The sequence below is a fragment of the Aethalodelphis obliquidens genome, unplaced genomic scaffold (assembly GCF_003676395.1).
Source record: "Aethalodelphis obliquidens isolate GAN/ISIS:26980383/991018 unplaced genomic scaffold, ASM367639v1 scaffold89, whole genome shotgun sequence".
NCBI classification, from domain to species: Eukaryota; Metazoa; Chordata; class Mammalia; order Artiodactyla; family Delphinidae; genus Aethalodelphis; species Aethalodelphis obliquidens.
Window position 1 is genome coordinate 442846 of NW_020838033.1, and position 71166 is coordinate 514011.

Consider the following 71166-nt stretch of genomic DNA (forward strand, 5'->3'; position numbering starts at 1 on the left):
AGTCCTACTCACATCGTCACCTGAGACTTGACGCTTCAGGGATTTGTCTGAAGGAGGCCTATCTATTCTTACTATTCTTACTGTACTGAATTACACATAACATAAAACTTACCATTTCAGCCATTTAAAAATATACAGGGCTTCCCTGGTGGCGCAGTGGTTAAGAATCTGCCTGCCAATGCAGGAGACTTGGGTTCGATCCCTGGTCTGGGAAGATCCCACATGCCGCAGAGCAGCTAAGCCCGTGCGCCACAACTACTGAGCCTGTGCTGTAGAGCCCATGAGCCACAGCTACTGAGCCCACGTGCCACAACTACTGAAGTCAGTGCGCCTAGAGCCCATGCTCCGCCACAAGAGAAGCCACCGTAATGAGAAGCCCGTGCGCTGCAACGAAGAGTAGCCCCCTCTCGCCACAACTGGAGAAAGCCCGTGCACAGCAGTGAAGACCCAACTCAGCCAAAAATAAATAAGAAATGGTAATTTAAAAAATAAAAATAAATTTAAAAAAATAAAAAGAATTGTGCCTGGAACTTAGCAGCAATAAAACACATTTGTCATTAACATCACCATCATCATTATAAATATCAAAGTTGTAAAATCCATTTTAGATAATTGAGTGAAATCATAAAGCATAAATAGTACAGGATGCAGTGACGGTTCATGACTTATGCCTACTGTTGATCACTTCAGACATAAACTGTGAACCCACTAGATTCTTTTCCTACTATAGTTTTCTACTAGACTAGGTTCCTTTGTTTCACATACAGTTGACTCTTGAACCACACAGGTTTGAACTGTGCTGGTCCACTTATACTCTGATTTTTTAACAGTAAATACTACAGTACTACATGATCTGCAGTTGGTTGAATCCACAGATGCGGAACCGTGGATGCGAAGGGCCGACTAAAAGAGTTTTAACTCCTCAGAGGTCTGGCGCCCCTACCCACCACCACCCCCATTGTGCAAGGGTCAACTATACTAAGAAAGTTGAGCAGGAAAGTAATTGTCTGCTATTCTTCTCTGCAGATGTTGGTTTCTGAATTTTAATGAAGCTAAGCTTTATTTCTTCCACTGAGATCCTGCCCCAAGCTGCCCATCGTGACTCAGGCCAAACCCCACCCTCCTGGCTACGTGCTTGCCAAGACAGACCCGTTAGAACACTGCCTGGGGCTTCTCTGCTGAGGCTTTCCCCTCTCATGTGATGGGGCTGGAAGATGTGGATGCAGCTGCTGGAGGATGGACACCCTGACTCAGCTTCTGAGGTCTCAGAGACACCCTGGTTGATGTCACTCTCTAGGGCTTTCCTCAGTGTCCTTCCAACAGAGGCTCCTGGTTTCGTTTTAACTAGTTTGAGTAGACTTTCTGTCAAAGATACCCAACATTCCTAGTGTTCACCAGAGACCAGAGAAACTCCATCACTGTTTTCTCACCACTACAGCCAGCCCCTCAACAAGGAGAAATGTCCAGCCTCAAGGGGCAGAACCGGGCCTCCAGAAGCCGAGAAACCCATTCAGCCTGTCTCCTCGGTCTTCTCTGAGCCAGCGTCACCTAGCGTGCTGCCCTCTTTGCACTGGTGGGGCCACAGGATTACCATAGGATCCAAACACAGGTGGACCGCCTCTGGCGAAATCTGGTCCTAGCTGAGGTCAACATCCCAGATAGAAGCAATTAAGACCACCTTCAAGGGTGGACAAACCACTTTCCAGGAGCCTGGCTCCCCGGGGTGGTACTTCAGCCCACCAACAGCCCAATCATGCAAGGCAAGTGACTTGGCTTGTGACTAGTGAGACGGGCACTGTTCTCCAAGAAGTTCAGGTTCCGCGTCTGATACAGGCTGGGAGCCCAGACTTCTGAACAGGTGTCAGAATAGCTGGAGATGGAAGCAAAGGGAGCCTGTGGCCTGAAAGTTTATGGTTATCTTATTATCAGGGTAAGTTAATGCTGCAGTAGACAAGCCCGGATGATAATGGCATAAACACAGTTGAGTTTATTTCTCATTCACATGAACAGTTCCAGGCAGGTCCAGTTCTGGTGGCTGGGGATAGAGCTCTCCATGGGTAAATTCTTCAAATCTCTGGGCTCTGTCAACTTCAACATCTGGCTTCCAAGGTCACCGTAACGAAAGGGGAGAGGTCATAAAGGACCATGCAATGAGAACGTTTTTTATAGTTATGGCAGGCCTAGAGAAGTGATCACATTTCATGGGCTAGAACTCAGTCACAGGGCCTCATCTAACTGCAAGGGAAGCTGGGAATGTAGTCTGGCTCTGCGCCCAGACGAAGAGGACAGCCACGTAGAGAGCAGTTAGCATCCTCATGGTGGTCGTGGACGTGAGGCCACCTGTGCGTGGTGTCTGTGCTCTGCAGTTCCAGAGCCACCTTGCAGCCTCCATGGGGGTGGCTCCCCAACTCCACCAGCTGGGGAAGGCTGCCTGCTCAGTGCTCACTCATCTGGGGTGAGCACCAAATTACCCTCCCAGATTCTGTGCCCCACCCTTCACGTAGGACCCGGTCTAGCACTGGGGACCCTTGACCCTGACCCAAGACTGAGAGCCCTCCGGCTACCATGGCAAAGATTTCCAGATGAGCCCCCACCTGGACTCGCTGCCTCATGGCCCTACTGCCGCTCTGAGAGCAGTGGACCCCTCCTGAGATGGCATCCTTCATTCTCTTCCTGGACCCTTGACCCTACCGACCCCAGCCACTGACACTCTCTCCACAAATGACCCAGCCACCTAAAGTCGCAGTTCCAAGCCCAGATTGAACAAGCACTGTTGCCCGTCAACCACTCACCACCCAACAACCAGTGACCAGAGAAAGCTTCTCACCCACGTCCTTCAGGAGCGCTGAAAATGTCCGATTCCCTACGGTGATCTTTGGAACTGTGTCACGTTCCTTCCCGTCCCCAGTCGTTCTTCTTGTGAGGCCGGGAGAAGCAAAGGCTGAGTGACGGATTTGCTGGGCTGAAGAGAGGCCAGCAGAACCCAGGCCCCCAACCCCTCCTCACTCAGGGAGAGGAGAGAGCTGGCACTGGGCACGCCAGGTGCAGCATCTTCTCGCACCTGGTCCTGCCACCCCCAGATGCCAGGGCTGGCTCCACTCCAGCCACCCACACCAGTGACCTGCTGTCTCCTCGGGGTCGCCCACCCGCCTCCATGTGGGCTTTGGATGCAGCCGGGCCTGAGCTCCAGCGTCTGTGCCCCTCCTGAGCAAGGCCTGGCCTGTTTCCAGGCCTCAGGTTTCTCTCCTGGGGTCGCTCCAGGCATCTTCTGCTGTGGCAATGCCTCCGGACAGCTGAAGAGGCCCTGGGTGTCGTGCAAAGAACAGGAGGAGATCAGACCAGCCTGCCCTGGATTCAGGTGCCACCTCTTCCGGCTGTGTGACTCTGAGCCAGTTCCACCCAGCATCTCTGTTGCCTCCTTTCAAAGTACAGATCCCTGCAGGGCCATGGGAGGCAGTTAATCGAGGTTGGCAGGGGTTCTTCCCCCAGGTGGTCCTGGGCCACCTCCGGAGGTCTAAGGAAGTGCTGAGGCTGGGGTCACATGGTAGATGCCTGCTGTCCGCATCGCTCTAGGAGAAGGGCCTTAGCTTTTGTCTGGTCCTCAGAGGGGCCCATGAGCCCAAGAAGTCCCTCACCCAGAGCCCCCCACTCTCCCCACTTCGGGCTGAGCGTCCTTCCTGGGCTCCCACTGCCTCGCATCTCGCTCTGAGCTGCATTCACCGTGTGGCCTTGTGGTGACCCATCTCCCATACCAGGACTCACGCTGGGCCACGCTTGTACCCTGCGCCTGACCCTGGGGTTGTTTGCAAAACAGGGTCTTAACAGGTTCCTTTTCCACCTACCATAGTCTTTTTCATCTGGAAGCCCTACTACCCTCATCCTCCCCCTTCACCTGCCTTTCGAGCAGCAAGCAGTGGTGCTCCCCAGAACACGCCCCCTGCCACCCCTCCCCTTGCACTGGCTCCTCCGACCCCACAGCTCCCACTAGGCGTTAGTGAAGGTGACACCAGCCACCCTGACACGCATACCCAAGGTTTCAGTGGCTTAATGCAATAGAGAGGTGTTTCTGCATAGAAGATCCAGCTGGCACTGGGTTCCACAAAGTCACCAAGGGTCAGCCCCTGTCTTCTTTACCACGTGGTTTCCATGGTGACCTTGGGCATCTACATCCAGCCAGGGGCCTAAGAGGACATGGAGAACAGTGTGGAAGGAAGGTTTCTTGGGTTTTTATTTTCTTGGGAAGTGACAGCTGCAGATGTCACTTCCACCCACCTTCCTTTGGCCAAAACACCATCTGTCTTAGTCTACTCGGGCTTCTCACAGGTCTGGAGGCTGGGAAGTCCGAGATCAAGTCTCCGGCAGATTGGGTGTCTGGTGAGAGCCCACTTCCTGGTTCACAGCCAGCTCGTCCTGCTGTGTCCTCACATGGGGGGAAGGGGCAGGAGAGCTCTGTGGCCTCTTTTATAAGGGTCCTAATTCTATCCATGAGGACTCTACTCTCATGACCCAATCACCTCCCAAAGACCCCACCTCCTGAAACCATCACACTGGGGGTAGGATCTCCACATATGAATTTGGGGGGACCCAAACATCCAGTCCATAGCACCGCCCATGGCCACAGCTAACCACAAAGAAGGAGGGAGATGGGGTCTAGGGGTGCACCTGGAAGCAGGGGGGTTAGGTGGAGCGAGCCACAGACTAGTCCCTGCCCAGGCTGCCCCTCTGGTCATTGAAGCGCCGTTTCTCTCTTTCTCTCCCACATAGAACACGCTCTCACTCCTGTGCCCTCACTTCTTCCTGGGACCTTGGCCACACCCTGGTACCACCAGGAGATGCACAGTTCTCTCTCCAGGTCCAGTGTGGTTCCTTGTGATCTGGAAACCAACAAACTAAAAGAACAAGTTATCTGTGTCCTTCCCTCTCCCTGCCCCAACACACACACACACACACACACACACACACACACACAAACACGCACACACACACTCACTATCCAGTGGCAGGATGTCCACAACACACACCGCAGTCAGGAGAAGCATGGAAGGTGAAGAGCAGGCTGTGATCACAGCAACTGTGAAATCCAGCCAGACAGGCGCTGGGAAGGTGGCTGCCAGGAGATTCTGCCCCGTCCAGTGTCCTCCGCGGTCCCCGTTCCCCCTCCAAGGGCTCTTCCTGCCACTCTGCTCCAGCAGCCTGTTTGGAGTGGGTGTTAGGGCAGTGCCTTCCTTGGTCACTGCTTCTCTCCTTCAGCCTGCAGCTCCCACTGGTAAAAGTTCTGAGGCCTGAAGGTGGTTTTAAGGTCCAAAGGAGCAGAGATTTTTTTTTTTTTTTTAGTTCAGGCTTCTGGCTTATTTGACAGGACGGATCCCTCAAAATCTGAAAGTCGGGCTTCCCTGGTGGCGCAGTGGTTGGGGGTCCGCCTGCCGATGCAGGGGACGCGGGTTTGTGCCCCAGTCCGGGAAGATCCCACGTGCCACAGAGCGGCTGGGCCCGTGAGCCATGGCCGCTGGGCCTGCACGTCCAGAGCCTGTGCTCCGCAATGGGAGAGGCCACAACAGTGAGAGGCCCGCGTACCGCAAAAAAAAAAAAAACAAAAAAAAAACCTAAAAGTCTCCTCATCTCCCTGCTTCCAGTCAGTCTCAGGTGCCAGTGACCACATGCAAAATTCATTTTGAACGTGGTTCTCCAGACTGGTTTTTGGCTTCCTGCCCTCAGGCCATCCCCCTGAATGTACTAAAGGACACCGGAGGCTCTCAGGCCAGGAGGAAGGACCCCCTCCTTACTCTGACCTGGCTCAGGGCCGAGGCTTAATGGGCCTTCGCTGCTCAAAGGGCTGTTGAATACGACTTCCTTCTGTCTGCATCTACAAGCAGTCAACTTTCCCAACCAAGGCCCCAGATTTCTGGAACCTTTCTGTTTCACTTTAGTCTTGCTGGCAAACCAGCCAGTTTTCGCCTGGGTTCATCTTATTCCTCTAATACCTTGCTAAATACTGTCTGTGACAACCAAGGCTCTCTGTGACAATCTGCTTTACAACCGCCTGCTTCCCTGAGAATGAGGACAGGGCCTTGCTCATCTCTAGCAACTGTCCTACCATAGGTTTTGCCGCCGCAAAGCACGGGTCTCCACCTTCCCAGACCCGCAGCGGTCTCCTCGCCACCTCCCCCACCGACACAAACCAGGGCCATACATTTCAGATTTTCACTACGGTTTTTAACTCCGGGTTTTAACCTCACTCCTGGGACCAATTTCTGTCCTAAAGGAACACTAATTCATACAAGAGATAACCACCCCCACCAAGTTTCATTTGCTAAACACACTATAGGTTTATTTTTCACTCGTGTTAAAAGGTAAGCTAGGCAGCAAATGACCAGGGACCTCTGTTTCTTGCGGTCATTCAGTGACATAGACAGATTAAAGGTGTGCTCTTCTCAATACACGGCTTCTGAGGGAGACCCGGACACCAGAGCCCAGCAGCAGATTAGAAGAGAGCAGAGGTTGGCCTGTGTTTGTACACGCAGTTTTACTGGAACACAGTCAGACCATCATCTACATATTGCCACAGCTGTTTTCATGCTACAGGGACAGAGGAGGCCCTTCTGAACCGTCACAGAGGAGGCTGTGTGGCTCACAAGGCCTAAAATAGTTACTGTCTGGCCCTTTACAGAAAAAGGCTGCTGACCCCTATGGTAGGGGACTGGTGACCAGAATGGATGGGATGGGCCAGGTCTGCAAGTGGCATCAGCCTTCACTCCATTGGCCAGAACCCAGCCACATGGACAGGGCCACACAACTGTAAGGGAGGCTGAAAGTGTGTTCTCAGTGCGGCCCCAGAAAGCAAGGGAAAGAGGCAGAGTCATCATCCAGGCTTCCTCTGCCACAAGCACCCTCCAGGCCCTGGTAACCTCAGACTCAGCATTTCTTCTTCTCAGTCCACCTTCTTTCCTAAACTTCAGATTCATATTTCTAGCAATGTGCCAGACTTCTCAAACAGAACTTGATCCTTTTTTTCCCCCCAAATCTGTTTCTCCTTCTGTGGTTCATAATTCAGTAAATAGTTCATCATTCACTCAAGTGCTTAAACTAGAAACCTCAGGATAAGCCATGACCTTCCCAGTCCCTCAGTCCCATACCCACACTCTCCACGTGCATTTGAACTTATGTCTCCCAAATCGTACCCCCCTCTTCTCTGCACCCTGCCACGGCTCTTGTATTCGCCTCCTAACTTGTTGCAAGGACCCCAACCACCCCTGAACCTTGCATACAATGGTCTGAGTCCACTTCTTCAAAATCTAATCGGCCTACATTGCTCCCCTGTGTGAAATTCTTGCTGTCCCCAAAGGACACAGGCAGGTCACCTGAGGTCCGCCTTCTCCGCAATGGCAGGGCTGAGAGGGGAACTGTGGCCTGTGAGCCTTCAGAGACTCCATCCTCCACTCCCCATACTTTGCAGGATAAAACTCCAGGAAGCACAAAGAAAATTCTTTGCATAGCAGAAACTCTCAAACCAGTACAGAGGGTGCAGCCCCCTTTCCAAACTCTCAGAGAAGAATCTTGCTGTGGGCTGAGTAGTTTTGTTCTGCAGGGACACAGTCATGCACCTCTCGCGGGTTCTCTGTCCCTGTGCCTCTCCATTTCTACCTGTCTGTCCATCAGAGATTCCTAATACCCGGAGCTTGGGAATGAGGACATTTCCACAGGGCCTCCTCCTCCAGGACAAAGCCCCTCCCAAAGACCCCCGAAGATCACTCCTCTTCTCTCCCCTCTCCATGACACGGCAGCCTCTTTGGGGGACAAAGAGAAGCCAAGTGGGGCTGCGGTCCTCCTCAGGAGTGTGAGTGGTGCTGGGCGGCTGCCTGGGTGACCACCCTGCCCAGGTGTGACTGCCCCAGCAGTCCCCCTCCACCACTGTGCTCTGTTTCCTTGTAACACACATCCTTCTCTGAAACAATCTTATCTTTTACACGTGTTTGCTTATTCATGGCCTGTCTCCCCCACTAGAAAGCAAGGTACCAGATCAGAGTGGTGACATTGTCTCTCTTCTCTGCTGTTTTCCCAGCGTCCAGAAAAGTGTCTGGCTTATCCTTGGTGCTCAGTAAGTTTTTGCCGAATGAATGAAGTGGCTAGTGACCCTCTAAGGCCTCTTGCTTCCCCCACACAGTAGAAGGTGGGGGACCCCTAGACCCCACACCTTCCTCGGTCGCTCTGTCCAAGTTCCAGAGACCGTCTCCTCCCAGAGGACATTTGACGTCTAAAGCTGAGTTCCCACCTGGAACTTCCCATCTGAGCAAACAGCAGCTCCATTTCCCACTTGTTCAGACCAAAGCATCAGCCTTCCTCAACTCCCGCCTCCCTTTCCTCCAGTGCATCGGCAGATCCTGCTGGGACCACCTTCAAGGCGTATCTGACCCTGACCCCCGCCATGGCCCCATCGCTATCACCAGCTCTCTCCTTGATGACTGCTACAGCTCCCCCCACCCCACCCTCCCGGGGATCCCCACCTCCCTTGCAGGGCAGCCTTTTGGAAACATAATTCAGCCCTCTGCTCGCCACCCTCTTACAGCTCCCTTCACACCTGGAGCAGAATCCAGGTGCTCATTAGACCACAGAGCCCCACAGCGCCCCATGGCACCCCGGTCATCGCCACAGGCTCAGCGCCTTCCTCCCGGTTGCAGGGCCCGGGGCCTCTCGCTGCTCCACAGGCTTACCCGGCACCTCCTGCCCTAGAGCCTCTGTGCCTGCAGCTGCCCTGCCCCGAACCTGTTTCCCCACACACCCCGTGGCTCGCTCTCTCCCCCATTAGGGCTCTGCTCAAACATCTCATCGGCAAGGCCTCCTGTCGCTGCTCCACCTCCAGCAGGGCCCCTGCCTCTTGTTTCCTCACCTCCCAGGCCTCACGGTGCACTTCATAGCGCTTGTGTCTATTGATGGTATGTCATCGCCTACACTGTAAGCTCCCAAAGCACAGGGACCTGTCGCTTTACGTGCTGCTGTGCCCTCAGTGTCCAGAACAAGGCTTACCACACCTCAAACGCTCAGGAAATATTTGTTGAATGAGAACAGAATGGTGACTGAAGGAGGTGGGTCCCTGTGTGGGGGATGGGAGTGGGGATCCGGAGCTCAGGTCCCTGGTCTCAGTCAAGTGCACAAGGGCCCTAGTCCTCGGCCCTCCTGGCCTCCTCACGTGTCCCGTCTACGGTCCTAGTGCCCCTCCCTCCGACTGTGGACTCAGTCCTGTGACTGGTCAGTAGGCTGTGAGCAGAAGAGGCACAAGTGCAGAGCTGTGCATTTCTGCCTCTGCCCTCCAGTTCACCACGAGAACACGCCGGGGCAGGCCTGCAGCTGATGAGGGACCCACAGATATATGTACGGAGAACATTCTGGGCTGGGCCAAAGGAACAGCCAGTGCAAAGGCCGGAAGGCAGGAGCTTGCCCGGTGTGCTCGAGAGACGGCAGGCTGGCGCTGCAACCCAGGGAGGGAGGGACAGCCTCAGGGAGGCCACGGGGGCCAGAGCACAGAGGACTTTGCAGACCCTTGTGAGACTCGGGCTTTTTCCTTTGTGAAATGAGAAGCTGAGGCAGGTGTGATGGTTTTAGTGCTGGTGAGAATAGATACAGGAATGTGGCAGAAGCGCAGAGACAGGGGGCCAGAGGATGTTGCAGTGATGAGCCCAGGCTGGCCACCGTGGAGGTGGGGAGAAGAGGTGGGATTCTGGCCACTGGGAGGTTAGAACTGGAGGATTTGCGCAAGGGCTGCAGGTGGGGGTGAGCCCACGGGAGGAAGGGGGGAGTTCTGAGCTGAAGACAGCATGGAGACCCTGCCCGAACGCCTTGGCATCCCTCCCAGAGGCCCCCTCTCCCCCTTCCAGCTGTACTGGCCCTTTTTCCATTCCTCAGACACGTTCAGTTCTCTCCTGCCTCAGGCCTTCGTCACTTGCTCTTGCCCCTTCTCCCTTGCTTTGCCTGGTTAATCCTTGTCATCGGGGTCACGGCTTCAAAGCACTTCACAGAGACCTTCCCAGGACCCCCACCTATCCCTATAGATGATCAGTTCTGTTATTTTTTCTCTTCCCACCCTGCCCTTCCCCTTTCCAGTGCTCATTGTAATCATGTACATAATCCTGTGTTTACTGGTTTAACGTCTGTCTCTGCTGGATTACAGAAAGTAGAGCCCCTTCCTAGCCAACCTCCAGAGACAGACTGCCTGCATTCAAGTTTTCTTTCCTCCTGTTTAAACCCATGCGAATGTGGGAAAACTACTAAACCATCCATCCTCAGTTTCCTCCTTGGAAGGATGGTGGTAACTAAGACCCAATGAGATCGTCGATGTAAAGCACTTAGCTCAGTGCCTGGGACATATTTCAATAAATGTTAGCCACTACACTAGCCATGGTAAGAAGACTGGTTTAAGAACTATCTAGAAGCACTTAGCCTGTTTACATGACTTAACCAGATTTGGCAAGCTCTCTGAGTGGTGTAAACAAGCAGCGCTCCAGGTATCAGACTGCCTAGAGGAGGCAGGTTTGAAACTGCCCCTTGGCACACGCACAACTGGGGAAATAAAAGAGATGTATGGCGTTTGTTGTTTTCCGTTGCTTAGCAACCAAACCCGGGGTGGGTGGGCGGATCCCTAGGCAGGCAGGAGGCAGGGTTCCCCTAAGGAAGCCGGGGGGAACCAAACTCCCTCTCCCAGATCCCTGCACAGAGAGCTTGGCCACTCAACCTGAACACATCTTCCTGCCTAGGACCGGAACACCGATTGAGGGTTACAGAGAAGCTGGGACCATTGAGGTGTTTCTCCTCTGATGTTGGGGGCCCAGCAGCTAGCGGCAGGGGGGGACCGTGACGTCCGCAGGCCCATCCTCACTAGTCTGCCTGTGGCTCTACCTCCCAGCCTGCTGGGTTCCTGCCCAGTTGACATGCCTGGCTCTCCAGCCTATCTTGTGATGCTATGGGCCACCCATCATCCTTCCAGAAGATTCCTTTTAGGCTGTAGTTCACTAGACTTGTTTTCTGTTGTTTGCAACCAGGGATGCTGGCTTGTCTGCCCTCCACACGGGCCGAGTACCAACCCTCAGAAAAGCCCGGTCAGCCCTCACCCTGGCTCCACCCTACACATCACCAAGAGCACAAAACTTCCCTGGAGTGCTGCGGTCACGTGTCAGCCTGCACTCAGAGAACCCGGAAGAGAGGGTAAAGGTGTCGCTGGCTATTTGGAAATATCAACCAGGCTTCTTTCCTAGGATGTCATACCACCTTGCCCCAAGGCAGATGGCAGTGAGGGTGTCCCCAGGACAGGGCTGTTCCTGAAGAACCGGAGAGAAGCAAAGGGAGCTAAGCCTTGAATACTGAGGTCCTTGCCTCAGTCAAAACACTAACCATGGGGCTTCCCTGGTGGCGCAGTGGTTGAGGGTCTGCCTGCCGATGCAGAGGACACGGGTTCGTGACCCGGTCCGGGAGGATCCCACATGCCACGGAGCGGCTGGGCCCGTGGGCCATGGCCGCTGGGCCTGCGCGTCCGGAGCCTGTGCTCCGCGACGGGAGAGGCCGCGGCAGTGAGAGGCCCGTGTACCGCAAAAAAACAACAACAACAACAAAAACACTAACCATGAAGGAGCATTCTCTTCCCGCCCAGAGAATGGGCTGGAATGGGGAAGCACAGAGCTCAGGGAGGAAATAGTTTGCTTCCTGGGTGAGGGTGTGAGGACACCACCCTCTCAGAACACCCAACACATATGTACATGTAAAGAGACCTGGAGGTGTGGCTTGTCTAGGCAGAGAGGGCTGGAGATAGCCCCCGCTCCAGAGTTTCCCACAGAAGTGTCTGAGAGAGGGTTCCGGGCCCAGAAGAGGCTGAGGGTCAGCATGATATGATGACAAAGGAGGCTGGATGAACCACGGGCCCGCTCAGTGAATGCTGGCAGTTGTGGACAGCAGCAGGAGTGGAGGCCAGCAAAAGATGGTCCGTGGGGCCAGAGCCATCTTCACTGATGCCAGCAGAGCAAATGAGAGTGACCAAGATCAGAAGCCCTCTCCCTACTGACAGCACTAGCTGGAACCCCAGGGAGAAAGGAAGGCAGAAACAAAATTGACCTGAGGGAATCCTGAATTCTTTCAGAAAATGCTTCCACACCATGCAACATGGAAAACTGAGATGGAAATTAAAGTCAGTTATGGAAAGTAAAAATGTTCACACATCTGACTTTGTGGCCCGCGAAGTTTGTACCTACTGCAAAGGCATCCCACCCCAAGGAACCCCACCACGGTCACTGTCCAAGAGAGCAAAGGATGGACAGCCTGGAGAGCTTTCAGGAGATTTGTGGAGAGAGACACGAGTAGGATTTTGAAGCCTTGGTAAAAGGGGCCTCTTGTTTTTATTAGCGCCTACTGTGTGTCAGGCTCCATGCTAAACACTCCATGTATTACTTCTGAGAGAGGTGGGAAATTATTCCCAGGTGAGGAAAGTTCAGCACAGAGGTACTGAAATGCATTGGGCTGATTTCCCACAAGACAGCTTAAATCACGGTGGCTGCAAAGATGGGCTCTTTGGGTAACTGGGAATGCTGCTCTGGGGCTTTAAACCCGAAGGTGGTTTTGGGAGAGATGGGAGGACTGGGAGGGACGAGGTTAATTAAAATGCCGAGTTCTTGGAGGGAACTCAGGCAGGAGTGGGGCGGCCCCTGGTGGACATCAGGGGAATGGCGTAGCTTGGTGGCTCCGACCTGACCCGCCAATGGCCCTGGATGGGAGGAGGGGAAGGGGGAAAGGGAAAGGGCCCGCGAGGCTCCCAGGGGGTGCTGAGAGAGGACCACGTCTTCTGTGGGGTCTGGACTTAGGCCCTCAGCCTGGAGACTGCAGTGGCTACTCCAGGGAGGTGTGGTCTGGGGAGGGGCATTATGTGAGGACAGAGAGGAGGAAGGAAGTAACTTTGGCTGAGCGCTGACCATATGTTCAGAAGAGACATGCTGACAACAATGGTATACACTTTAGAAACAGACAAGGGTGCACAGGCACATGCAAATCAAAAGAAAACCAAGGTCATGACCTGAAGATCAAAGCTGAATTCAACTCAGAAAGAAATCCATAGGACAAAGCAGATCTCTTTATAATGCTGAAGGGGGTAAAATGGGCACCAAATAACATAACATAAAAACAGAGGTATATTGGGCTTCCCTGGTGGCGCAGTGGTTGAGAGTCCGCCTGCCGATGCAGTGGACACGGGCTCGTGCCCCGGTCCGGGAAGATCCCACATGCCGCGGAGCGGCTGGGCCCGTGAGCCATGGCCGCTGAGCCTGCGCGTCCGGAGCCTGTGCTCCGCAACGGGAGAGGCCCCAACAGTAAGAGGCCCATGTACAGCAAAAATAAAAAAGAGGTAGGTCTATATAAATCTGCTGTTCTTCAGCAGGGGCAATTTTGAGAAACCTTGGTATACAGTAACATGGAAAAATACCCACAATGAATTGTTCAATTAAGAAGGAAGTCCAAAACCACATTTATACCATGATCCCATTTTTTTCCCTAAATATATTTATGCTGGTGTACACATAGAAAAAATATTGGAAAATTTATACTGAACTGCTCATTCACTCATAATTCTTTTATTCATTCAACAAACATTGAGTACCTTGAGGTGCCAGGCACTGGTCTGTCCTGTGTGCTGGGCCCCTGCCTTTGTGGGAACTCAGGGGATTCCTGGGAGGTGCCCAGGAAAACTGAATTTTCTACTTTCCAGGCTTTTGAGGTTTTGACCTTTTTATTATTAACCAGAAGCATTATATTACTTTGTAAATAAAAAACAACAAATACCATAGAAACCAACCAGCACATAGAAACAGATAAGAAGAAACAAGTCAGGGCAGGGAGAGTCCCACAGTTCACAGCAGCAGGTAGGCTGGGCAGGTGATGGGACTCTCAGCTGCCCTTATGCCTGAATCTCCTGAAGTGAGGAAGACACCCACAACCCTAGAGAATGAAAAGCAGCGGCAACACACTAGGGAGAAGCCCCACAGACGGCAGCGAGGATTCTCAGCCGCTTGAATTTTGTGGTGTAGCGGCACCGTAAGAGACAATCCACCACCCCAACAAGTTATCCTAAATTCAAATCTCCAATCTTGTTCAGCCGCCCTGGGACTCTGCTTACCCACCCCCCTTGCAGTTCCAGCACCATAAGGTGGTTAATAGCCAGCATGTCTGTTTATAAGTCAGCATCTTGCTCAAGGGAGCCTTCTTGCTGATTCAAAGACCAAAGAAAAAAAATTATCTGGCTACAATAGTGCCCCCCCATCCCCAGGAAGCAAACAAAACAGCTGAGGGAAAGTGGCGCTAGCAGGTGAGGGGTCTTTGATAAACAGAACTGTCCCTGAAGAAATGGAGGCCCCTGTCCTCTCCTGCCCCCTAGTGGTAACCCAAGGTTTTCATCTGGATTGGCTTCTCTATGGACACCAGGATTCCATCAAGCAACGACAATAGTAACAACTGACACAGAGCTCTAATTCACAGAACATATTTTTTTATATTCTATCCTTGCAGAACAGATGGAATCATTATCACCCATTGTATAGATGAAGAAACTAGGCTCAGAGAGAGTTAAGCAAATCACCGATGGCCCCGCATTCACAAGTAACCCAGTAGTACTCTTCCTCCAATGCCACCCTCCCTTCCCAAAGCTGCCATTCTTTTTATAAAGCCAAATTGAATTTTCAGCTGGGTCTCCAATCCTAGAAGGCAGTCTGAGGGTCTGCTAAGGGCCAAGTACTATTTAGTGGGTTCACAGTCTTGTCTCCCAGGAGCAAGTATTTCCTGGAGCAAGCAGCCAAGTTGTTTTTGCCTGGTCCCTGTATCGTTAATCACAGAAACAGGGAAGTGTGTTGTTTTCAGTCTCACTCTTCATTGAAACCTCAGGTCTATTCAGGCTCAGTGGTGGCACTGGGCCTTCTGGGGGTACCAGGAGCTCTCAGCTGTCTTCTCCAACCACACAGGTGTGTGTAGGAGGCTCGTGAGGCTGCCCTCTGAACCACTTGCCTCAATACTTCCCTCAGTCATTAAACGTGTTTTTTCCTTCTTTCAAAGTAATATGTGCAAATAGATTTTTTTTAAATAATAAAAAACTTACAGAGGACGATCCCCAAGTTTAGGAAACCAGAATCTTTTCTATCAGGCAGTAGGCCTGCCTGACCTTTGTCCCAGAGGGAGACATTATCTTTAGTATACTGGACAGTAAAGAAACCTGCCCTTTGGGAATTCCCCGGCAGTACAGTGGTTATACAAATATTCTTGAACAAGTCCAGACAAAGACAGCCAATACCTATGCTCCACTAACTGCATGCGAGAGACGCATATAGAATTAATCTCCCAACAATTAAAAAGGCCTACTAACGGGCTTCCCTGGTGGCGCAGTGGTTGAGAGTCCGCCTGCCGATGCAGGGGACACAGGTTCGTGCCCCGGTCCGGGAAGATCCCACATGCCGCGGAGCGGCTGGGCCCGTGAGCCATGGCCGCTGAGCCTGCGCGTCCGGAGCCTGTGCTCCGCAACGGGAGAGGCCACAACGGTGAGAGGCCCGCGTACCGCAAAAAAAAAAAAAAAAAGGCCCACTAACTGATAAAGCTAGAACAATAAAGGAATTCCACTCTGGCAGGATATAAAGCTCTCACACTGTGCCTGCCCCCAATCAACCCCGGACCAGGTACCAGACAACTAGGGGCAGCCCTGACACCACAGAGCCTAATGAGATGATACAAAGTGGCCAATCCTACACCTGCTTAGCCTGATTACCCTACCTTTCAAGCTTCCCATGAAAGGCTCTTGTCTACATTTTCCCCTCATTCCTTCTGCCTCCTGGCCGACCCTGGTGCCTCTCTGTGTGGCCCTGTGTGGCATGCCATGTCCCCTTCCTCTTGGGAACTGAGTAACAAACCACCTTTTTAACATCAGTTGTCTCCTAATCTGCTGGCCTCACCATACCTCAATGATAATAAAACCTAGATTTTAACATTTCATCTCTTACTATCAGATCGGAAAAGTTACAAAACTTGACAACACTGCTGGCGAGGCTGTGGGGAAACAAGTGCTCCCATGTGTGGCTGATGGGAGTGCAAAATGGTTAAACATTCATGGAGGGAAACTTACTAGTATCTCCAGATCACTGTTTAGTGGAAAAAAAAAGCACAGTAGAAAAGAATGTTTACACCACCTTTTCTGTAAGAAAGGAATAATAAGGAAATACACATATATCTGTTTTTCAAAAAGAAACACGGGAAGGATAAGTCAGGAACTGAGGAGATATTTTCCTGCAGGGGATAGAAGGCATGGAAATGTCGAGTGACTCATCTCTAAACATAAATTTTTGTATAGTTTTGACTCTTAGAATCATGATAATGTTTTATATACTCAAATTATCAGTAAGGATTGGGAAGAACCCTAAAATGCAATTACAAACAATCAACCCAACTGTATTTCAAGTAAGCAATTCTGGAACTACTTGGCCTGTGTAACTGTCAGATTGAGCGAATGAGTAAATATATTAAAGATGTTAGGAAAGCCAGATTTCCCACTGTTGGAGAAGAGAGCTATAAAATGGAACTGGAGAAAGCTAGGGAGAACCCTTTGGTTTTGAAATGGAATTGGAAGTATCAGTATGAACTTGTGGTCTTAAATATATATATACACAGAAATATGTACAGACAAATGCGTGTATGCGTGTTCCTAGTTCTGTCCACTAAAAGGGTCTAGAAGCATTCTTCTTGGAATCCGCATAGGAATGCGTACACCGATTCCCCACTGAAAGGAAATGTGGCTCCTTGGAGAAGTGACAGAATCCAGGGCTGGGGCAGGGAAAGTACAAGTTGAACACAGAACATCTTGATGTACCAGGAAGTAAGAAAGTGCTCATAGAATGATGGGTACGTGAAAGGATGACAGGATATGGGAAACAGCTGTAAGCAGATACTGTACATAATTGGGATAATCTGAGCATCAAAATAAATAATGGTAATAATGGATTATAACTCATTGAATAAAACAAGAATCCACGAGTCCACACTGATAATAATGAATGAATGAGGGACTTCCCTGGTGGCGCAGTGGTTAAGAATCCACCTGCCAATGCAGGGGACACGGCTTCAATCCCTGGTCTGGGAAGATCCCACATGCTGCAGAGCAACTAAGCCCGTGTACCACAACTACTGAGCCCACCTGCCACAACAACTGAGCCCACATGTCACAACTACTAAAGCCCACGTGCCTAGAGCCTGTGCTCCGCAACAAGAGAAGCCACTGCAATGAGAAGCCCGTGCACCGCGTCAAAGAGCAGCCCCTGCTCGCCGGAAACAGAGAAAGCCCACGTGCAGTAACGAAGACCCAACGCAGCCAAAAAATAAATAAATAAAAAATATATATATACATATATATATAATAGATAAATTTATTTTAAAAAATAATGAATGAATGAGAAGGAAAGCGCTTTCTTACAATAGGATACCAAATTAATGTAGAAAGAATAATGGAACCAGAGCATCACCATTTTGCAATCATCACAGTAACAATCGATTCAAGTCAATATCCTCAGTGGATTCTGGAAACTAAAGAGTGAAGATTTGAAAAAGAAATAGGATATCTGGGGCTTCCCTCGTGGCACAGTGTTTGAGAATCTGCTTGCCAGTGCAGGGAACATGACTCCAATCCCTGGTCCGGGAAGATCCCACATGTCACGGAGCAACTAAGCCTGTGTGCCACAACTACTGAGAACAAGTGCTGCAACTACTGAAGCCCGCGCACCTAGAGCCCATGCTCTGCAATGAGAAGCCACTGCAATGAGAAGCCCGCGCACCACAACTAAGAGTAGCCGCCACTCGCCGCAACTAGAGAAAGGCCGCGTGCAGCAGCGAAGACCCAACACAGCCAAAAATAAATAAATAAAATAAAATTTTAAACAAAGGATATCTGTACGGTTTCACAGTATCTCCCCATAAGTTACATACTAATTACAAAGGGAAAAGGACACACTTTACAATGGAAAAACCTGGCGGATACCTCCTTTCACAAGTGATTAAAGTCACCATTCCCTAAGATGGAACAAACCAAGATGTGCCTCCCATTATAATGCACTAGGAAGGACATAGCACTTCCGTGCTATTCCTGCCAAAGCACATAATTTGATCCTAATCACAGTGAAACACTGGACAAACACAAGTGAGGGACAAACAACAAAATAACTTGCTTGGACTTTTCAAAAATGTCAATGTCATGAAAAACAAAGAAAGGCTGAGGAACTTTTCTGGATTAAAGAAATTTATGAGACATGGAAATTAAGTACAATGCATAATCCTGAATGGGATCCTGGGCTAGGGAAAAAAAGCTAAAGAGGATATTGTTGGGTTAATTGATAAAATTTGATTATGGACTGTGGTTTAGCTAAAGGCATTATATCAATGTTAGATTTCCTGATCTTGATCCTTGTATCTTGGATATATAAGAGAATACCCTTGGTATTAGGAAATACAGCCTGAAATCTTTAGTGATAAATGAGCACTTACTCTCAAACTTCCTGGGGAAAATGTGTGTGTGTGTGTGTGTGTGTGTGTGTGTGTGTGTGTGTGTGTGTTATACACATATGCACGCATATATACCAGGGAAGAGAGAGAGAATATTAAAGCAAATGTGACAAAATGTTAACCATTGGTAAAGGGCACATGTTCTTGCAACTTTTACGTAAATCTGAAACTATATCAAAATTAAAAGCTATACGCCGACCCCCACACAAAAGCTAATATGAAAACAGAAGGGCCCACTAATTGCCCAGCATAATGAATGAAAAAACACCCACACCCAGGCCTATGTGGCTGCCTCCCAACAAGCATTTTGCTCTTGCTTGTTAATGGGTCCTGATTTTTTTCTTTTTTTTTTTTTTTTTGGCTGTATGCGGGCCTCTCACTGTTGTGGCCTCTCCCGTTGCGGAGCAGAGGCTCACGGACGCGCAGGCTCAGCGGCCATGGCTCACGGGCCCAGCTGCTCCGCGGCATGTGGGATCTTCCCGGACCGGGGCACGAACCCGTGTCCCCTGCATCAGCAGGGGGACCCTCAACCACTGCGCCACCAGGGAAGCCCTGGGTCCTCCTGATGTTTAACATTAGACTTTTTACACTAGAGCATGTAATACTTTTATTTAAAAAATTTAAAAATAGAGGAATTCCCTGGTGGCCTAGTGGTTAGGATTCCGGGCTTTCACTGCCATGGCCCGGGTTCAATCCCTGGTCGGGGAACTGAGATCCTGCAAGCTGCACGGCACGGCCAAAAAGTAAATTAAAAAAAAAAAATAGAAAAGAGAGGGTCCCCCAAAAGAAGAAAAAGTGAGGTTTGTGGAGAGAACACGTGCATAAGTGAACCAGTGAATGGGGAGTGGGCGAGTGAATGGACAGAGCAGGCTAGCGACGTGGGGACGGAAGAGGCTCCCTCTCGAAGCACAGGCACTTTCACCTCTGCCCTCGTGGCCCCATCCACCCAGGTGAGGGGTGCAAGTGGGCTCTGTTTATGGCTGACACACCCTAGCAGCTGGGCTGGCCAAAGTGCATTTTCTTTCCCTCCCTTAGGAGGTCAGGCCAGGCAGACCCGTGCTGCTTCCTCCTCTCTGCCGGGGGGGTGGGGGGGGGTCTCCTGCATTCTTGGCAGATGGGCACCAGGCATGCTGGGGAGGCTGCGTCAGGCTGGCAACCAGGTGGCCCACATCTAGCCCCGGGCCTGTGCCCGGCTGCCCCTGTGACTATCAGGGAGCACTTCCCTGCCTTGGGCCTCCGTTTCCCCATTTGCACCTTAAGAAGTCTGGTCAAATCAGTGATTCTCAACTTTGGCCACACATTAAAATCAGCTGGGGAGGACTTCCCTGGTGGAGCAGTGGTTAAGAATCTGCCTGCCAATGCAGGGGACACGGGTTTGAGCCCTGGTCTGGGAAGATCCCACATGCCACGGAGCAACTAAGCCCGTGCGCCACAACCAGAGAAGCCCCCGCGCCTAGAGCCTCAACGGAGAGTAGCCCCCGCGCAGCAACGAAGACCCAACGCAGAAATAAATAAATAAAATCAGCTGGTGACCTTTTAAAAATTCCAGGGCCCAGATTGCACCCCAGACCAACTAAGTAGGACTCGTCAGAGGGTAGGACCAGGCACCCACAATTTTTAAGGTTTTGCAGGTGATTTCAACGCACAGCTAAGTTTGAGAACCTATGGGCTCTGATCTCTGAGGTTCCCTCTAGCCTTATGATGCTGAGGCCCACCCAATGCCCTGTCCTCTGACACTGGAGGGTTAAATGATATGGGAGAGCCACCCCGAACATGTGAGTTCCTACCTTCAGCCCTTTGAGACAGCAGCCCTGCCCAGGACTTTGCCCAGCCCCATCCACCCTTCAATGAACCTCCTGCTCCAGCTCCTGCCTCCTCCATTTCAATATTTGGAATCAGGGATTCAGGATCCTTGCCAAGGCGGAGTCCCCCCCAGGTACAGGCCCGGGTGTTCCTGCTTTCTTGTCACTCACAGATGCTGAGGAAGGGGCTGGGAGAAAGGGGAGTGAGAACTGGGGAGGAGGGGCAGTCTGTTCAATCCGAGATACTGTTTGGCTTTTCTCATCCCTTGAGGTAATATCTGCTAACCTTTTCCAAGGAGGGCTGTACCAGCAAAGCCTCCCCTCCCAGGGGCCCTTGGGTAGGTTAGCCTGCACTGCTTCCCCATAGACACAGCCCGAGGAGAGAGGAGAGACCCTTGAATTTCAGTCCCTTCCTTCACTTGCAGCATCCTGTGCAAATTAAATCATACAACACACCTGAGCCTTCGTTTGCCTACCTGTAAAATAGGTCGACCCTGCCCTATCTTACCAGCCAATGACAAGAACATATTATTGTTTCACTGCAGATAGATGCGCTAAGGCTTTAGAACATGCTTTTTATTTGATTGGGAGCTCAGCATAAATGCTAGAGGGGCTGCTGATCTGACAGACCACAGAGCTGACCCATGGCTGAACCCCAACAGGACATGAGGGAGAAGTCTTTAATTCCTGTTTCCAACATGGTCCTCAAGGATAGGGGAGGGGCCTGAGGAAGGGAGGAGCAGGGTGCCCTCCCCCAGTCTGCCAGGGGTGTAGTCAAGAGCAGAGCAAGTAGACCAAGGGTCCTTTCAGGGGGAGGCAAGTATCAATAGCTGTAAATTAATAACAGCAGCCAGCAAACACTGGTGCTCACTGCGTGCCTGGAGGGGTTGTACTTCGTTCACTTTCTCATTTCCTTCTTACAACCTGTGAGTTGGAGATTATTAATCCCATTTTCCAGATCAGAAAACAGGCTCAGAGAGATTAAGTAACTTGTCTAAGGTGTCACTGATACTAATAGCATAGGAACAACAGATCCAAATCTGCCCGACTTCAAAGGGCATGCCTTCTGACCTCTAAGAGGCCCTGTCCATCCACAGGGCATCATGACCCGACAGATTCATCCGAGAATTAAACGCTTTTACACGTGGTAGGCCAAGCTGGGGGACATCTCACACTCTGTGTGGGGTGAGCAGTGAAGGTGTGCGGAGGGCATCATTCCAGTTCAGGTATCTGGGGGGCTGAGGCTCAGTGGCTGCAAGGTTGTCTCCCAGCCCAGGGCAGAGCTCCCTCCACGGCCCAGAGTGGAAGGGCACGGGACTAGACTGCAGATCCCTGCCCCAGGGGTAGGGACATTATTTCTGTCCTGGGAGAGGGCTGCGCTGAGCGAGAGCATCTCATTTCTGGGGGAGCATTTAGCAGTGTGGAAAAAGCACGGTTTAAGCCCTAAGCAGGACTGGCTTCATGGGCCTGAGATCAGAGCAGTTGTGCAGGGCCCTACATGAAGGCCTCACGCTTGGGATTAAGTGCTCTATGGTCGCTGGCTCGAAAATTTTAATATTTAGTTTGTTCTGTAAGTGAAATCAGACGGGACAATGGAGCATGTGCTGGGGGACTGGGAACTGGGAGCTGTGGTTCGAATGTGTGGTCCCACTCTCAGTCCATCGTGCTCTAACCGCTACCACTCCCTCATTCTGCTGTCACCTTCGGCCCCTGGCAGCGACTCAAGCAACAGGCGGGCAAGGCAGGGCTTGCTCTGAGGTCCACTGAGCAGGGAAGCGACAAGGGCTGGGGTCCCTCGGCCACCCCCATCCAGATACCACAGTGTTCAGGTGCGGAGGGTGCAATTCCCTGGGTAGCCATTTTGCACTGGGCCCCACTTAATTAGTAGGTCACATCCAGGTGCTGCCATTTCCTAATGGAGCAAACTCCAGCAAGTTACTTCACCTTTCAGCACCAATTTTCTTGACTGAAAATGGGAATAATGTCTACACCCCATAGGATTCTTGTGAGCACAATGAGGTTTCTGGTCCCTCCCCCCCAAAATGCAAGTCTGATTATGACAGCCTCCTCCTGAACACTGTCTAATGGCTTGGCATTGTTCTAGAATAAAGGCCTTTCACCCATACCAGTACTGTCCAATTAAAATGTTATGTAAGCCACATATGTAATTAAAATTTTTCTAGTAGCCACATTAAAACAAGACAGGTGAAATTAATTTTAATATATTTACTTCACCCAATATATCAAAACTATTATTTCAACACATAACCAATATTAAAAATGAATGAATTTTACATTTTTTTCTAAGTCTTTGAAATCCAGTGTGTATTTTACACTTAAGAGCATATCCCATTTCACGCAGACTCTCAACCACTGCGCCACCAGGGAAGCCCAACAGTTAAGTTTTAAGACTCACTCAATGCCACTGTACCAGAAGATGGTAGAATTATCCTATTTCTCAGCCTACCTCTCACCTTGAAGTCCCAGGTGGTTATCAACAGAATGATTTACACTCTTAAGAATACAGAGCCCCAGGGCTACACGTTTCCTTGAAGCTTTACAAATAGCCAACAAGGCACAAACAACGCCTATGTATTGCCAAGGGTGCTGCATATCACCCACTGCATATTTTAAATCCTAGCCTGGCTTCAAACTGCAAGCCTTTTGGTGGGTATGATGGGGCGTACACCCCAGAGCTTGCCCAGCATTCCAATAAAAGCTTCAGATAATTATAAGTTTATATTTGCCTATAAAAGCTCCAGATCTACTTATTATTCAGTTCTTTTGCTGTAATAATTGATGTTGAAAGGCTTTTAAATGAATGTTTTGTTTCTTTTACGAATAAATTTGTGGGTGATCCAGAGCTGGTGCTGAAAGTCAGAATTCAGAGCCACAAAGAAAATGCATGACTTCATTCAAGTTGAACTGGATAGACAAGAGCTGAGTTACCAAAATCTACTAAAAGTGAGCTGCTGTGAACTGGGGATTAACCCTGAGCAAGTGGAAAAAATCAGAAAGCTACCAAACACACTACTCAGAAAGGTAGGGTTTACAAGTTTCTAAATAGAGACTGGGCTCTAGGTGGGTAAAATTATGTCCTGTGAAGCCAATCACTAGCTCCTGCATTACTAATATGAAAACAAAATCCAAGACACTGGAAATTCTGGCTGCAGGACAGCCAAAAACGGTAACTGGGTTATTTTCAACCTGGTGCTTCTACAGATTTGCATACGTAATTCATCAACCCTTTTAAAATTGTCTGAATTACAACTAACACCCACATTTAAGACCCTAGTTCAACATGGCCAGCCTCCAATCTCTACAAAACTGACTGGTCCCCAGGACAGAAAATACAAACCCATTCTTATCTACTTAGCAACAGTCAGCCTTTGCAATCTCAGGAAACAAAATTTGGGGCATTTTAATATATTTTCCTGATTCAAAATACAAATCTCACTTTTTAACTTCAGAAGAAAATTCTCATTTCTTTGGGCATTATTTTTTTTAAAAAAGCAACTTTCAAATGCCTTTAGCGGGGCTTCCCTGGTGGCACAGTGGTTGAGAGTCCGCCTGCCGATGCAGGGGACACGGGTTTGTGCCCCGGTCTGGGAAGATCCCACATGCCGCAGAGCGGCTGGGCCCGTGAGCCATGGCGGCTGAGCCTGCACATCCGGAGCCTGTGCTCCGCAACGGGAGAGGCCACAACAGTGAGAGAGGCCCACGTACCACAAAAACAAAAACAAAAACAAAAAAACGCCTTTAGCAATTCTTATTGGTGCCTTGGCTAACAGTATATTCTTTGTAAACTAAAAGTAGTGGGATGATCATACTTTATAGTTTTTTGTTTTTTTTTAATGCCCTGGCCTAAAGTTTTTCTTCAAATTGGGACTTTATTCCCTTTGGAAACCTGCAACCACATGGACTGGGGGAAAAAAAAAAGACACACGCACACAGAAAAAACAATTCTAAACTGCTGACTTAGTTTACCATGAATAGACAGAAAACAATGCTTGGCCAATATTATTAAGCCTCTGTATCCTAACTTCACATGTATTTATGAACCATTATATAATTTCTTTTCCATATTAAGGACAAAGACATTCTAAGACTACGGGACTTTCAAGAAGTAGAACTAATTTTAATGAAAAATGGAAGCTCTAAACTGATAGAGCACACACCATCTCTGTTAGAGAAGCCCTGCTACAACAGCAATGCTGCAAAAATGACATATTAAGAAATCCCAGAAACAAAAAACTGGAATTAGTATTTTGTAAATAATGAAGCTGGATGTATGTACCAGTTTGCTAACTTCACATGTGTACTTATTACATTTCCTTGTTTGCAACTTCTCTGGGCTGGGAGTACGTTCAAAATGCTTTGACAAACAGAAGTATAAAAAAAAAAATTGTAAGTATGATACTTATCAACGCAAGTTTAGTTTGTAAAGTTGTACCCCAATCCTGATCAGGCATAGGTATGCACTCCTGAGATTCAGTCAGGACAAATGGCCAGGGTCTGTTCACATGAACTCCATTAAGGGCAGGGTGAGCTGATGAGCTGGGAAAGCCAGGACCCCACTTGCCACACTGGTTCAAATATCCCAGTTTCTAAAACCATCTCTTACCATCATTTCCTTTTTACACACTTTTTAACTTACCTATGACTTAACACAAGTCATCTTTGAGGGTACTTTTAACATACAACTTGCAGAAAAGCCAAGGCACAGCATACAGGACTGAACTCTATTAAACAGGTGAAAAAATAAAACCAAGCTGGCACCCTCACTAACTAGCTCCAAGGTGGGTTATGATCACACCCCGTGCTAGGTTCTTCCCTACCACACCACCCGGAATCCTTCTGGGTCAACTTGCTAACTTCTAGTGCTTGTTACCTTGGAAGCACTCATGCCTGACTCCATTTACCAACTTCCAACAAGACACACCACACTGTCACTTCTTTACACACCCGTGTGAAACGATCTCTAATCCTCATGGAACTGAGACCTTAAGGCTGATCTTTAATTACCAGAGACCTTCTGGGCAAGCACAATGTCTTGTCTCCTCCAGCACATGAAATAGGCCACTGTTCTCTCACCTCCAAATTCTTCATAGGTCACCTTTGATGAAGGGCGAAGGGACACTGAGGCATTACATCAACACTTATCGCAACCAATGCCAAAAAAGTGGAAAATGTTCAGATTAGGGTAAAGTTTCAACCACTTTCCCCTTAAAGAGCAAACATTATTTAAACACTTCATGGTATTCGTATTAAGAGTAGAACAAGGACAAAGAGCGGCCCCTCTGAGGTGACAATGTAACTTGAACAAAGGGAAGGACGTGCTGACAGGTCAGGAAAATGGCTCTTCTCACCTCAGCAGCTCCCCTTCCTGGATTGGCATAAATCTGACAGAAAAGCTTTCTTGGAAGCTGCTTACACAGCAGAAGCAGCATCAGCTCCCTGGCGGGCATCCAAATGAAAGTAACATCAAGATAAAAATAATGTATCACAAAGAAAACATATATTTAGGCCCTGTTTCTAGCTTTCGAAGACTACAATTAAGACCCTAAATCTGGCACTTGAGAAGCAGTACCCTTTACATCTGCTACTCACTGAAGATTAATTTCATGAAACACATTGTTTACGTATGTTTTACTACTTACTACCTTCACCAAGACCTTTTCCCATTTTTTAATTTAAATTTTATTAAGAAATATCATACATACAAAACCACATACACATACAGTTTAAAAAAGAAACCACCCACCCAGCTTCAGCAATCACCACCAGTTCCTCTGAAGGCTCCTCCTTGCCCTTCATGATCTCCCTCCATCCCTCCAATGTACTGAATTGTGTTAATCATTTCCTTGCTTTCCATTTACCATATATTTAACGGCCTGGTTTTGACCTTCACAGAAACGGAACCACCGTGGATGTATTCTTCTGCAACTTGCTTTTTTCACCATTGAGATTCCTCCTTGTTCACATGTGCAGCTGTAGTTCAGTCTGACTTCTGTGTAATTCCTCTATAGGAATACACCACAATATTTATCCAGTGGACTGTTGGACGTTTGAAGTCTTTCCAGTTTGTTTCCATTTCCTTTTCTTTCTATTACAAACGATGCGGTTATGACATTTTTACATCCATCCCCTGGCACACAGGCATAGGAGTTTCTCTAGGGTATGTATCTAGGGGTGGAATAGCCACAAGAAGTTATGGCACAGTTATGCCAAACTGTTTTCGAAAGCTGTTGTTCCTAAACGTTTTTAAAGCTGTTGACAACTGATCTATTTGAGATGGCTGAGGGGAAGAAACAGATCAACTATGAAACTCTCAAACTGCATTTTTAAACTAGAAAATTAAAAAATCTAATACAACAATGAAAAATACATTTAATTCTCTTTTACTCGAAATGTACTTTTGAAAACTGCTTGTTTAAACTTGAAATTCCTATCTCCTATGTCTCAAATGTCTCTAAATATACTGAGTGAGAACAGCAAGATTCAGAACGTACGCTATACTATCATATACCCTAAAAGATTCATACATAAATGGTTACATCCCTCACCCCCACTTCCCCACAAAAACCACTTGGAAAAACAATTCTTAACACTAGTAGCTCCTGTAGAGGAGGAAGAGAGGGACAGGAGTAGAAGAGAGACAGATCACTAAACACTTCTGTTGTTTTTCTGAACCATATACAAGCATTACAATTGTCACACAAATTCTTAAAAAGCAGTCACCTGGGGTTCTTTCATAAACTAAAAATCAGTCCAAACTCAAACCTGAAAACCAACCCTGAAGTCCCATCCCACAGAAAATATACACAATTCTCAAGTATTTTTTTTTGTTTCATGCACATTTAGAATGTTTAAAAACATTCGCACAGCTCATCTACAATGCATTTTTAGAAGCAAAGAATGTACACAAGCTCAAAAAACTTTCACCCTAAATTTTTGTTTTAACATCTCTAGAAACTTTTAATCAGGTAGCTGCACTCAACCTACATACGGTCAAAGTGTTCTCAGACCTTAGAAATAGGGCTGGTTATCCTCTGTGACACTAACTATATTGAAGGAACCAGACAGATCACCTGCAGGTGAGTAATGCTATAAGGAAAGAAGGTAAGCGTCTCTAGGCTGGCAATATGATTAGCTCAAGAAGGCAAGAAAGGTTTTAATTTAAATTGAAAAATTACTGTATTATGATCTGTTTGAAGAAAAAATGTCTTAACAAAAAGGGCGATGATGCAGTGTCTCTACCCTGCAGAAGGGAGGATGCCAGAACAGCAGACTCAATTACCACATCCCCTTGAGAGGCACAATGGAAAGTAAGCTACCAGACCAGTACTACAGTTGACCAACTAAAAGTTCATCCAATTGATTTTAATTAATAAACTGTTCTTTATCTTTTAGTGATACATGCATAAATATTTACAAATTAAATGTCTGAGACTTACTTGAAAATGACAGGGGACACACACAAAGAGTAAGAATGGCCATTGAGTGATGGACTTTCATAAAAGTTAACTATACTTTCCTACTTTTGTGTCTTAAATTTTCCAAAATTAAAAAACCCTGATCGCTGATTCCAATCTTATCAAGTAATCTTCTGGTTAATAAAAATTGGCTCCCCCTTAAAGGCTTTTCAAAGAGATGCATTAAGCCAACTGACAACTTTTTGGTCTACATGACAGAAATGTGTATTTCTTAGTGTAAATTAGCACATGGCCTCTATACTGGATTCTGTGAATTTGGTTAGTAAGAATAACTTCCTCTTGAGCCTGATAATTTTGGGTGTTGGGTGTGACCCAATTTCTAGATCTCCACAACTAAGGCCAGACCTTAGCCATGGACACCCCAAGGGACCAGGCCTCCCCCTCAAATCCTACATTAGCTTCAACAGTGATCCATACAGATGAAGACGATGAAGACTTCATGAACTTGTTTAGTGTACTTCATTAAAGTCAGTCAGCTACTGACTCTACATGAGGCAGAGCAGAGCAAAGCTGGCACTTTAATACCCTCATGATGACTAAGTACCTTAATACTTAAGTAAATTTCTTCTGTTTTTAACACTTAGTAATAGAATAGGAATAGAATAGAATAAACTATCACTTTATGACCTTTATTCCTACAACCAAAATCTTGTTAAACTACACAAGGCAGTGCTTGGGAGGTGGTCGACTTTGTATTAGACTGATTCCCATCTTACGTTAATCCTCACATGAATCATCTCTGACAAATTCAGAGATAACCCATCCATCTACTGCCGCATCTCCAGGATTAGCTAGGTAAGCCAGGAAAGCTCCGTCCCCATAGCATTCTCATACAAAACCTCTGAAGTGGCAGCTTCATTATTTCCCAAAGCTTGGTGGAGGGTATTTTAGTAAATTCTGTAGCCTATTATTATGCCTATTAGAATGAATACAGTGGCATAAACAGTAAGGTAGCGGACCACAAGGCAGAGACCTAGATTCCATGTGCTAGTTTCTCCACCAACATGGAGCCGTAAGTCACTGGGTGAGTCATGTAATGCACTAACTCAAGTTTCCCCACCTACAAACTGACGACAATATCTGAAAATTATAAAGCACAGAGAACTGCCATGGTATATGTAGCTGGAGCTACTATTTTTACACAGTCACAAGCTGGCTGTAGGTAGAAACGTGCTGCCAAATTTGCTGTACACGACCCCCCCACATCCCCATTACCTTAAGCATCAGTTTTAAAAAAAAAAAACCCTTGTTATATGTACCATACACCCCATACATAGAAATAAATACATTTATAATCCAACAAGACCAGGTTAAAAAAATCTTGATACAGGATTTTAAGACCAAAAACTAGTTAAAAGTTCTTGAAATGCTCTTCTACATCATTATTTCATAGCTGAAGGATGATAGTGTTTGTCAGAAGGACATTTTGAATTTTCTACTACTAAAGAAATCTCTCAGGGATGTAAAAATATATTCTAGTTCATTGTATATCTTTGTTATTAAAAGCATAATTCAAATGTATTCATAACTACCCCAAATTGAAGCACCATTATTTAAAACATTTAAACTGTGGAAATTCTATAAAAATTAGTCTTAAACAGAACAAATCAGATAAAACTGTACACCAACATCTCTAGTAACAGCGTATCTCATATTTAAAACAAGGGACTAGTTCAGAGTCAATAACTTTATTAGAAAAAGATTAATACTAAAACTTTTCAATGACAGAGACAAATTTGTAACAGAAAGTCAGAGATACTTTATTTTCACTTCTAAATCCAAAGGCTAGGTATAGCAGAGTTGTAAAAATGGAATCCCACTTAGTCTGATTCACACAAATACTAACGTTTAATCTCGTTTTCAAAGTCCAAGAATGAAAACTTGCAATTAAACACTGAGCAAGCCACATATTTAGGTAATATTTCTTAAAAAGTCTTAAAGAAAAAATATGATACAAGACCTAAGTTTTCAGTGGCATATATATGCTATTAATACATGTTCTGAAATCTGGTAGGTCACATCAGTCCTGAATTAATTTTTAATTAAAAAAAAACAAAAAAACTAACTGAGCTTTATACTTTTTCTATGCCACTATAGTTTTCTTTCACCTCATTTTAATGTCGATCTTCACTTTATGCCGTTTTCAGTTTTCTTCCAAAAATCTTCGAACAGTATTCCTACAAGGCAAAATTTGGGGAAAAATGATAATTAGACAACATGTAAAAGGCAAATTTTTATGACTAAGTGGCCCAGTCATTAACTGCTAATTAATATATGTATATGGAATGTTTGTATTCTTTTAAATTATCAAGGCATCAGTGTGGTCTCTTAAAGCCATATGCCTGTGTATGCCTGCCTATGTGTGAATGGCTCACACAAATTTAACACTATACTGCTGTCCTAGAAAAGGAATGTCATCGACAAATCAACTAATTGGTACTTCCTTTCATTAGGAATATTTAATCCCATGCCACTAGCCCAAAGAATGAACAGTTTCCAGGTTTTAAGAACTCTTGTAAAGCCTGACTTTTAATAGTTCTTTAAAAACCCAAATTCATTCTGTATGGTTCATCAGTTCTTTGTATTTCAGTTTGAAGGTGGCTGTCCTTGCTATTCACTGCTGCTTTAAATGTATCAGCCAGTGATTATTCCTATTATACCTATGGCTGACTGCAAATTCTCCTACACAGTAGGAAATATTAAACACATACCTCTTAAAGACTTGAGAATTGCATTGAATGTAACAAGGCGAATAATATGAAGTGTTTATTGTATTTAAAATTCTTTAAAGATATCTAATTCTGGGCACCACTGCATCCCTACACACAGTTGAAAAAAAATTCCATTCTGTTAACATTTGATTATAAGTTTTCACGCAATACACAAAAAACCCCTCTGTGCTTCTTGTAAAGAACAAAAAAGATACACAACAGTTAAGCGTAAAGATCACAGGCAATAGCATTCAAACATGGATGTGGGTAGAGAAAGGAGTACCTGGCATGAGTACCTGCTTAGTTTGACTGAATCCTTGATTTTTAATTTGGCTTTTCATGGGCCGCTCACAACACCAACGCTGTGTGAGGTATGGTAGTCAGCTGCAATAATTCATAAACCCTACACTTCCATCAATCCAATGCTACTGGCTCTCGAGTTACAGAACAAACTGCATTAGAATGCAAGGCAATAAAGCAAAAAACTAGAAACATCCTTGACAAAGAAATACTAGCAGTTTAATTAAAACAAAGTAGTCCAACATGTGCCTCAGAAATATTTAAGTTTATAAAGCATATGTCTCTGCCAATGTACCAACACAAGATGGACTTAATACCAAAAAGAAAAAAAAAAACAGTTCAACCTTTTTATTAAAAAAAAAACAAAAAAAAACAAAAAAAAACAAGAAATGACAGCAAAATCCCTAAAAAAAGGATAATTAACTTTTCAATGGCGACTACATTACAAACGTTGGGTAATAATTTCCAAAGAGGCACACTAATGGGGGGCACGAGTCTGCTACAAAATAGCTGAGACAAAACAATGTACCTCAAAATGTTTTGCAGGACTACACTGTCTTTTCCTTCAGAAGATGCTTTTGTATGTCTTCTTACTCGGCTTAGTTCCATCTTCATCTGTGCATACTTACGCTGCACTGTCAAACAGTAACAAAAAGCCCTAATCAAAGTGAGAAACAATACACTTACCTCTGTCTGATCTGAGGTCTTATCAGATCAGTTTTAATTGGACTGAGTGTCACCTTCAGATTTAATGTCTTCACTGGTCCCATTGACCTCATTCTTAGTATCACCTTCCTTTGATTCAGTGTTTGTGTCTTCACTCTGTTTTTCTCGACTACTGGACTTCACACTACTTTTTTTATCATCAGATCCCCTCTTTTCTGCCATAAAAGAAGACATTGATCGTGGATTTTAAAGTAAAATACAATACATACATAACGCTTTGAAAAGTGAAAACAATTGAGAGATGAAAAGACAATCATTTCCTATAGACTGCAAGTAACAGTTTGATGAATCTATCAAAGGGATAAAATTTGTAATTTATAAAGGAGAGAGAGGGCAGGACAGGGAATTAGAGAAAGCAAAAGGTAAAATCGTGGGCAAATTCTCTCAAACTGGTGAGAGGTACACATAACACCAAGTCACTGCAGAATCTAAAACTTAAGTAGATTTCATTTGGGGTAAAGAACATCAAAAGGCAATGGGAAAGGTATGAAAGATAGTACAAAAAAACTGTGTTCACATGAAGTAAATTAAGTTAAAAAAATTAAAATAGTAACTGCAAAAGGTGAAAAAAGGTGAACATTTTATAGGCATGTTTCTCCAACTATATATTTTTAAATGCAAAAGATGACTTATACCTACATATATTTGAATACCCAAGAGGAACAAGCCCAACAAAAGAAAGTGGATCTTAAATCCCATTCCAAATACTGAACTTCTGTGTTTTGCTAATAAAAGTAACGTATGTGCCATCTCAGAATTGTTTTTCCAAAAGGAGGAATTAAAGTTCAACTCGGCTGCAAATGAAGGATGAAAAAAAAAAAGTCAACTTTTCCTTCTGTTTTCTTTGGAATGGTGAAACGCCAGACTAGAGGCAAAAAATGGTACATGGAGCAAGTATTTTGTAGCTTTTTCAGTTCCAAGTATTGCCTAACAAAAGATTTCTACAGAAAATGTTAAAGCAAACTATCAACACAAACCTTCTGGAAAAATTATTTTTCCCCTTAAAACTAAGTTAAGAATAGCTGGTCTAGCAGAGTACTTCATAAGACAGAAAGAGGTTTTAAGAGAAGCGGAACCCTCTAAGATTCTAGACAAAGTGTTAAGACACAACATTAAATAACTGGGAGAGGGATGGTAATGAAAACAAAATATGGTATGGGGGTGGGGGGCACTCATTCAAAGAACGTAAGAATTGAAGATCTTATGTGAAGGAGCATATTCAGTCCATAACACTTGCAAAATGCACGAAGCAACGTCCAAGTAGCTGACTGCAGGACTTGCTTCACGTCTGTCTGTCCACTTATGAGAACTGCGCCAGTACAGTGTGCTCTAACTGACCTTGTGGGAAAGTCCTCCCTTTGTGCCTTATGGGCTTCTCCGGTGCACAGGTAGCTTCAATGAGGAAGAGTCGTCTTGTTGCCCCGTAGAGGACTAGTAGTCAGTCCAATAATCTTATCTTCTGCCCTATATAAATATGGTAGATCTTAATAGTCCTAAGGACATCCACAAAGTGTGGTGGACTTCAGGGCTATGGATTAAAAAAGGAACCTCTCTTGACAAAGAGAGCAACCTAAATTGGTTGGTGGTTAAGAAAGATAGGTTTGTGCAAGAAACCACTTTTCATTTGTGGAGTCAGATAAAGTGCTTTCATTACAGCACATGGAGTAGTGAGCTCCCTCTTATTCATCGCCATTATCAAATGCTTGCTACTGCTCATATCTGACCTCAAAGTTCAGGCCTTCAGTTATTTATACAGGAGTGCCTAATTGGCCACACGGTATTTTCAAAAGCCAATAAATCATGTCACTTCTATAAGAGATCCCAACGTTTAAAATAAATCTATAACGGCATACCCAATCTTTCAAGATGGACCAGATGCAGAGTTTTCTCTGAATCAAGTCTTCACTCCTTCCTCCACATCTCACCAGGAAAATCCCTGTTTGTCCATAATCTAAACACAATGCAGCTTATTTTACTTAAACAAAAGTTTGATTATATTCCACGATGTCATCATTACAATAAGGATCAGAGTTTAGCAATTCAACTCATCTTTTCTGCTCTCTCTAGAAATTATACAAACTGTTTTTAAGTCAGACCAGTGACATTTATTGCTCAACTTTGATCCCAGATAGTTATGAAGACTAGCTAGCTTTTGTCCCTGAGAACCAATGCAACTATTTTAAGTGTCACAAATGAGGATACAGCAAAGAGCTTTAGTTCTCAGAGAGAAGTGATTAATTTTATCTCTGACATCCTTATCTGGCTCTTGAGAGTTGACCCATCATCCCCAAAATATATTATACAGAAAGTCTTGCAAAAAGGTTGGGTGAAGCTTTCTTAAAACTTATATAGTCAGTTAACTCTGGGTATCAATTGCCTTTTGAATCACAAAAGTAATTTCTGAACTTAAATGGCAAATACTAAAGCTCACAACAGCAAGTTTTAAAAATTACCCTGTTCCCTACTTTTTAACATTTGCTCCATGTTGTAGAAAAAGTGAATATATGTAAATATTTTTAAAAAGAGAAGGTGCACTTATCTGAGGAAAAATAAAAGACAAAAAAAAAAAAATCCATTGTTTGTGCTGCTAGTTTCCTAACTCAGTTAAACCCCACAAAAACCATAGACTAGTTTCATAAAAGAAAATAATGAGTATCACATACACATCTAATACAATAAATTCAAACAGGAGCACACATATTATGTTGGTGATCAAACATGGACACAGATAGGCAGAACAGGATGGAACAAGCAGAGCCAAGAAAATTAGAAATAAGCCCTTTCTCTCATTCCTGAAAACCATGCAAAGCAGAATAGCCCAGTCAATACAAAATGACAGACGCACGAAGAATCTGAAGAAAACGCAGAAAGGCAACCCTAATGATTAAAAGAATTATCGTTCAATGAAGGCTAAGTTGAAATCAACGATGAGAATATCCTTGTGAAAACATGCCAAAGACAAAATGAAAAAGTCCATTAAGAGTGCACAGTGAACCAGATACTGGAATGCCACAGAAAACCAAAGGAAAAAGTAGAGGGGAAAGAGCATGTTGCTTCAATAAAAAACACGGTAAGACACATGTAAGGCATTCAACTACTGCAAACTTAGAAGTACTGAGTTAAATGAATGCTGTACATGAGAACCAATGCAGTAATGTACATTTACTCTGCAAGACATATTATGGAACACTGCAGCAAGTACCAAAAAAAAAAAAAAAAAAAGTTGCCAATAACCAAGAACTCTACACCTTAATAAGGCTAAAAGGTAATGCAATACTTGGAAGAAACTAAATGATAAGCCTTCAAGTTATTAATTGAAGGATGTGACTTTAACATGTTCTAAGAAAACACCAGGTCAACTGTCATTCTCACAAATCAGAGCAGGAGAGGGAAGAATAATGCTTGTCTCCTACTGAATGGTATTCATCATAAGTGAAAATGAGTATAGCTTGAAGTGGAACTCTGCCTGTATCTGAAGAAAAGTGAGTCGGTGGGGAGACAAGAAAGTGAAAACATTCTCTTAATAAATTAAATTCTCATAAAAACTAACCTTTCTCCTTGGATTTTCTATCTTGTTCTCTGTCCCGACTTTTGCTCCTGTGCTTATATGACTTTCGATCTCGGCTTTTTGATCTTCTTCGATCCCGACTACGAGATCTATGCTTTCTTTCTGACCTATCATGGCTTCTGCTTCTTCGTCGATCTCTGCTTCTTAAATAATTTGAAACAAAAGGAAAGCAATTTCAGCTGATATTACAGTGATAAAAAACCTTGAAGAATTACATACTGTTGAATAAATAACAAGATTAAAAGCAAAATTTACCCTTAAAGGCAAAAATATAGAATCTACTATTAAAACATATTTACATTAGAAATCTTAAGAACTGAAAATTGAAAATCCTTCTAACTTCAATTTTTCAAATAGGTAGCCCTACCCAAAATAATTTATAATTTAAATGTCTTGGGCTTCCCTGGTGGCGCAGTGGTTCAGAGTCCGCCTGCCGATGCAGGGGACACGGGTTCGTGCCCCGGTCCAGGAAGATCCCACATGCCACGGAGCGGCTAGGCCCGTGAGCCGTGGCCGCTGAGCCTGTGTGTCCGGAGCCTGTGCTCCGAAACGGGAAAGGGCAAAAAAGTGAGAGGCCCTGCAAACCGCAAAAAAAAAAAAAAAAAAAAAAAAGTCTTCTCAGAATCAATAAGAGAAGCACTTAAAAGACCATCCAATACACTGACTTCCTAATAAGACTGCATCAAACCTCCTTAGACTGCCTCAGAAATAGCAATGAAGTTGCCTCGAAGATGGACTCGTTCAGATTCAACTCTCATAATCCATCCTCACACTTACTGAGACTTAAGAGGGTCAAGTACCAAGGAATATCACTAGTAATTACTACTGTTTATTGCGCACTCACTATATGTCTGGCACTGTTTCATGTGTTCAATATACCTGCTTCGCCTTCTTTCTCTACTTCGTGATCTTTTGTGGTCCCGAGACCTGCTGCATCTTCGGTCAGAAGTTCGGCTTGAGTGACGACTCCTTGATCGACTCCTCTTTCTTCTTTCTCTGTCTCGAGCCCTTTCTTTTTCTCTTTCTTCCTCTTCTCTTCGTCTTTTCCTCTCTCTTTCTTCCCTTTCTCTCTCCCTTTCTTTTTCTCTTTCTTCTCGTTCTTGTTTCTCCTTTTTTAAACGCTCATCACGATCAGGTTCTTCAGTTCTTTTTCTCAATTTTTCCTAAGGAAATAGAGTTTGATTTTTTTTTTTAGAACTATATAAAGACACTGTCAAACAATGGCTACCTAATGTGAAGCATTTTTAGACCAACTTATGGAATTTGATGCCCTAAAAGTGAAATGGAGAAATCTCAACACCATGTATGTACACAAGATATTATTTGACTAAACCCTCAGGAATATTCTTTCTCCCAAATTCCTGGCACTACAGAGTAAAAATAATAAAGTGCTTTGCTAATCTAACGAATAGCAAAGCATTATAGGGATTATCGCTACCTCAAATAACACAGTCAGCAAAAATATCAACGAGAGATTTATATCTCTGTGTGATCAATTTTTAACCATATTAAAATAAAGTACTAGCTATAGCTAAAATACATGTTTATAAGAAACTTACTTTTAATTCTTCTACAGTAGCTTTAATTTTGGCATAGCCCATGTGCTGTTTTCCCATCAAATGGTCATCTACCCGGGACTGGGCATCTCCCACTATCAAAAAGGCTCCACACACTTCACAAACTTCCATTTGTTTTTCTTGGGCAGCAAAACTTTCAATTGTCTGAAATGATAAATCAGTTATTATAAGAATATCTGAGGAAGACAGAACAAACAAATCGCCCCAAAAGTACTTAACATTTAGAATAGATTTTTAATTTTGTCAACTGCTACTTTCCACTTCCCCAAAGCCATAATACTGAGCAGCAACTTTTAGAGAGAGGAAGCATGACAGCAGCAATCAACTTTCCACATCACCCAAGAAGTACTGAGACCCCATCCCTCAACTCCAACAAAGAAAGAGCTACCTATACCACCTCGAAAAAGCTACCTATTTTAGTCTGAATTCATTTCTCGCTTGGTTCAACAGGTTAAAAGTGTGGACTCCATATTAAAAATGTTTTTCAAAATCATTAAGGAATTGAACTCACTGAGTATAATCTGAACATATCCTTTTAATATTTGGGAACCAATGACCAATTATATTCTAGCATCAATATCCAAAACATGTATTTTGTATGTACAAATACATACACTGATACAAAATACACTGTATCAAAGGCATATCAAATACATTGACACAAAAACACGTATCAATATCCAAACATTATATTCTCTAACTGAAAGTTAAGAAAGTAGAAGGTATTGTTAAGAGTATAGCAATTCTGCACTAAGGTAAATACAAACTGAGTAATTTGTTCTAACAAAAAATAAATAAAACCCAGGCCCAAATCAATACTTATGATCTAAGGCACAGGTTGGCAAGCCAGCGGCTTAGAGGCCTGTTTTTGTAAAGTTTTACTGGAACAAAGCCACATCCAATTGTTTATATATTGTTTAAAGCTGCTTTTGTAATATAAGAGCCTTTATATTACAAATCTTGTGACCTGCAAACCTAAAATATTTACTATGTGGCCCTTTAAAATAAAGTTTGCTGACATTAGAAAACTGTTCTCAAATCAGAATAGATCCTAGTAATTCACAGTGAACAGCCTGGGTAAACCAAAATGAGGTTGCTACTCACCGAAGTTGTGGACCTAAGCAATTCTCTCTCTTCTTTTAATTGTTCAACTAATTTCATCATTCCCTGGGCTTCTTCTACTTTTCCTTCAGATCCTAATTCTTCAATCTAAGGGGAATTTAAAAAGCAGTCAGGATATCTTTCTAACCACACTATCCAAGTATTTTTCTTTTTACCCCAAGCTTCATTAGCATTTAGCGGTTGTTTTGGGTCTTTTTGTTTGGTTTTGTTTAGTGAAGCCTGCATTAATTATGTATACTTGACAGGAACATAAACAGCAAATTTCTAAGGTGCACAATTTCATAAGGTTTGACTCCCATGAAAGCAACACCACCATCTAGATAATAAACATATCCATCACCCGAGAAGGCTTCCTCCTGCCCCTTTGCTGTATCTCCTCCCAAAGCAACCCCTGATCTGCTTTATGTCACTATAGATTAGTCTGCATTTTCTAGAATTTTATTTAAATGGAACCATGCACTTTTTTTTCCTTCTGTAGGGCTCTGGCCTCTTTCACTCAACCTAATTATCTTAAGATTCATCCACACAGTTACATGTAATTAATTCCTTTTTATTACTGAATAGTGTATCACACTGTATATAGATCGGGGTCCCCAACCCCCAGACCAAGAGTGGTCCGTGGTCTATTAGGAACCTGGCCACACAGCAGGAGGTGAGCAGCAGGCGAGCAAGCAAAGCTTCATCTGTATTTACAGCTGCTTCCCTATCGCTGACATTACCACCTGAGCTCCACCTCCTGTCAGCATTATGGTGAGCTGTATAATTATTTCATTATATATTACAATGTAACAGCAATAGAAATAAACTGCACGATAAATGTAATGAGCTTGAATCATCCCGAAACCATCCCCCCACCCCCATCTGTGGAAAAACTGTCTTCCATGAAACCGGTCCCTGGTGCCAAAAAGGTTGGGGACCGCTGGTATAGATACATCACATTTTTTTTATCCATTAACCTACTGACACATGAGTTCTTTCCAGGTTTGTCTGGGGTGTTACTTGCCTAGTATGAATAAAGCCACTATAAACATCGGTATACAACTCTTTGTGTAAACATATGCTTTCATCTCCCTAGCAGTGTAATGGCTCGCGGTGCCTCTTTTAACTTTTTAAGAGAGAAACCTTTTTCCAAAGTGGCTGCACCATTTTACATACCCCAACAGCATAAGATAGTTTGCCCAGCTCTCCACTAACACTTGATATGGTCAGTCTTTTTAATTTTAGCAATTCTAATAGGTGTTCAAAAAGCATCTCACTGTAGATTTGTATTTCCCTAATGTCTAATGACATTGAGCAACTTTACATGTATTTATTTGCCGTCCTTATACCTTCTTTGGTTAAGTGTCTACTCCAAGTATTTTCTGACATTAACGCACACAATTCTCACCTGCTGCAGGAGTACATCGATTTTATCTGTTAGAACCTGAATTTTTTCTTCATTTTTGCCTGTTGGACCAGCTGCCTAATGGAGACAACAGAATGTATTATCAACAACTAAAATACAGAGATAGACGTTCAAAATCTCACATACCATCCCTACTATTTTATTTAATAACTGAAACGCTGAATCACAAGGACAGTAACTCAGTTGCCTCAATTTTTGTTAATCAGCTGCATATTCTATCAGTTATTTATATCTAAGATCAAAACCTTATGATTAGCAAAATCAATATTACATTTACTGATAAAGACTGAAATTTTAAAAGAATACAAAGTAATGAATGAACCTGAACACAAGTTTCAACACTAGGGAAATCTCTGGGTTTCCAGAGAACAAGGACACTTTACAAAGACTGTAAATTAATTTCATACTCACCCCAGATGACTGCTGGTTTTGAGATAATGCCAAACGAGCATGGCCTCGTCTAATTCTACGTTCTACTTCTGCAAGTAAGCTCTGTAAGTATCGAAGAAAATCTCTCTCATAGCCAACTTTCATAAAACGAGAACTCTTCTCATACCTAATAAAAATGAAAACAAACAAGCACTGCTTTCCTTCCAAATCTTTCTTGATTACAACTCTCATATTCTATCTTAACTAATCTCATGGACTACTGCGTTTAGACTGAAGGCATAGGGAATTCCCTAGCGGTCCAGTATTAGGACTCTGTGCTTTCACTGCTGAGGGTCCGGGTTCAACCCCTGGTCAGGGAACTAAGATCCTGCAAGCCGTGAGGAGCCATCAAAAAATAATAATAAAAGAAAAAAAATAAAACACAAATGTGATATAGAAAAAAATGCTTAGGCTTATTCTTGGCATACAGTATGTACTCATATGGTGATACTACATAAAGCTGCATCACTTTGTACCACCCCCAACTAATGAAGAGGACCTCTGTCCAACATTCATTTTACACGAATTTCAATTATTTCTTCAATCCTTGTCCCCTTAAAGCCAAATAATGATGGGGGTGGGGGATGACCCCCCAAAAGGTAACTTACTGTTTTCGCAGATTTTCATCATGAATTTTTTCACAAGGCCCTGAAAGAACAAGAAATATGAAGGTATAAATTATTGAAGTTAACTTTTCTCTTGCTAAAACAAAAGTTCTTTTTAAAAAAGGAAAGAAGATCCATTTAATCACTGAGTAGTCTGTAGACACCTAAATTAAGCCTACTGAATCATGAAGCGACATACCCAAGTAAGCACATGAAAAGTGTTCTCCTTAGTCTTCAAGATGAGTATAACACAGAACTACGTAAGAGAAGAAAAAAGAGGGAGTAGGAGGAATGAAAAAATTGTTCCTTACTGCCACCAAGAAGAAAACTGGGATGAGGGCAGACCACTGGTCTGAACCACCAGCGCCATTTTATTAATTTCGAGTCTCTGTGAATAGTACAAGACTAGCACCCTAGTCCTACCCCTTACCATCTCCAAAAGGCAACCAATTTTGACCCTTTTAGTTGTATCTTCTGGAATTACCTCCATATTTCTAAATTTTATGCTTATTTTGCTTTTTCTTGGTTTATCCTAGGCATCAAAAATTTAGGTTAAATAAACATTCAGTGCTTATATTTTGATTATGCAAGTCCTACATTAACTGCTGAGTCAAACAAAAGGTGCATTATAATGACACTTTTGATAAACTTACTGGAATTCTTTCTTTTGTTTAGTCTTTTCTATGTCTCTATTTCCAAATTCATCTCAAACACTTTAACTCAGCTATAAGAAACTATCTCAATACCAATGACCCTCAAGATTCAAAATATATCAGATAATCAGCTTTATTTTCTTCCATGAGCTTTCTGTCCTGCTTCAGCCTGGGCTGCTTTTTTTCTAAGCTCACTAATAGAGTTGTCATCCTTAGAAATTCCTTTTCTGGTCTGTACTGAAGTTTACTGGATCTCTTATTTCTGTCCTTGGTTTACGCCCATGAGTTTCCAGAGAAAAGGTGGTAGATAAGTTTGTTGAGACCGTGCATGTCTGAAAATGTCCTTTTGTTTTGCTATATAGCTAACCTAGGTAAAAACATTTTTTCATTCAGATTCCTGAGGGTGATTCTGCAGTGTCTTCAACTTCCAGTGTCATACTGACAAATTTGAGGCCATCCTGACTGATAATCCTATGTGCCCCACCCTCACGCCTGGTGTTCTGGAATTTCACAATGGTGTGGATCTTTTTTCATTTGTTGTACTGAGCTCTTGAAGGACTCACTCAATCTAGAGGGTAAAGTCCTTTAGTAATGCAATATTAAAATTTCCTCCCTTCTGTTTTCTCTATCTAGAACTCTTAATTAGCTATTAGAGGACTGGACTGATATAATTTTTTCCAATTTTAATTTTTTATCAACATTCCACAAATTAATTTTATCCTCAAAACTTTCCCCTGATTTTATTTCAGATTTCTCTAGTTCTAATTTCTAAGAACTCTTCTTAGTTTTTCAAAACTTCCCTTTTAATACAGCATCCTATTCCTCCTGATATGTTCTCTTATTTCTCTGAGGATACTGAATTTAGTTACGGCTTTAAAAAAATTTTTTTCTTCTGTTTTCCCCCATTATCCACCATATTCCACTAAATTCTTTTTTTCTGTTGGTTTTGGTTAATCTTTTGTGCTTGAAGGTTTTCTTCAAATGTCTGACTGGTATTCCTTGGCTGACAAAACACTTCCAAAATCTGACTCGAAGTTGGTATGCTCAGGCAGGGTTTGTCAACTAACGGGCTTTACCATAGGAAAATCGGGCAGCAAGACTTTCTTTAGGAGATTCCCCAAGGGTCAGTACCTGTAGATCATTTCTCTGGAACTGTTCACTTTCTCTAAAGAATCCTCTTCTCTTCTGCCTGGGGAAAAACATCTGGCTGTATCCTTCTAGGAACAGGGCAGAGGAAGGGAATGGGAAAACCTCACTATTGAAAATACAGACTCATTTTATCTCTTATAGTCTCATCTTCGTTCATTACTGCCCTATCCTGTATCTCTACTCCCAGTATCTAGATACATCCAGCCCTAATGTGCTCTTAATGTTTTAGGGCAAGCTGTTAATGTTTCTAGAATGATACTAGTTATGTACCATCCTTGGGAGAAGAAAATGATCAAATTTTTTTTTTGCATTTTGTGGCTCAAATGAACTAGTCTCTTTACCCCAATTTCTTCAGAACATAACCCCTGGGGTCTCCTGGGCTGTAGGGGTGGGAGACAGAATCACCAGATGCACAGGTCTGACCACACAGACTAGTGGTTCTCAACAAGGGCAGTTTTGCCCCCAGGGGTATCTGGCAATGCCTGGAGGCATTTTTGGTTGTCACAATTGGGAGATGTTACTGGCATCTACTGGGTACAGGCCAAGGATGCTACTAAACATCCTACAATCCACAGGACAGCCCCTCCCACCCCCGCAAACACAGAATTTTCCAGGTAAAACTGTCAAATGTCAAGGTTGAGAAACCCTGAACTAGACTAATCTCTGGTTTTCAGCCCCATGATTCAACTCTGCCTTCTATGGTACCTGATGCCTCCAAATCCTGAGCCTGTCCAGGGTTCTGCTGATCAAACTCTTTCTTCTGTTTAATATCCCCTTCTGCAGGCTTTTAGGGTACAGGTTTCTCTGCTATTCTTCCATCCACTTGTCATCTTCCAAAAATGTGCTGACATCTCTAATGTTATCTCGACTCTTCCATTTACACCTTTTTTGTTTTTAAATTTTCATTTTAGTGGAAGGGTTTCAGGAGGGAGTGGAAATAGATATGTATATTCAATTAAGCCACCATGTTTAATTAGACTGACATTTATTAATACATTCAAAAAACTAAGCCAGGAAAGAAATTACTTTATCAACAAACCTTTAAGAGGAAACTTCTTTTCAAAATTATAAAGTATCAGTTTCTCTTTAATCATAAATTCGATAAAAGTTACACAGAACACTTACTTACCAAGATCAGAACGAGTGTTTGTGAACAATTCCGCAGGACAAAAGCCACAGAGATAATATTTACAAACCTAGTGAAGAAAAACAAAGGTAATTTAACTTTTTGAAATTGTTTGGTTTTAGAACTATACCAGAAAAGGGTGCCAAATAACTATTTTCTCATTTCATGATCTTCATCTTTCAACCAAGTAAGTTTAAGAATAATTTCATTTGTTAAGCCATTTAGTTAGGTAAATTAATGACTTTCAGACTCCTGGATTCCAGTACAAGAAATGCAGGACTGACAGTTACCAGCATTTTCTATTTCTATAATTACTTCCTATTTCTATTACAGTATTAGAAATCACTGCCCTACTCCCAAGCAACAAAAAATATTGGATAAAGACATCCAGAAAAAAGATAACTTTTTATTTTTAATTAAAAACACACTGTTCTTATTTTCCTAACTTTGTTAAAGACCAGAACCAATTTACAGACTAAGACTTGGAAATCACTGCCTAAATTCCAAATAACACTTATTTAAAGCAATCTGGTTCAGTATTTTCACTTAAAGAGATCCTGTAACAGGCCCTAAGGTGTAGTGGATATTTTCACACACGCCAGCACTTTACTGAGTAATTTCTATGGTATGAGGAAGAATTATTAACATGAAACCGACTTTTAATTCTCTCTCATTGGTACTTTTGTAACTCCTTCAGATATATTCCGAGACTGCTCTATCCTATGTTTAATTCTATAACACTGCAAACCAAAACCTGTTAAGCAAAATTCCAAAATATCTCCCTTCATATAACCCTTCATTGTTATTGGGTAAATTTTCAATGTACAACTATAACACATGATAGAAAAGGTCTGCTAAATTTAAGATTGAATGAGTTTTTTCGAGACACTTAGAACTGGATGTTAAATCTGAAACAGATTTAGATTGTTTTTTGCTTCAAAGGTCAATTGTTTTATACTTGTGTGAAGCAATGTGGTTCCATAAGCTGTGTCCAGAAGAACGAAAGTCTTATAAAGAAAGGTCTCATAAAGAACAATGAGATTCAAAAATCATGTCTAAACAGATTTAGTTTTATATCAATATTATCCTGTTATACGTAGCCATATGTCATAGTATCTTTGTACCATTTTCTTTTCTTTAGAAGTTCTAACACTCGATTTTAAATTATTAAAAAGGCTCTGTATGACCACAAATAACATGTTGGCGAGGATGTGGAGAAAGGGGAACCCTTGTACACTGTTGGTAGGAATGTAAATTGGTGCAGCCACTGTGGAAAAACCGTATGTAAGTTCCTCAAAAAATAAAAATAGAACTACCATATATGATCCAACAATTCCACTCCAGGGTATATATCCAAAGAAAACGAAAACACTAATTCAAAATGATACATGCACCCCAATGTTCACAGCAGCGTTATTTACAATAGCCAAGATATGGAAGCATCCTAAGTGTCCATCAACACATGAATGGATAAAGAAAATATGGTATATATACACAATGGAACACTAATCAGCCATGAAAATTTGCCATTTGCAACAACAAAGATAGACTTGGAGGGGATTATACTTAGTGAAATAAGCCAGACAGAGAAAGACAAATACTGTATGCATTTGTGGAATCTTAAAAAAAAAAAAAAGCAAATTAGTGAATATAATAACAACAAAATAAAACAGACTCTGTGATATAGAGAACAAATGGGAAAAGGGAGGGGCAAAATAGAGGTAGTGTATTAAGAGGTACAGACTATGATGTATAAAATAAATAAGCTACAAAGATATATTGTACAGCACAGGGAATATAGCCAATATTTTACAGTAACTGTAAATGGAGTAAAATCTTTAAAAATTGTAAATCACTATGTTGTACACCCGAAAGTTATATAATATTGTAAATCAACTATACCTGAATTTTAAAAGGGCTCTATACATGCAAATGTTTTAAAATGCTATATACTTTTCTAATGATTAAAAAGTCTGATTTGTTAAATTTTGCATCCACTTTAAGTGTATCAGCAAAATACCAATGCCAACATTCAGTTTAAGAATCTCTTTCAGGGGACTTCCCTGGTGGCACAGTGGTTAAGATTCCGTGCTCCCAATGCAGGGAGCCCAGGTTTGATCCCTGGTCAGGGAACTAGATCCCGCATGCATGCCGCAACTAAGAGTTTGCATGCCACAACTAAGGAGCAGGCGAGCCACAACTAAGGAGCCCGTGAGCCGCAACTAAGACCCGGCGCAACCAAATAATTAACTAATAAAAAAAAAAAGAATCCCTTTCATTTGGGGGAAGGAGGACAGAGACAAAGAGGGTATGCTACTTATCTTTCAGACTATTAACCCTGGTTCCAAGGGCCCAAAAATTATTTAACAAATTTCCCACAATTTTAATAGTTATATGAAATAGGTTAATAATAGTTATTACCAGCATTTACCATTACTTATAGCTACAAATTATATGGTTTTAATTATATTATTTAATTTTAAAACTAAACTTGGCGTTCAGCCCTCATAAGTATAAAAGTTTACTATCATAAGTATGAAAGTTATTACTATCACTATGCATTTTGCTTCCAAGTACATATGTAAATATAAGACTACTGTTCATTAAAACAAAAGGAATAAACATCTCTATGGTCCCTCCTGACTCTTAAATATAACCAAATACAAACTTGAGTATTTCTAGGAAGGAAATCTTTTTGGAAGTATTTCCAAATAGTACTTATAGAATCTTAGTTTTAATAACATTTATCACCAAAATCAAACTGACCTGGGTCTGAACTGGGATTTACCACATACTGTATGACTTAAGTTTTCTGTAAAAGTGGGGATGACTACTAACTTCAAGGTTTGTCATAAAATGTGTAATAAATTCTGGTTTTTAAAACTAAAATACCTCTGATTTTCAGAGCTATTTAAAGTTTTATTCTTAGGACTTCCCTGGTGGCACAGCAGTTAAGAATCTGCCTGCCAATGCAGGGGACACGGGTTTGATCCCTGGTCCAGAAAGATCCCACATACCACGGAGCAACTAAGCCCATGCGCCACAACGACTGAGCCTGCACTCTAGAACCCGCGAGCCACAACTACTGAGCCTGCGCGCCACAACGACTGAAGCCTGCACGCCTAGAGCCCATGCTCCGCAACAAGAGAAGCCACTGCAATGAGAAGCCCGTGCACCGCAACGAAGAGTGGCCCCCGCTCGCCGCAACTAGAGAAAGCCCACATGCAGCAAGGAAGACCCAACACAGCCAAAAATAATAAACAAATAAAATAAATAAAGTTTTATTCTAAACTCTAAGTCTTATTTATATAAATAGTTTTCCAAAAAACAGTACATTCTAAGTGGTCAAAACTCTAAGTCTAAATATACAATGTCAGTTTTCCAATAAAATACGTGAGTGAACACACTTAAATCTAGTAAGTACTGTATGGAATTTTAATTTTAAACGGCATTTAATTTGAAAAAGTAGAAAATGACACTTCAACAATCATTTAACACTATGTGCTAAAAACGATGCTTGAAGTATCAATACAAGACCATGTTAAGACTCACTCCTCAAGAAGCTCAGTTTAGTAGTGACACAAAAACTAAAATGTACATGCATCACTAGAACAGACAGGAATTTAGTCAGGAATGTCAAGTGGTGAAGCTTGAACTGGTTAAGTTCAGAAGTGGAATGACAAGACATTCTATGCATAAGGAAACATGAAAAGACAGACATAGCAGAGTATGAAATAGGCAAGTTGAAATAGGTATGCTTGGAGAGGCAACATACTGCAGAGTTTGAAACGTGGCCGCCACTTTTCAACTGTAACTCTGCCTCGTGTCCTCAATACAAAAAAAGGAGACAATAAGTATTTCACAGTGGGATTGTAAAATTTAAACTCTCCATTTACTGAATTGGGAGAAGTGAGCAAATAAGTCTGGTTTTTTAAATACTACCCATTACTTTTTAAAATGTCTTTAGGCACTATGTAGATCAAATAAGGCATGCCAGCAGGTCTACCTATAATTTAGTCCAATCATTCCATCTGAGATGAGAAACTGAGATCAACCACATGACCTGCCCTGAAGGCATCTAGCTACTTACAAAATAGAGTTTAAAACCTATTTTCCTAATTCTTTTCTGTGTGCTCTTTCCACTCTCCAATTCTCCTTAAGATACTGTTGTAAAGAAATGGAACATCAACACATTTGTTATTCTACCCAATAAACTCTAGCTACTTAGACTGCTTCTTTTAACCCTTCCCAGGGATTGAGGATGTTTAACTAAAAATATTAACAGTCTTTGACTCAGCAAGTCTTTACTAAATGTCCATCATGGACCTAGAAGTCTGATAACCAAAGGTGGCAAGGGGGAGCAGAGTTCTCATAACATAATTGTGATTCTCTTGATAAATTAAGGTAACACTAAAGACCAGAAGAGTTCAACCTCAACAGCATACTTTTCACTACCACTCAAGAGAATGCAGATACAACCAATCTTAGGAATGTGACTAGGAAGTTTTAATTCCAAGTTTCCATCACATTAAACAAAGTCAAACTGTCAAAAATTAAAACAATATCTGAAAATAAAATTCAAAAAAATAAAAACCTGGCATTAGATACTCTGTTGGGAAAAGGAACATTCCAAACATTACTAGAGTTGTGGGACAATTTCGCAGCATCCATCAAAATGACTAAGTAAAATATGCATTTAACTTAGTCATTATCTTTCTAGGAATCTATCCTACAAATGATTCAGCTACATGTATGAGAACATTCATTGCGGATTGGTTGGTAATGGTAAAAGAATTTGACATAATCTACATATCCACCAGGAAATAGTTAAACTAAGGTAGATTTTTTTTTTAATTTATTTTTGGTTGTGTTGGGTCTTCGTTGCTTAACGCGGGCTTTCTCTAGTTGCGGCGAGTGGGGGCTACTCTCAGTTGTGGTGCGCGGGCTTCTCATTGCTGTGGCTTCTCTTGTTGCAGAGCACGGGCTCTAGTCACGCAGGCTTCAGTAGTTGCAACACGCGGGCTCAGTAGTTGTGGCACACAGGTTCTAGAGCACAGGCTCAGTAGTTGGGGCACACGGGCTTAGTTGCTCCGCGGCATGTGGGATCTTCCCGGACCAGGGCTCAAACCCATGTCCCCTGCATGGCAGGCAGATTCTTCCTTGCACCACCAGTGAAGCGCTAAGGTAGATTTACATGTACCAATGAGGAAAGATTCCACAGTATAAGTGAAAGTTGTTAAGTATATATTATAATTTATATAACATTACATTACTATATGACAACTTTCACTTCTATATCTGTGTCTGTAAATTACTAGGAAAGATCTGGAAACATACATACAAATTTTTAAGCTTTTCCAGGGGAATGTGACAATAGGAAGGGGAGACAAGGTCAGACTTTCGCTGTTTACTTCTAATTTTAATCTTTTATAGTAAAGCAAGTTTACTTTTGTAAAAAATCATTTTAACAACTCTAAATCAGAGGGGACGTAATAATAAAATCAATTCCTAACACAGTAATTAGTCATGGTTCACTCTTTTTTATTGCCTACACAAATTTCTTGTAAAATTTTAATCAATTTTCCACAGCAGCTGAGATAGTAAACATCTCTCTCCCACTAAGAAGCCTTCAATTATTTCCCAATGTCATTTAGTCCCAACTTTTAACAAGGCTTATAAAAAACATTCAAAACAAGGTTCCTGCTCATCTATCTACACACCTCCTCCCCCAACAACAAAAACAAGGGCTTCAGCTCTAATACCATTCACAATTTCTCAGGCCTAAGATTCTCTCCAGCCCCTAGTAACATTTGTCTTCTCTCCCTCAGGCTAACTCCTACGAATCCTTTAGGTCTCAGTATTTAAAGTCCACTTTAAGAGGCCTTCCCCAAGTACCCCAGTCTGGGTTAAGTGCCCCTTTCATGTGTGCTTTTCTAGACCCTCTACTTTCCCCCACTGTGCTACAAAAGCCCATTACTCCTTCATAACTGCTACCAAATGACAGTTCTCTCAGGGAAAGTGCTGCATCTATACTATTCGGTTGTACATATTATAAGAATGATACATTTTTGTGTCATTCAAAATAATCTGTATTATTTGTATCATCCAAAGTAATTATAGGAACTTCCTCAATTTACAAGAAATGATCAGAAAATTAAACACACTTCATAAAACAATGAAACACTGTATACTAACATAAGCTACTTTCTCCCCTTGTGAAGAAATCAAGTCTAATGAGATGCCAGGAATTCCCTGGCAGTCCAGTAGTTAGGACTCCGTGCTTTCACTGCTTGAGGGTCCAGATTTAATCCCTGGTCAGGGAACTAAGATTCCACAAGCTGCACGGTGCATCAGAAGGAAAAAAAAGTCTAATGAGACAGAGACAGACAGAGAGAGAGAGAGAGAGAGAGAGAGAGGGAGGGAGGGAGGGAGAGAGAGAGAGACATGGTTTCCCAAAGGCAATCAAATATTAAGGAAATACCTTAATATTTTCAGTCTGATAATAATATTGTGGTTATTTATTTGTCGTGCTCCAAGGCATGCAGAATCTTAGTTCCCCAACCAGGGAGCGAACCTGATGCCCCCTGTACTAGCAGTCTTAACCACAGGAATGCCAGGGAAGTCCCAGTCCTTATATTTTAGAGACAGATAATGATGTCTTTAAGGTTGAAATGATAGAACTGCTTCAAAATAGTGAAAGAGGTCGGACATACAGAGGAAATAATACTGGCCATCTGTTGATAATGTGTCTCACTGGGTATGGTTACATGCAGAGTTCATTCCACTATTCACTTCTGTATGTGTTTTGGAGAGAAAAAAGCAAACAGCAGTTATATACACAAAATATAGGCTGCTGGCAATTCCAAGAAGCCCAACACTTACCATGTACTACAGAGTGTGGCAGGAGATGTCTATACTTCTGACAGAAATAACATTTTGGTGACTATGAATTAAAACTGTCTAGTAGGGCTTCCCTGGTGGCGCAGTGGTTGAGAGTCCGCCTACCGATGCAGGGGACACGGGTTCTTGCCCCGATCCGGGAAGATCCCACATGCCACGGAGCGGCTAGGCCCGTGAGCCACGGCCACTGAGCCTGTGCGTCCAGAGCCTGTGCTCCACAACGGGAGAGGCCACAACAGTGAGAGGCCCATGTACCACAATTGTGTATGCCGTCTTCTGCTTGAAAATTTTTTTTTTTTTTTTTTTTTTTTTTTTTTTATATTTTTCATTTTTTGGTTCCAGTTTCCTTCTTAGATTCTGAATCCTTTTTTTTTTTTGCGGTACGCGGGCCTCTCACTGTTGTGGCCTCTCCCGTTGCGGAGCACAGGCTCCGGACACTCAGGCTCAGCGGCCGTGGCTCACGGGCCCAGCCGCTTCGCGGCATGTGGGATCTTCCCGGACCGGGGCACGAACCCGTGTCCCCTGCATCGGCAGGCGGACTCTCAACCACTGCGCCACCAGGGAAGCCCTGAATCCCTTTTTTAGATGTTAAAAGTCACAAGTAAAAATGTGGACAGTAACTTAACTGTTTTTTCTTTTCTAAACAACTTTCAGTGTCAGCGACAGTATCTGCTAACATTGTGAAAATTTTAGAAAAGAACATTTATTTCAATTCCCTTCATAAATTAAGCCTTCATTGAAAAGAGGGCACACTTGAATTTGAAAAATTATGAACAAAGTCTCATTTTACATATTATTAGAATCAGAGTTAAGTCAACACTTAATTTCACTTTTGGGTTGAGATCTACAATATAAAATCCTCAATTTGAACTACAAAATTCTTTTTATATACATAATAATAAAAGCTCCAGACCAAACTTTACAATTCCCTACAATCTCAACTCTTCAGATGATCAGAAGGCTACCAATGCCTTCTCTATCAAACGCTGAAATCTTTGCATGTGAACACTAACCAAAAGGTGCTCACACTAGGCAGGTAAAATCATATGCTTTCCTCATTACCCTGGTTGTTTAGGATTAACAAAGCAGAGCAAACTGCTTAACGCAAAAATACTAATCTCAAGGAAATGTAAAATATTAATCAATGAGGGAGGAGGGTGTGCCAATGAATCCTTGGAACAGTATTAAAGCTGATTTGACTTGAGTTGAAAACTACTTTAGTTGAACACTACTTTCTCTCAGATCCAAAGGTAACAATCTACAAAAGTTGGAAAGGCCTGTAACGTAAAGCACTTTCTCTGATAGTGGTTACATACATCTTTACAAATAAATGAAAGGTCAGTAATTTGCATCACAGAAGCATCCTTCACTTAAAAGTGAGTTTCCCCCAAGTGCTTCTAGCTCACAATTAAAAACCTAGTATTGGGCTTCCCCGGTGGCACAGTGGTTAAGAATCCGCTTGCCAAGGCAGGGAACATGGGTTTGATCCCTGGCCTGGTAAGATCCCACATGCCGCAGAGCAACTAAGCCCGTGCACCACAACTACTGAGCCTGCGAGCCACAACTACTGAGCCCGAGTGCCACAATTACTGAGCCCGAGTGACACTACTGAACCCGAGTGCCACAACTACCGAAGCCTGCGCACCCAGAGCCCGTGCTCCGCAACAAGAGAAGCCACGACAATGAGAAGCCCGTGCACTGCAACGAAGAGTAGCCCCCATTCGCTACAACTAGAGAAAGCCCACACACAGCAACGAAGACCCAACACAGCCAAAAATAAAAACAAATAAATTTATTAAAACAAACAAAAAAACCTAGTATTGACACTAAGGACGTGGGTCAGGAAGCAGTAGTTCACAAGCTTTAGAATGCATAAAGATGCCATTTTAAAAAATGCAGATTTCTGGGGCCTTAATGTAGACCTATCAGAATGGGGGTGGGTGGGCGCCCGAGAAGTACAGATATCTGCATTTAAAACAAATTCCAAAGATCAGTCTGATGCAGACATCTAGGAATTTTTTAACACTAAGGTAAAGCTTCCATTTCATTGTTAAACAAAAGGACCCCACCCAGCTGAAATGGCTTTCTGCATCCAGTGCAAGTGTGGCAAAGAAAAATTTCCAGATAGAACAGGAATGCAAAAATATTTGGGGGAATTCCCTGGTGGTCCAGTGGTTAGGACTCCACGCTTTCACTGACTAGGGCTTGTGTTTGATCCCTGGTCAGGGACTAAGATCCCACAAGCCTGGAGGCGTGGCCAAAAAAATAAAAAATTGAAATATCAGGTTACAGTGATGGTGAAACCCTTACAGTACATACTGGGGTTGTCTATTCCTCCAGGATTTTAGCACTAACAGCCAACAACATACGCAAATGACCTGGAAGTGATGCCACGAGCTTCCCCAGCTTTATAAAACTCTATAGTAATTCCTGCTTATTTAGAAGAGGCCACACGCTGGTCTACACCAACCTTTCCTTGCAGACAAGAATCTGAAACACCAGCAATTGACTTTTTCAAATCCCTGAATCTAGAATGAAGTGCAACTTGTCATTAAAGGCATAAAATATTTTAACAGCACCACAAGTTTAAATCAGTGAGAAGCACTAAAAGGAAAAAAAAACCCTGAAAGGAAAACAGATTTATTGAACTAAGATGACATAAAACTTAAGTTGCTTTTCTGACAGCCTCATTACTTATGTTATAAACCCAGCACATGTAATGGAATATGGCAATAAAATACCACCAGGAAAAAAAGTTTCTCCACAACACTTGTTCAAAACCAATTAGGCACAGGCATAGGCTGCTCCAGTTGATGAGCAATCAAAAGGAATTTTCCCTCTGTAATTCAAAATAGATAAATGTCCTATTTGCCCATCAAGTGAATCATAATGTTCATTTTTTCTTTTTGCAAAGCTTAGATTACTGAGTGAAGTGGTAAAAGAAAAAGTTACTTCACTGTGACAAAGAAATGCCTAGAAAAGAAAGAATCAAGGCAAAAAACACAGTTACTCTATGAATTCTACCACAACACTTCATACTACTGTGGAATCAGGCAGCGCCCACTTTAGTCAAACGCTTATTTTTTAAGGTACTGAAAAGACTTGTCTTGCACCAACTTGTTTTCCCGCACTGCAAGAGAAATTTTATTCTGACCAAAGCCTATGTTTAAAATGAGTAAGAACTTCAAAAAAAAGGCATATTTGTTTATTCCTTCATATTTTGATTAGCAATTGCCTTTAAATTATCTTGTTTGATGACAACCACACGTAAAATTAAATTCTACATCTACTCTTCAGGTAAGACCTAAAACAAATGTTACACACCGTGTTCAAAACACTAGATAAACATCAGGGTATTTGCAGAGAGCCAGTTTCATAGAACTGTGGAAAGTGAACAAGACCACAAAGATTAGGTTTAGTATCGCCATTTAACTTGCCAAAAGACCTTGGGTGAGCCTCTCGAGTCTCATCTGTGAAACCGGGTTTATAATTATTTACCCCTACAGGGTTAAGAGAATCAAATGAGTTTCATGTGAAGAAAATGCCTTGACAATTATCTACATGAATGGCTTACTAGACCGTACTGCTATCAAACAATATTTGCAAATCACGGTGAACCCTACCAAGTTATGATCTCTTTTAAAATTTTATTTCCCCATGTAAGCGTCGAAACTGAACCATTACTGAAATAATATACTGTTACGATTTTTGCCACTAATGCTGGCCAGAAATTTCAGTCTAAATACGTCGCTCAGCCCAAATAACGGTAGAATTTGCCCTTTCCCCTATTTCACAATGAAATGAAAACTCCACAGCCTATAGATGTTAAAAAAAAAAAAAAATGCCTTCCTTTCCCGCCTTTCCCTGCCTGATTAAGGTGCTTTTCAATTCTGCCAAGGGTCTTTTTGACTTCCTTGATACTTAAACAACAACAATAAATCATCCCTTATCCTAGGATCCAGGAGGACTCCTCCCTCCCGGGCTATCCTCCCGGCTCCCTCCGGCCACGGGGTCAGACACTTGACCCCGGGGCGGCCCGGGCCCCAAACCGCGCCGCGTCCCCGGCAGGCCCCAGTCCGTTCCACTCCCCTCCCCCACGGCGCCCGGGCACAGGCCCAAGGCCCGCGGGACTTACGCTCTCGTGGTCCCACCGCACGTTGCTGCGCTTCTCATCCGGGGCGAGGTTTCGGTCCCGGCCCATTAATTCATCCAACAATTGCGCGGCCGAAATCATGGTGCTTTCCTCGGGCGACTGCTCCCACCAGCCCTGGCACCCACCAAAGAAAACGCCGGCGACACAGTCGCCAAGCTCTCCAGCCCGCTCCCGGCCTAAAAGCCTGCGCTAAACAGGAGCCGACAAGACAAAATGGCCGCCGCGCGGACGCCTTCCCAACATGCCGTGCGCGCGCGTGCGCCCACGGGGACACGCCCAGGCCTGGGAGGCGGGGGCGGGCCGCTTCCGCCGGCCCGTGGGCGGGGCCTGCCGAGGCCTGAACTCCGCCCCTGCTGGGCCGCACCGCCCCGTTCCGCGCAAAGCGAAACCGGAGGCTATTCAACGTGGTAACGCGTGCTGCTTCCTTCCGTAGGCTCCGTTAGTCCCGCGCTCTTTCACGGAAATAGAAACATACGTCTTGAGGCTTTAACACCGCTCCGAAATGGAGAAAAGGGTAGCGTATCCTTTTGTACCACGCGGTGCTCTCGGTGCCATCTTGCAGTGGAGGAAAGTGAAGATAAGCACTCGTTTCATGTTCCGACTCCTTTCTCCTAGTCTCTGCGCTTGCCGCCTCTTCTCCCTGGCTTTCTCCTCCCACCCCGACTCCCCTGATTCACAAGGTGGAAAATCAAGGCAAGAAGAGATAAGGTGGTTTCTTCTCACGCGGAGTATGGGGAGGAGTTTGCCTCCCAGTCTGGAATTTTTTTTAATTATTGATTCATTTACTGAACAAATATCTTGAGTACCTATCATGTACCAGGTAAACGCTTGAAGCTAAGCTCTGAACCTTTCAGACACGGTCTTTGCTCCCACAGACCTTGAGGATTAGTGAGGGAGACAGTCACTAAATAAATATATCAATATAAATTGTAATAAGTACTCTAGCACCTTTAACCGTACGGACTCTAAAGACAGATCGCCTGGGTTGGTAATCCCAGCTCTGCCATTCTGCCTTCCTTTCCCCGTCTGTAAAATGGGGCTTATAGTAATAATGGTCCCCTAAACACATAAGATGTTGCTGTGACGATAACACAGGTAAGGCATGTAGAACAGGCCCAACACATTTTAAGTTTAATCATTAGTTATTATGATAATGAGGAGGAGAAAGTAGGGTTCTGTCAAAGAGTAAGAGAGGTCTCTCCGTGGAAATGACCTAAGGCCTAAAAGATGATGGCTCTCCAGCCAAGCAAAGTGGACAGAAAAGAATTCAAAGCAGAGAGAGAGTAGCATATACCAAGGTCATTTCATTATATGAAACGATGTTCATCATTATTTTAAATGAACCTAAAACTGTCAGGATACTCATTAAGTGGCCTGAGGATAGCAAGCATTTGAGAGATGCTGCTTTAAAGGGGTAGAGAAGGAACCATAGGATACTGTGAAAGGGAAGCCAAAGATGTAAGAGGAAAATCTGAAGAGTATAAAGTCAGGGAAGATCAAACAAACAAAAATAGAGAAACTGTTTCAAGAAGGTGAAAGTGGGCTTCCCTGGTGGTGCAGTGGTTAAGAATCCACCTGCCGATGCAGGGGACACGGGTTCGATCCCTGGTCCAGGAAGATCCCACATGGCTGTGGAGCAATTAAGGCTGTGTGCCACAACTACTGAGCCTGTGCTCTAGAGCCCGTGAGCCGCAGCTACTGAGCCCACGTGCCACAACTACTGAAGCCCGCACGCCTGGAACCCGTGCTCCGCAACAAGAGAAGCCACCGCAACGAAGAGTAGCCCCTGCTCACCGCAAATGGAGAAAGCCTGCGCACGTTAACGAAGACCCAATGCAGCCAAAGATAAATAAATAAAATTTTTTTTTAAAGGTGAAAGTAACCAACATTGTAGAAAACTGCTGAAGATCTGGCATGAGAAGACTGAAAAGGATCCACTGGATCCGCAGTTGGAAGTCAGACTGAAATGGATTGAAGAACGAAGGAAAAATGAAGGAGTAAGATGGCAGGTGGACAACTCATTTTAAGAAGTGAAGCAGCGAGATAGGGTAAGAACTGAAAGGAGGTATGGGTCAAGGGAGGCTTTTTTAAGATGGGAAATTAGAATATGTTTAGTGTTGGAGAAAGTAGAAGATAAAAGAAGAGAATAGCTAAAGTTCCAAATTCTTAAGAAGGGAAGGTGATGGTTTAGGCTCCAGGGCACATTGGCCTTTCCTAGAAAAAAGGACCTTTTCTCCACTGAAACAAGAGAAGAAAAAAGAAATCAGTTTGTAGATGCAGCAGTGAGATGAGGGAGTTTTTAGCTGATGGTTGCTGTTTTCTCAATGAAGCGTTTCTTGAAGGTTCACCACTGCCACAACCACCAAAAAGGAAAAAAAAAAAAAAAAGTACATATCTTGAACTACAAACAGGACTTATAAAACCTGAATGCAAAGTTACAGTTTCTGTTCACTAAAACTTTTTTTTTTTTTCTACATCACGCAGCTTGCAGGATCTTAGTTCCCTGACCAAGGATTGAACCCAGGCCACGGCAGTGAAAGTGCCGAGTCCTTACCACTGGACCACCAGGGAATTCCCTAAAACTTTTTAATCTAATTCCCTCATTCATTCCACAAACTTTAATGGTGCATGTACTTTGTGCCAGGAACTGGGTTAGTGGCCAGGAACACAGATAGATGTATACGACCTGGTTCTCAGGGAGCTCCTGAACCATGGAAGACAAAAATGTAACAATAACTTGAAATAAAAGGAAAATACTGTCCTTTGGATCTCAGAGGCAAGAGCTCCTACCCCGTCCCACACTAGGCTCTCTATGGCTCTCTTTTTCACAGATTCTGAGGCCAGCCACAGTTCAGTGTGTATTACTACTGCAGATAATGAATTCATTCATGTATCTTTTTCATTAATTCAACCAGTGCCAGCATCATCTGCTGGGCATCAGGGATTCAGACATAAAAGTAGTCTTTTGTTTTTTTGGCCGCGCCCCTGGGGGCATGTGGGATCTTAGTTCCCCGACCAGGGGAATCAAACCCGTGCCCCCTGCGGTGGAAGCTCAGAGTCCTAACTACTGGATGGCCAGGGAATTCCCAAAAGTAGTCTTTATGAACAAATCACAGTGCCCAGTTTACAGATAACTTTTTTTTTTTTTTTTTTTTTGCGGTACGCGGGCCTCTCACTGTTGTGGCCTCTCCCGTTGCGGAGCACAGGCTCCGGACACGCAGGCTTAGCGGCCATGGCTCACGGGACTAGCCGCTCCGCGGCACGTGGGATCTTCCTGGACCGGGGCACGAACCTGCGTACCCTGCATCAGCAGGCGGACTCTCAACCACTGCGCCACCAGGGAAGCCCTACAGATAACTTTTATAGATTATATGAGTTGGTTATTTTCTGATGCTGAGATGGAAAACAGCCTTATCAGTCAGTGGTCTCCAGACCCCGTTCCATGTATGTTACTAATGCAAAGTGTCATGGACTGAACTGTGTGCCCCACCACACACACACACACACAAATTCATATGTTCAAATTCTCAGAATCCACAGTAGGATCTCACAATGTAATTCCATTTGGAAATAGAGCCTTTAAAGAGGTAATAAATTGAAAATGGGCCCCAATACAATCTGACTGGTATCCTTATAAGAAGAGGAAATTTGGAAACGCCAGGTAGGCACACAGACAGAGGAAAGGCCATGTGAGGACACGGTGAGAAGGCAGCCATCCGCAAGCCAGGGAGAGAGGCCTCAGGAGAAACCAAACCTACTGACACCTTGGATCTTGGACTTTTAGCCTCCAGAACTGTGAGCGAATAAATTTCTGTTGTTTAAAGCCATAGGTCTGTGGTACTTTGTATGGCAGCTCTGGTGAACTAATATAGAAATGAAGCCACAGTTACTCCTGCTTCCCAGTCTTCAGTGTGGCCCCCATGACTCCATCCTCCATCTGCTTTGCTGCCTCCATCATCTTTCTAAATGTAAATCCAGTCGTGTCTCTTCCCTGCTCAAAACCCCTCAATGGTTCCCCATCTAAAATTTAAACACCACAAGGCCATCCATGATCGGACCTGCTTCTCCAGCTATTTGCTACTGCTACCCCCACACCTTGAACACCCCTTCTTCCTATGACATCACACCACGTTACACTGCTCCAGACATGGAACGCTCTTTCCTCACCCCAGAAACGTCTACCCATCTTCCTCAGCTCACAGCCCAAGCATCACCAGCTCTGTAAAGCCAACCTGGACCCTCATTCTCCGCCTGCCACACACAACTCATCATCTTCCTTGTGCCACCATTTTACCTTGTACATTTTGGGGTTTGTCACACGATACTGCAAATATCAGTCTTTTTCTTTCAAATGAAAGTTTCTCCCTTTCAGTCTGGTGGCAGCCATCAGTTTATCTCAAAGGTAAGCCAAAACAGGCACTTACAAGTACATCCAGGAGCTGTGGAGGAAGAGTCGATGTAATGCGCTTTCTTCTCAAGGTGTGCTTTTGGCCGTACTGCCAGCTCTCTGCACTCCACAGGGCCCTCCGCCCTACCCAGCCTGATAAAGCACGCAGACTGGGATACAAGGCCAAGCAAGGTTATGTCACATATCAGATTCCTGTGAGCCGTGCTAGCTGCAAATGCCCAGTTCCTAAGGGTGCCAGCTATGGCAAGCCTAATTATCATGGTGTTAAACCGCTAAAGTTTGCTTGAAGCCTTCAGTCTATTGTGGAGGAGTGAGCTGGGTGCCACCATGTGGCTCTGAGAGTCCTGGATTCACACTGGGTTGGTGAAAATTCTACACACAAATTCTTTGAGGTTACCCTCATTGATCCATTCCATAAATCTACCAGAAGAAATCCTGACACCTAGTGGATCACCAGTCCAGTCCACAAGTACAGGTAGATGTGAGGGCTGACATTGGCAGGTTGAAAGAGCTGTAGCCTTGGAAAGGGCCACAAGTTCCGCCACACCGCTGGTGGTTCTCACCATGCAGCTTGGAGATGGTACAATACTCTCCAGCTCCACTGTTACTGCTAATATAAGTAATGTTTGTGGGCTTCCCTGTACCCTGTGGGTACAGTGGTTAAGAATCCGCCTGCCAATGCAGGGAACAGGGGTTTCGAGCCCTGGTGCAGGAAGATCCCACGTGCCACGGAGCAACTGAGCCCGGCGCCACAACTACTGAGCCTGCGCTCTAGAGCCTGCGAGCCACAACTACTGAGCCCGTGTGCCACAACTACTGAAGCCTGCATGCCTAGAGCCCATGCTCCACAACAAGAGAAGCCACCGCAGTGAGAAGCCCGCACACTGCAACAAAGAGTAGCCCCTGCTTGCCTCAACTAGAGAAAAGCCCACGTTAAGCAACAAAGACCCAACACAGCCAAAAATAAAATTAAAAAAAAAAAGTAATGTTTGTGAAATTCTTACCTAATTAATTAGGATATTCATGTCTAAAAAGTGTTTTTTAACGTCTCTTAAAACTAGTTGTCTACAGATTGTTTCATGAATGCATTGTCAAATTATGAAAGCTAAAGTGCAATAATGTTTGAATACTATAAGTGATGGTATATCTTGTTTCTAATAAGAAAAATACTTTTGTCTTTGCTTTATCCTTTTAGGAAGTTTACATGTCAGTGTTTACAATGCTGTTTTGTACAATAGGTGTAAAATACGTTATGTAGAAGAGGAGTGAAGAAACTAGCCATGCACATGTTGGTGCATGTGATGAAACCGACAGCTTTACTGGAGTGATGCAGTGCTCTGCTGGGTTACTCTCCAGTGGCTGTTTTATGGAGTTTGGCAAGGATAGACTTTTTTTTAAAAATTAATTTATTTTTGGCTGCATTGGGTCTTCGCTGCTGTGCGTGGGCTTTCTCTAGTTGTGGCGAGTGGGGGCTACTCTTTGGTGCGGTGCGTGGGCTTCTCATTGCAGTGGCTTCTCTTGTTGCAGAGCACGGGCTCTAGGTGCGAAGGCTTCAGTAGTTGTGGCATGCCAGCTCTAGAGTGCAGGCTCAGTAGCTGTGGCACACAGGCTTAGTTGCTTGGCGGCATGTGGGATCTTCCCGGACCAGGGCTCAAACCTGTGTCCGCTGCACTGGCATGCAGATTCTTAACCACTGTGCCACCAGGAAAGCCCAAGGACAAACTTTTAAAATTGGATTTTGCTTGAAAATGTGAAGGATGTCCTAATCCTCTGTCATGATCATATGCAGAAAAGTCATGAAAGTTGACTAGGGTCTACATTTTTAGATTTAATCTAATATTCCATATCTGTGACTGCTGCTTCCGAAAGGAGAAAAGTTTAAAAGAATGCCACCATTTTTAAGAGAATTGAATAAACATGTTGCAAGAGGATTCTCTTACAAAAGAAACAAATCCTGGTTAACCTAAACAAAATTGCCTTGGTCTCCACAGTACCACTGAAGTTCACTTAAAAGGCAGAGGCTCCTGACTCAATCCCATGACTCCACGGGATCTGTAGAATACTGAATTTCATGCAAAATAGTAATGGTACTTATACTGGCATATACTGAAACTGATGGAAATTGAACATCAAGTAAATGAGAAGGGAATTATAAACCTTAAGGTTTGTAAGCTAGTAATGCTAGGATTGGGAAATTGATGGTCATCAGATACCTTTCAAGTGTGGGAGGATAGAAAAAGTCAGCTTTGATCAAAATTGTAAATACTTTATCTGTAGTGCTAGTTTGTGACCATTTTACCTTTGGCTAAAAATTAAGGTTGGCTTTATTTAAAAGTAACATCATTGCTCAGTCTAACAAGTGTTAAAAGTCATCTTGGGTTAACCCAATTTATCCATTCCCATAAGGCTACTGAGAAAAGTCATGTAGTTGCTGTTAATACAAGTTCATGGTTTCCAATTTAACTACATTTTTTTCATTGCTGCTCAACCTACCCTCAAAAATCCTTACCTTTCTACAAACTTCCAAGTCACCAATTATGCCTTCTTTAATAGTCAGCATACCACCACATCTGTTTGCTTCCCATCTTCCCGTAGTCCAGGCTTAGTTTACCTGGGTGAATTTGAGTGTGTAGGAAATATGGAAGAGTAATTGCCCCAATTCTTTCCAATTCTGGTTTTGCTGACTTAATAGGTAGTTTAATTTTGAAATCGAATTGCTGGTTTCCTTGAACCAATCTTTCTCCTATTCTCGTCAGGTCTTTTAAAAGACTCACTTAGGGAATTCCCTGATGGTCCAGTGGTTAGAGCTCTGCACTTCTACTGTGGGGGGCGGGGAGTGGGGGATGGCAGGCAGGGCTCAATCCCTGGTCAGGCAACTAAAATCTTGCAAGCTGGGTCTTGAGGCAAATCAATCAATCAATCAATCAATCACTTAAATGATTTCCATAAAATAGGTAACAGGCTCACAAAACCTCTTGAGACCTAAATTCCTTTCCACTCAAAAAACAAACAAACAAACAACAAAAGTTAAACCATACATTTTGTGTGTAAAGTTTGTTCAACTAAAGGAATAAATGTCTGTTAATTTCCTTTTCCTTTTTTTTTTTCCCGGTACGCAGGCCTCTCACTGTTGTGGCCTCTCCCATTGCGGAGCACAGGCTCCAGAAGCGCAGGCTCAGCGGCCATGGCTCACGGGCCCAGCTGCTCCGCAGCATGTGGGATCCTCCCGGACCAGGGCACGAACCCGTGTCCCCTGTATCGGCAGGCAGACTCTCAACCACTGCAGCACCAGGGAAGCCCTTCTTTTCCTTTTTTTGGCTGCCCCACTCAGCTTGTGGGATCTTAGTTCCCCGACCAGGGATCAAACCCGGGGCCCAACTGGCAGTGAAGGTGCCAAGTCCTAACCACTGGACCACCAGGGAATTCCCTAAATTTTAAAAAATAAAAAATAAATAAGGGACTTCCCTGGTGGTCCAGTGGGTAAGACCCCGCAATCCCAATGCAGGGGGCCCAGGTTCGATCCCTGGTCGGGGAACTAGATCCCACATGCATGCCGTAACTAAGAGTTCGCATGCTACAGCTAAAGATCCCGCATGCTGCAATGAAGATCCCGTGTGCCGCAACTAAGACCCAGTGCAGCCAAATAAGTAAAATTTTTTGTAAAAATAAATTTATTTATTTATTTTTGGCTGCATTGGGTGTTCGTTGCTGTGTGCGGGCTTTCTCTAGTTGCGGCAAGCGGGGGCTACTCTTCGTTGCGGTGCACGGGCTTCTCACGGCGGTGGCTTCTCTTGTCACGGAGCACGGACTCTAGGCGCATGGGCTTCAGTAGTTGTGGCACCTGGGCTCAGTAGTTGTGGCTTGCGGACTCTAGAGTGCAGACTCAGTAGTTGTGGCACACGGGCTTAGTTGCTCCGTGCCATGTGGGATCTTCCTAGACCAGGGCTCAAACCTGTGTCCCCAGCATTGGCAGGCAGATTCTTAACTGTGCCACCAGGGAAGTCCCTAAAATCCTTTGTAAGGAAGGGAAATTTTACAAATAAATCCTTACCAAGAGAACTCACAGATTTTGATCTGCAGTAACTACCAAGTTTTTTGAACTGCTTTTTTAAAAAAGAGGCCACTACCTACTCCTCTGTCACACAAATTGTGCTAAAGGGCCCAATTCCAGTACTATGCACATCAGCTTCAGATGGAGTATCATGCTGGATCTGAGAATTAAAGTTTAAATTGGGGGACAAATAAAAATGTAAGCTCAAGCAGAGTTCCAGTTCACCATAGGATCAATTTAAGTGTGCAATCAGTTTATATTCAGTACCACCTGGTGTGCACTGTGTGCTGTGTGAATGACTGTATCATAATAAACAGATTTGGGTTTTTCTTAAACAGTAGCAAGAAAAATGCTTGCTGTGCAAATCCTGGGCTGCCCCAAGAGAGGCAAATGAAAACCCCATGCCTAAATTTGTCTCTTCCTATTTTATCTCCTCTCTGCGTTCAGACCTTTCTCTTTTTCACCCCAGGGTTATTCCTTAACCCTTCCGACCCCATCTGCAATCTTCCATCCTGTGCCACATTGGAAGATGTCTCCCGGGCGCCTGGGCTCAGCAAAACAATACTTTTCTTTTTCTCGGGCTGGGTAGTAAGGCAGTGCCAGCCCAGGCTCTGAGCCTCATTAGATTGATTAGGCAAAGAAGTCAGGCAGAATGCTGTTTATACTTTGCACCGTTCCTCTCACCAAAGCCTCTTTGGTGTTCTCTTCTTTCTTTTTTCCTTACATGGCCTTCACGAAGAGTAATTAATTAAGATTTAAAAGCAGTAATAAATCACATTTTATAGACTCTGAGCACAATATATTTTTCCTGAAAGCCAATTTAGAAGAAATCTCTAAAATGAGATGTAAAACAACAGCAATTGAAATAAATAATCGAACTGAAAAGTCCCAAGCACTGTCAAAAGAAGAACCGTGTACTCTATCTCTGCAATAACAGGCATATAATAGGATCGTTTTCAGCCCATTTCCCCATCCTGCCGGGCAAGAGTTGGTTCAGATAAGGAAAAAGAGCCAAACAAACCGGGGTGGGGGTGGGGGGGTGGGGAACACCAGTTATTTTTGATGCCTGGTAAACAGCCTGCGCCAGGGGATAAGGCTTTTCTGGCTCTCAAATACCCATTCTTCCCTTTCCTTGTGTCTGTCCTCCTCCCTGGAAGCTGCGGGGTAGGGAGTTCTAAAAATAGTCCGTGAATCACGGCAGATAATATTGTGCAGCTGTTACATAAACAGCCAGCCCGCGCGGGCGCCGAGGGTAGGAACGGAAAATATCTGGGTCAGGGTTGTCACTCCGAATAGGTTCCCCCGGAGCCGGCCTGCGGGAGGCGCGGCCGGGAGGAGGCTTGGGCCCACGGGCCGGGAACAGCAGGGGAGTGGCGGGCGGCCCTCGGCGGGGTAGCCGAGGCAGCTGGCCGGGCGCGGGCGGCGGCGCGAGCTGGGCGGACGTGCTCCGCGCGGTCTCTCCATGGCGGGGAGCGGGCCGCGGCGTCGGCGGCGCTGACCGGCCGGGACTGGGCGGGCGGGCGGACCCGGGCGGGGGCCTGGGGCTGAGGGAAGATGAGCGCTCTCCTGGAGCAGAAGGAGCAGCAGGAGAGGCTGCGGGAGGCCGCGGCCTTGGGGGACATTCGGGAGGTGCAGAAACTGGTGGAGAGCGGGGTGGATGTGAACTCCCAAAATGAGGTCAACGGCTGGTAAGTGGGGAGCGGGGGAGGCCTAGGGTCAGAGCACCCGGCCCGGGCGCGACCTCGGCCTAGCGCTGAACCCGACGCCCTCTAAGGCGTGGCCCGGCGCTCCGGGTCAACGAGGCTGTGCGCTCTGGAGGCCAGACCTGGCCCCCTCTGCCTCGGTTAGTCAGCGGAGCGTCGTGTCCAAATCCCGGCCCACGTGGTCCTGCCCTGGCAGCGCCCACCCGAACCCTGGCGCCCGCCGTTCCCCCCTCCCCACCCCTAACGTCACCCTAATTTGATGCTCACCCCAGTTCTAGTCTGGAATTACTATGAAGAGCACGTCTGTGCAGAGCAAAAAGCATAAGCAACTGAGGAAATGTGGATCTTATAAACTAGCACGATTTCTTTTCCCAAGACTAGGGGAAAAAATCACTTGCATCCCTATTCTGCTTCTCTGTTGTCTCACTGCAGCAGTGATTTGCTACTACCTACAGCTGCCTGTTGCAGGAAGACCCATTCATTTATCCTATGGAGTGTTTGCTTTGTTTTCTTACAACAGTTTCAAACATGGGACTTCAGATGCCTGCATGCAGTTGAGTCCTTTCCAACTAAATAAGGCATCTCATTTTATGATGTGCTGGTGGTCAAGTTTTAAGTTACTGAATGTGGTATTATTCTGCTCTCTTCACATTTAAATTTTAATTTTTTATTTGATCCAGGTAATGCTTAACCAACCTATATTGCTAGCTGAGAGTTAAAGGGAGTTTGCAAATGTTTTATTTTTTAAGGTGGAATCATACAGTTTGAAACTAAAAGGGACATTGGAGATGGGTTCAACTTCAGAGAATAACCTGCCCGAGGTCACACAACTATTAATATAAAAGCCAGGACTGGAGTCGCAGTTTCCCGACTTCCTCACAAATCTATCTACGAACTTACCCTAAGGAAAACAGCCTGCGTAGCTGTCCAGAAAGCGAGGAAACAGTAGAAACTGCTTTTTTGTTTTGTTTAAAAGTGTTTGCAAACTAGCTTGCTTTTCTCTGTGTGCCATTTCTAGGATTGCTGTGTGGTTCACAAGCTGTGAATCATTGTTTCGGCACTGGGAGGCAGTGTTGTGTAGAAGAATAAGCCTGGTCTTTCCTGCAGGTTCTTCTCCATTCCTGCTTAGATACACAACCTTGCCCGAGTCACTTCATTTTCCAGTTATTTCAGAAGAGTGTTGTGAGCATTTACGGAGATGCAGCATGATATAAACAGCTAACATTTATTGAGCTTGCTCCGTAGTGCAAACAAGCTTCCAGGTGCTTTATGTGTATTATCTCATTCACAACTACTCAGGGACATAGCTATTGTTATCCTCTCCATTTTGTAGGTGAGGATACTGAAGCCCAGAAAGATTAAGTAATTTTCCCAAGGTCACAGAGTTTACAGTAACTGATGGAGCTGGGAAACAAACCCAGCATCTGCCTCCAAACCATACTTCCTCTTTTTTTTTTTTTTTTTGGCCACACCCAACGGCATGTGGGATCTAAGTTCCCCGACCAGGGATCGAACCCACACCCCCTGCAGTGGAAACATGGAGTCTTAACCACCGGACCACCAGGGAAGCCCCCAAACCATACTTTCTTAACCACATAGTAGGTGCTCAGTGAACGTAAGTTGGTGGAACTATGAAGAGACTTTCATAGATTTAATTGGGGGAAGATGTCTAATAGGACTTCAAATGCAACATGCCCAGGGTTGAGTTCCTGGTCGCCCTAATTGTCCCCAGCCTGCTCCTGAGTCCTCATCTCAGCATCTGAGGTGCACAGGCCAGAACCTTTGGTGCCCTCCTTGCCTTCTGTCTTTCCCTCACACCCCACATCCAGTCAAGCCGCTAATCCTGCCAGCTCCACTGGCAGCGGTGTAGTTAGAATCTGACCATTTCTCACTAGCTCTACCACTACACCTCTGGTGCAAAGCCACCATCATTCCATCACTTGGATTAATGCAGTAGCCTCCTAACTAGTCCTTCTACCCTACATCTTTTCTCAGCACAGCAGCCAGAGGGATCTTTTCTCAGCACAGCAGCCAGTCAGATCATTTCATTCTGCTCAAAACCCTTTAATAGCTCCCGTCTCACGTTGAGTAAAAGCCCACAGGGTCCTACAGTTTCGACTCCTTGTCCCTGCATCCTCTGTCTTTACCTCTAAGCCTCACCTCCGGCTTTACCCCCTTGCCCCCTTCATTCTGCTCTCCTGGCCTCCTTGCTTTTCCTGAAAACACCAGGCACAATGTTGATTCAAGGCCTTTGTGTTTTCTCTTCCCGTTATTTAAAATGCTTTTGTCCCCTCACCTCCTTCAGGTCTTAGCTTAGACGTCCCCTTAGTGAGTCTTTCCTTGGCCCTCAATTTAAATTGAGCCATGCCCCTTCCCTGTCTCTGGCATTTCCTAATCCCTTTCCTCTCTTTATTGTCCTTGTAATACAATCTCTGTGTACCATAGTGTTTTGCTTAGTTGCTGACTGCCTCAGTTTTCTCATCTGTAAAGTGGGAGAATGTTGATAATAGTAGGTTGTTTAGAGGATTAAATGGGTTGTTTAGAGGATTAAATGAATTAATACATGTAAAACTTTTAGAACAGTGTTCAGCATGTAAAACATGTCTGTGTTAACTATTTTTTTCTTTTTTAACTATTATTTTTTTATTAAGCAGTGTGCTGGGTAATGGGATATAAAGGTTATCCTCAAAAAACATAGTCAGCAGCATAGAAAAGCAGAATGGTTACTGCTTTCAATTCTTAGCTGCTCAGTAACCACAATTTCTGCACAAATGAAATTTGTGCCTCTGGTCTGAAATACTTCCCAGCACTGAAAGGATGCCCAGTGCCTCTGGTCTGAAATACTTCCCAGCACTGATAGGCTATTCTGACTGCAAATTTAAAGCTTAAAGAGTTCACGTTCAAAGATAGAGCTCCCACATCAATTGTACTTCAAGTGTCATGCATACCCCTTTGCTTTAAGGAACAAGTATAATAGCTCAGGAAGAAGTTGAAAATATTGCCTGGCTACAGTGCCTGTCAGTTCTGGCCACCCAGAGCTGCACAGGTCTGGACTATAAATGATGATCACTCAGGGTACAGGGCTGTGGGGGACGTGCTGTGTTGACTTAACTCCACTTTACATGGTGATGCTTTAGCTAGCTGGTTTGTCCCCAAGTGTCTCAGATCCACTGGCAGTATATTTCTTCCTTCACTCTCAAGCTTGTCGTGAACAAGTGATTTACTACTAGCAAGTGAGCACTTTATTTCCAAAAGGGAACATATTTTTCTCATCATGCTCCATTCATTTTTGAGTGCTTGCTTATCATTATAATTATTCATTTTCAGGCTTTCAAGACATCCACACACAAACACACTCTCAGCTGTAGTTTGGCCAGAATCAAGGATATGTGGGATCCTTCTACTCCAAGTAATGCCCACCGTGTCCTTGGTTCACTCATTCAGCAAATATTAAGTACCTGTATATTCAAGCAGATACTTCCTTACCCTCACACAGAGCTTATATTTTAGAAGTCCATAGCAAGACTCTTCCCTTATTTTCCCCAAATTGGCATTCTTTTCATCATAGAGTACCTTTTAAAGACATCTGGATAATCTAATTCTAATGGGTAATAGTTTGGAATGTCAGATATCACTCTGAAACATCAGTGGAGTTGCTCCCAGCCAGCCAGACAAGCTGGCTTTCTGTAGGTCATAAACATTAAGGTGCCCAGGGCAAATCAGCTTTTTCCTGGAACCAAATGTACTTTCTAGATAGTTATATTTCTCAGGTGGGTGACCTAATCCTCAGTATTGAACTTATGTTCTATTCTTTACCATATTTATATTCGTCTATAAGCTCTGAAGATATCTCAGTTCAATTAGAGAGTTGGTGAGTGAGGACATTTCAAAACGGGAGAAAAGTAATTTCCTTCCATAATAACATTCAGGTTTGGCAACTGGGGATGAATTTCGTAGCTCTATTAAGTTGGAGTATTGGCTAGCATGTTATTCTGTTTCTGTGCAGTGTTAAGATAATAGCTCTTTAGAGTGTGCATAATCCCTTCCTGTGTGTACAATAGTAAATAATTAGTTTTACTTAAATAAGTCTAATACTTCAGAAGAGTTCTCAAAACTTTTGGCTGTTGATGTACATTTTTGAAGTGCTTTAGGAATTAAAGTACGTGTGTAGTGCCTTAAACACAAGGCATTGCACATGTACTTTAATTCCTAAAGCACTTGAAAAATGTAGCCTTCTGGAGAGAGCTAGAGAAGTGAACTCTTAAAAATGGAAATTTGGAAATCCTTTTTGTGTGTGTGTGAAGGAGAGAAAAGGAAAGAGGAAAAGAGTAACTGAGATTCAGACAGGAATCTGCTGTAGTAATAATTTTAGTGGCAGAGCAAGCTGCAGATGAGAGATGGCTAGTAGCCTGATAATATTTAATCTTCAAGTGACATTTGGTGCATATGAAGCAAGTTTCCATAGTCTCTTAAAAGGAATATGGCCATGTAAAAATATATTTTAAAGAGACTGGTACAATCTAATGAGCGACACTGATAGAGTGAACACACAGGATATCAGTAGAGTTATCTAGCCAGCCAGGCAGCCAGCCTTCTGAAAGCCATTGAAATAAAGCTCCGAGGATAAATCAGCTTTTCCCAAGGGCCAGAAATGAAATTGAAAAATAAATTTTAAGCATATTAAATATTTCGATCATCTGCTTTCTGAAAAGAGAAGTTAAGATTACCAGCCTGATTTTCTGGCTCTAGCTGAACTCTAACACGCTTGTATGTATTTATTTACTGGTGTGTAGAATTTGAAATCCCAAATCACCTCTCCACTTTTTAAATCACTCTTTTTTTCTTTTCTTTGCCGTAGGACCTGTTTACACTGGGCATGTAAACGCAACCATGGTCAGGTGGTCTCTTACTTGTTAAAATCGGGAGCTGACAAAGAGATTCTTACCACAAAGGGAGAAATGCCAGTCCAATTAACATCAAGGAGAGAAATTAGGAAGATTATGGGAGGTGAGTCTGTGTTTTGAGGCAACTTTTGATTTTGTCAACCTAATTTAAGACTTATGGTATTATTGTGTATATTCTTTTTTTTTTTTTTTTTTTTTTCCTGCGGTACGCCGGCCTCTCACTATTGTGGCCTCTCCCGTTGCGGAGCACAGGCCCTGGATGCGCAGGCTCAGCGGCCATGGCTCACGGGCCCAGCCGCTCCGCGGCATGTGGGATCCTCCCGGACCGGGGCACGAACCCGTGTCCCCTGCATCGGCAGGCGGACTCTCAACCACTGCGCCACCAGGGAAGCCCTATTGTATATATTCTTGATGCCAAACAGCCAATCTGTTTGTATCTAAAAACAAGATAGTCTTAACTGTGCCAAGATAATTATTCCATACTGTTTCTGGAAAGGTAGGCATTATAAAGTTTTGGTTTTTTATCTGTAAACTTTAAGGTGATAAAAATGGTAACGATAAACGTGCAGTAAACACTGATCAAAATATTTGTTGTATACCAAAGGACACTAGCTTTCACAAGATACTCTTTACTTTGTAATTTTTAAAGGGCTATGTAAATGTTCTGTGTTTCCGTCTTTTTAAGTGGAAGATGATGATGATAACCATGACGACCTCCCTCAGCTGAAGAAGGAGTCAGAGCTGCCCTTTGTTCCGAACTATTTGGCCAACCCAGCCTTCCCTTTCATCTATACCCCTGGGTCGGAGGATTCAGCCCAGCTGCAGAATGGGGGCCCCTCCACACCTCCTGCATCACCCCCTGCAGATGGCTCACCTCCATTGCTGCCCCCTGGGGAACCTCCCCTGCTTGGGGCCTTTCCACGGGACCACACCTCTTTGGCACTGGTTCAGAATGGGGATGTGTCTGCCCCATCTGCCATACTCAGAACACCAGAAAGCACAAAACCGGGTCCTGTTTGTCAGCCACCGGTGAGTCAGAGTCGCTCCCTGTTCTCTTCTGTCCCGTCCAAGCCACCAATGTCTCTGGAGCCTCAAAATGGGACGTATGCAGGACCAGCGCCAGCATTCCAGCCATTTTTCTTCACCGGAGCATTTCCATTTAATATGCAAGGTAACCTCTCATCAGCAAACAGCCTCTGCAACAGGGCGGGTGGTGTCCAGAGGTCTAGTGCTTTACTTCCTGGTTTTCTGAGGAGTGGGGGTGGGATTTATTTATTTTGCATCTGATTATAGACTTACAGAAAAGTTGCAAGACTAGTATAAGGAACTCTCTTTACTCAGATTTACAAGTTATCTTTTGCCCTTTTACCCTGAACTACTTAAGTGTGTTTTTCTTAAGAACAAGGATAGTCTCTTACATAATCACCATATAATGAGAAGATTTAGATTCCACATGCCGTGGAGTGGCTGGGCCCGTGAGCCGTGGCTGCTGAGCCTGTGCGTCCTGCAACGGGAGAGGCCACAACAGTGACAGGCCCGCGTACCGCAAAAAAAAAAAAAGAAAAAAGAAAATATAACCTTGACCTAAAACTATTCTCTAACCCATAGTTTATATTTAAATTTTTGTCAGCTGTGTCAGCAATGCCCTTTGTGGCTATCTTCACTCCCTCTACTCCTGCCCGCCTCCCAGGATCAACCATTGAATTTGCCTATCATGTTGTTATAGTCTCCTTTAATCTGAAGCATTTCCTCAGCCTTTAGCTATCACTTTAGACCTCAGATTTTTGAAGAGTCCAGGCCAGTTATTTTGTAGAATATGATTTCCTTTC

At 43.9% G+C, this 71166-nt stretch overlaps 3 protein-coding genes and 1 pseudogene across 9 annotated transcripts in view; 3 read left to right on the forward strand and 1 right to left on the reverse strand.

The window, feature by feature from the left end:
- Window positions 1-20896: 20896 nt before the first annotated feature.
- On the forward strand, window positions 20897-24669 carry ANKRD40CL (ANKRD40 C-terminal like). The gene is made up of 3 exons (XM_027094777.1): window positions 20897-21052; window positions 23250-23393; window positions 24442-24669. The coding sequence occupies exons 1-3, from the start codon at window positions 20996-20998 to the stop codon at window positions 24583-24585; spliced, it is 345 nt and encodes a 114-aa protein (XP_026950578.1). The 5' UTR covers window positions 20897-20995; the 3' UTR covers window positions 24586-24669.
- A 4850-nt stretch (window positions 24670-29519) lies between these two features.
- LUC7L3 (LUC7 like 3 pre-mRNA splicing factor) lies at window positions 29520-54514 on the reverse strand. Of its 6 annotated transcripts, none has more exons than XM_027094774.1 (13): window positions 54254-54304; window positions 43222-43288; window positions 42798-42975; window positions 42075-42132; window positions 40294-40333; window positions 39668-39812; window positions 39239-39313; window positions 37834-37938; window positions 36712-36873; window positions 36032-36315; window positions 35135-35295; window positions 31599-31739; window positions 29520-31493 (listed from the first exon to the last, which is right to left on the reverse strand). In XM_027094774.1, exons 6-13 carry the CDS (start codon window positions 39788-39790, stop codon window positions 31210-31212), a joined length of 1335 nt encoding a protein of 444 aa, XP_026950575.1. In that variant the 5' UTR covers window positions 39791-39812; window positions 40294-40333; window positions 42075-42132; window positions 42798-42975; window positions 43222-43288; window positions 54254-54304; the 3' UTR covers window positions 29520-31209. The 6 variants fall into 6 exon arrangements, with proteins under 6 accessions (XP_026950575.1, XP_026950574.1, XP_026950573.1 ...); XM_027094773.1 differs by having other exon boundaries at window positions 42075-42157; XM_027094772.1 differs by having other exon boundaries at window positions 42075-42160.
- Window positions 54513-59345, forward strand: LOC113613610 (60S ribosomal protein L15 pseudogene; annotated as a pseudogene).
- Window positions 59346-63978: 4633 nt separating this feature from the next.
- Window positions 63979-71166, forward strand: part of ANKRD40 (ankyrin repeat domain 40) — a 12741-nt gene continuing 5553 nt past the window's right edge. The window contains exons 1-3 of one of the 2 annotated variants that reach the window (XM_027094344.1): window positions 63979-64418; window positions 69292-69440; window positions 70023-70508. In XM_027094344.1, the coding sequence (XP_026950145.1) occupies window positions 64285-64418; window positions 69292-69440; window positions 70023-70508 (769 nt within the window). In that variant the 5' untranslated portion in view covers window positions 63979-64284. The remainder of the gene's footprint in view (window positions 64419-69291; window positions 69441-70022; window positions 70509-71166) is intronic. The other variant, XM_027094345.1, reaches the window with a different exon arrangement.

Excerpts from the sequence above, each read along its gene's own strand:
- ANKRD40CL (XM_027094777.1), top strand. The coding sequence starts at position 20,996 with ATGGCTGAACCCCAACAGGACATGAGGGAGAAGTCTTTAATTCCTGTT. Across the intron at positions 21,053-23,249 it reads TAATTCCTGTTTCCAACATG|AAAATGCATGACTTCATTCA; the intron begins GTCCTCAAGGAT and ends AGAGCCACAAAG. Across the intron at positions 23,394-24,441 it reads CAAACACACTACTCAGAAAG|GACAAAGACATTCTAAGACT; the intron begins GTAGGGTTTACA and ends TTCCATATTAAG.
- LUC7L3 (XM_027094771.1), bottom strand. The coding sequence starts at position 54,352 with ATGATTTCGGCCGCGCAATTGTTGGATGAATTAATGGGCCGGGACCGA. Across the intron at positions 31,494-31,598 it reads TGAAGACATTAAATCTGAAG|TGCAGCGTAAGTATGCACAG; the intron begins GTGACACTCAGT and ends ACTGTTTGACAG. Across the intron at positions 30,025-31,387 it reads GTCCTGCAAAACATTTTGAG|GAATACTGTTCGAAGATTTT; the intron begins GTACATTGTTTT and ends TTTGCCTTGTAG.